At 41.6% G+C, this 66,546-nt stretch overlaps 2 protein-coding genes and 1 pseudogene across 2 annotated transcripts; 2 read left to right on the forward strand and 1 right to left on the reverse strand.

The window, feature by feature from the left end:
• Positions 1-25,165: 25,165 nt before the first annotated feature.
• On the reverse strand, positions 25,166-25,910 carry LOC121049403. Its single transcript, XM_040506681.1, has 2 exons — positions 25,784-25,910; positions 25,166-25,636 (listed from the first exon to the last, which is right to left on the reverse strand). Exons 1-2 carry the CDS (start codon positions 25,853-25,855, stop codon positions 25,166-25,168), a joined length of 543 nt encoding a protein of 180 aa, XP_040362615.1. The 5' UTR covers positions 25,856-25,910.
• Positions 25,911-29,010: 3,100 nt separating this feature from the next.
• LOC112188561 lies at positions 29,011-32,269 on the forward strand (annotated as a pseudogene).
• A 20,184-nt stretch (positions 32,270-52,453) lies between these two features.
• LOC112185678 (carotenoid cleavage dioxygenase 7, chloroplastic) lies at positions 52,454-56,985 on the forward strand. The gene is made up of 7 exons (XM_024323959.2): positions 52,454-53,259; positions 53,663-53,791; positions 54,049-54,180; positions 54,478-54,750; positions 54,864-54,949; positions 56,060-56,374; positions 56,500-56,985. The coding sequence occupies exons 1-7, from the start codon at positions 52,473-52,475 to the stop codon at positions 56,644-56,646; spliced, it is 1,869 nt and encodes a 622-aa protein (XP_024179727.1). The 5' UTR covers positions 52,454-52,472; the 3' UTR covers positions 56,647-56,985.
• The last annotated feature ends 9,561 nt before the right edge of the window (positions 56,986-66,546 follow it).

Raw genomic sequence — 66,546 nt, forward strand, 5'->3', positions numbered from 1 at the left:
TGGTGTCAGATCTGTACAATTGTCATCGCAACTGTGGTCGTGTTAACGTGGACAATTCTCGCCAGGGGTATCGAGATGCTCAGGAGAGGTTGATGAGGGTGACTGGGTGAGTATCGTGCTTTCATTGCTTGCATTCCTTTTTCTTGTTTTTTTTTTTTTTTTTTTTTTTTTTTTTTTTTTTTTGTAATGTCTTATGTGGGAAACAGGTTGTGAATATGAACTATCAAGCGTCTGCAGAGTTGTGTGCTCACTTTGATCGAGAGTGTGAGCCCCAGAAAAATGTCCTGAGCTATTTATAGCGATTTTCCGAAGTTTTGAGATTTTTGGAAATTAATTAAGGAAATAGAAAATGGGTGGAGCGATCCTAGCCATCCACCGTCTCCACCTCTTGATCCTAGCCATCCATTATTAATTGGACAACTTTATAGGCCTGTGAACAGTGAGATTAAAACCTGAAAGATTAAGAGAGCTGAGGTGTGTATCTGGGAATGAAACACGCATTAGAGTACATGAGATAGTTGATGTGTGTATCTGGGAATGAAGCACACGTCCAGACTTCTGGTTACCCGCCTAACCACTGACCCACTCTCACCTATTTCATCTTCCTCTCTTCTAGTCTGCCCCAAAACCATGCACTGAGAGCAAAAGCTAAATGCTTTGGGTCTGGATTCCTTCACCGATTCGGTTTACTCTCCCTTGCGTAAGTTTCACCAATCTCACTCCTCTACCAGTGTAATGGTCGTCAACCACCGTACTACCAGTTATGATGGTTACTACCTGAAGGAAAATAGGGGTGTCTAACCCATTATTTGAGGATGACCGTCTTAAGCTTGGATTTGGAATCAATTAAGGTAAGCTTCCTTGAGCCCATATATGTTCTTGGTGAATTTGAAATCAGGTTGTACAACTTTGATAATATTGGTCTTGTTGGAAATTGAGGTTGTACGAAGGAGGAGATAAGAATTGGAGAAGTGGTTTCAAGTGTTCAGTGTCGAAATTGAAGTTAAGAGGACTTCAGGTGTTGGGCATCAGTGAACCCATTCACTAAATTGGTCAAGGAAGGTAAGCTGGCAATGAATGGTATAATTATTTGTGGTTTTTGGTTCATGGATGACGTCCTTATGAAATTCATGAAGCATGCCTGGTTGGTTTGATAACTTTGATTCTCTAATAACTAAAGAAAGATGAGTGGGTCTGCTTGTTGACAATTATAGTGCTATGAGTTGATTTAACCATGGATGGGTATTAGCCATAAGCATTGTCTGGGAGTATAGCCACTCCTTGTTTGATAGCTTTTGGCAGAAAAACGGAAAGGTCTTTGAACCATGTTGTTGTCAATACTTGAATTAAATTGGGTTAGCTTGATTCCCGTTTCTCGTTAAGAATGGTAATTGATGTTTAGGTGATGTATTTATATAAGGAGTCTTGATTATGGTGGCTGGATCTTTGTGTCTCGTAAAGAGATGAGTAATTGATTTGGTACTGATGGTTTATGCTTTGCTTAATGTGGGTGTCCAGAGTAAATTAGGTACACCCATATTGAGTCGAAATTATGTTGGGAAAATATTGGGTGTCCTTAGTAATTCCGTTGAATTATTATGCGACACAAATGTTAAGTAAAGAAAAGAAATTAACTATTTGTATATATTGGGTGGCCTTAGTAATCGGGTACACTCAATATATGTTTGGTCAATATTGGTCAAACGTTGTCAAAATAGTCAATCCTGGTCAAACCAGGAAAGGTTGGTCAAAACCGGAAAAGTTGGTTTGGACGATTCATTAATCGTCGAGATTTCCTATAATTGTTCAAAAAGTATTAATTATCGAAATGTCGGAATCTAGGACTCCAGTTACCCGAGGAACAGAAGGTTCGCAACTCTCGGAGTCCGTGAGAGAAGGCATCGGAATCCAGGTAGGGATTCAGGACTCTCCTTGATTGGTGATTTTCTTATATATTTTTATTTAGTTGGTATGGTTTGGTTATGTTCAAATGCAATGCATACTAACCAAACCATGTGAGAAATGTGATGGCTTAAGAGCGAAGGGTGGCTCTGACTTCCTTGGGTTCGACCCCCAAAACCTCCGGAGGGTTAGTTACGCCGGTCGTCCGGGTATTCTGATCGTAAAGACGGGCCCGGTACATGTGCGTAGCTAGGTAGCGGACGCTCTTGCTACGCTTACCTGGTGATAAAGTAAATTGAGGTAAGGTCGTGTAGTGGGTCTATGGGACCGGCCATCTGGTAAGATTCAGCGTGCATATTCAATTTAGTATCATGTATCGATTTTCAAGTCAAAAAGCATTCTTATAAAGTTTGTCGTTCTTTTAAATATTTGGTTTAAGCAAGTTTTCATACTGGAGCGCTCCAAATACTTATCTGTTGATTTTCAAACCTAGTCGAGTTAGAGTCCCTGTTGAGCAGCGAGGACGAAAGCTCACCCCTACTACAATATGGATGCAGGTACTATGCAATGGTGACGGAACAGTAGCGGACGGAGCTGGGTGTGCGGAACAAGTTCGATAAATCATTGTTTGGTTTCCGTTCTAAATTCTACTTAAGGATTTTCGTGTTTCTGGACTTGTTGAAATCTAGTCTCGTGTCAACTTTAGTTGAATTCTTTTCGTTGGGATTCGTACCTCATGCTAGCTTTTATCCAAGTTCTGGACGAATGAAATAAATTTCAGCAACTCAAGTTTTTCACCTCAAAAATATTTGTAGCTTCCACTGTGTTTTACAAAAAGTTTTCAAGCAAAAATGCCTAGCGGTTCTCTAGGACATTAATCGAGTGTTCGGTTCATGTTTTAGAGACTCGCGGTGCTGTGACGTGCTTAAGCTGGTAAGGTGTAGCTTGAGGCGTTACAGAGAGTAGGGGTGGGCTTGGTGCGGTTCGGCCTGGTTTGAGGCCCAAACCGCATCCGCACCGTATTTTGCGGTTTGCCTTTTTTTGGAACCACAACCGAATTTCTTCTGATTGGGCCGCATTTTTCGGTTACACCGAAATGCTGTTCGGTGCGGGCCGGTTACCGAATATTTTAGGCCCATTAATAAGACCTTGTTTAATCAGCATTTGAGGCCCTAAAGCCAGCCCAAACTGCTCAATACATCATCCAAAAATCAAAAGTTTATAGCTGCAAAACTACTAAGTCTAAAAACATCCAAACTGCCAACTGCTAAAAAGACTCAAACATCAATTCTTCTAAAAAAACATTCATGAAAGTTCCAAAATCCAAAGTTCCAAACTGGAAGTGAAACTGCAGTTGAACAATCAACAGTTCAACACTTCATGAAAACATCAATTCTGCAAACTTCAAACTTCAAACTGCTGAAATTAAAACCAACAAGGCAAAGTGCAGTTCAACACTATACACACCATCAAACTTCATAGTTCATAGTTTCATACATAAAACCAAACAAGAAATAAAAATCTGAAAGTCGGAGTTGCGCAGTTGGAGTTTCTGTCCCTGTAGGAGTCGGAGTTGCGCTAATCCCTTCCATAATCTGCATATACAAAACAGAAGCCCCAATGAGACTCATAAACCCAGAACAACAATGAAGCTCAGAAACCCTAATTTCAAATTTCCATTTATATCATAAAGCCCCAAATCAATATTGAAACCCAAAACCCTAGTAAGAATATCAAAACCCGAGTTTTAATAAAAAGCCCCAAATCGCATTTCGAAACCCTCATTTGATTTTGAATTTTTGATTGTGATAAGTTTTCTAGAAGAACAATCTAAAGTCTAAACATCTAAACATCGATATTCAAGCTCAGTAAATCAATCGGAGATTTAGAGAAGAGATTTTGAGAGCTTACCCTCGCAGACTCTCGGCTGAGAGAGAAGATGGGATTGGAGCAGATCGGAGCAGATGGGTCGAGAGAGATTGAGAGAGTTGGGAGAGGTCGAGAGAGATCGAGAGAGTTGGGAGAGGTCGAGAGAGTTTTTTTCTTTTCTGAAGAGAGACTGAGAGAGTGTTTTGGCAAATGAGGTCATGTGGCCAGGTTTTGACTTTTGAGAGTATTAGGGTTTCTGCAGATCGAGTGCATACAAGTCTATGTAAGCTTGGTTTATGACCAATCATAATTAGACAAGTAATAAAATTAATTCAAAAATTAAATTAAATAAAAATGTTGTTCGGGCGGTTTAACTCGGTCGGTTTAACACCTGGACCCGATTCCGAACTGTTATGAACCAGTTCAGTTCGGTGAGACGTCAAAACGACATCGTTTTCAGTCGGTTCGGTTACCGAGCAGGAAAATTCGGTGCGGTCGGGTCGGTTACCGAATTTCCGGTCTGTTATGCCCACTCCTAACAGAGAGATCGCGCGGCTCTAGGGTGAGTTGGACTCTGAGAGGGGGCGAGCACGTGAGCTCTAGGGTCTGTTGGATCGTGGTCATGTTGACCGGGAAGAGATGCAACGAGCGATTGATGATGGCATTTCTAGGAGGATGGAGCTGGAGAGATCGTTGGTGGTAGAGGAGTCTCGGCGGCTGGAGGTCGAGCAATCCGTTGCCGCTTTGATGGAATCGAATTTGGACCTGACCGACAAGTTGCAGTGGCAACTCAGTGCTTTGCAAAGGGAGGTTGACCGTCTAAGGGTTGTTAAGCGCCAGGCTGGTGAGAAGGATGCGGAGTTGGAGCGGTTAAAGAAGGAAGTAGATGAGGAACGTTCTCGGGCTAGTACTTTGGCTGATGATTGCATCCGTTTACGGGCCGTGACCGAGACTCACTTTTACAAGCTCCAGAAAGCCAAGCGAGACAGTGCGGCAAAGGCTGTGGATCATTATCTTTTGTCGTCCAACTTCTAGGAGAAGATAAACAAAGCCTTCTCAGATGGAGCCTTGCATTCAATACACGACGGTATCGCTGCTGGGTGGATTGACCAGGACAAGATGGTCCATGATATGCAAGCGAAGAAGATGGCGAGATCGCAGGCCAGTGCCTCGAGTGGTAGCCGTGGGGGAAGGATTGTTATTTGAGATCAGTCGGCTGTCACGGAGCGTAGCACAAGCCAAGTCAAGGACAGCGAGTCTGGAAGTGCTCACATGGACGAGCCAGGTGAAGAGCATGTGGTGGACGCAGAAGTGGTACCGGAAGGGAGAACGTCAAGGAGAGTGATGTGGTTGTGGAGCAGGCGTGCAGTGCCAAGGGCGAGATGTAGTTTTCCTTAGTTGTTATTTTGCGTATCTGGCCTTGGGTGTTTGAGCTTCCTTTTATCCTCTTTCTTTTTGCTGTATGTATCGCTATCGTCTTAGGTCTCGAGGTATTCTCTTGGGTGGTCAGGCTTGTCAGACGGGGAGGGGAGGTCTATGGTCAGGAATACCTCACGTGTGCTATGCCCTCTAGCGACGGTTAAGGAATTGCACTGTCTCGCTATCTCCTGGTCGCCTCTGATGGTGAGGGTGCCCCAGTGGGTGGGTATCTTCATCATTAGCATATGTCCTGCTACAAAACATTGAATTCCCCAAATGACGTCTCGCCCCAAGATGACGTTGCAAGATGAAGGGTAATTGACGATGATAAAGAGTGTTGTCATTGTAGCGATAGTGCTGCCTCCATCGAGTGTTATGCGCAAGTTATCTGACCCCAAAGGTTGTGTGTTTTCTCCTGCAAAACTAATCAGAGGCTCGTGATCCTGGGTGAGCTTCTTTTTGTCTCGGTTTAGACCCTCATAGCAACTGCCAAACATGACGCTGACCAATGGGCCACTATCGACCAGGACCCTGTGGCATCGATAGTGGTCGATGACCATAGTGATTAAAAAGGGGTCATTGTGGTGTTTCCTTATGGTGTCTTCCTGGCGATTAAAAGCAATCGAATCCCACTCCTCTTACAGCGTGTGGCATCCATTGAGTCCCAATATCTCTTGTCCCCGAGGGCATTGTCATTTTGGCAAGTGGAAGGTCTTGGATCCCCTTGGGGCGCCATCGTGTATGGTTAGTATCTGCCATAGACCTCGATGGCATTGGCTCCCGTTGCGGAAGTGCGATACTGTGTGAGTTTACCATTTTGGATGAGGTGTTCGATGGCTTTCAGTGCCCAACAGATGTTGGAGGGGTGGCAGACCTCTTAGTGATATGTGCAATATTTACCGTTATCTCGCGGCTTTTCCTGATCGAGTTTTCCCTTTGGTGGGCGTGGGATAATGTCTTTGTGGTTGTTCCAGATGTCCTCGTAGGAGGTGGTGTGCTATAGATCTTGTACCTGGGTGCATCATACTTTGGGGTATTCTTGAATCGGGCACCGCTGTATGGTGCATCACGATATCGGCTGCCTGATGAGTTGTACTTGGGCTTTTCGCTGCTTTTGCCATGTTACTTGTCTCTTTTATCGCCATAATCGGGCCTCTCCCTTGGAGTTCTTTCATTGTATTGAGCCGGTTTGTCCCTGTTGCTATCTCTGTTTTGACTGTCGATGTTCCCGGTAGGGTTATTGAGTTGGGGTACGCTAACAGGGTTGGTATTTGTACTCGTATAGTGACTAAAAGTATCGTACTCGTCCTGAGCAAAAGCGGTGACAGCGTCGAGTAAGTCATCATATGTCGTGGGAGGGTTTGTGTTAATCTGTAGCAAGAAATATCTAGGCTGGAGGGCTTGATTGAATGTCGATGCTGCTAGGACTAGGTCAAGAGAGTGACACTGTGTAGCCTGTTTATGCCATCTTTGGACTAAGTCTCTCAAGCACTCATTGGGCCTTTGCTTGAATCTAAATAAGTCAGGCGTTGTGCGATAGCCGCTGCCGCACAAGATGAATCGTCTGAGAAACTTGTCCCCGAGCTCCTGGAAGCTATCAATGGAGTTGGTAGGGAAGTTGAGGAACCAGCGTAGAGACTCATCTGTTAGAGTTTCTTCAAATGCATGGCAGGCCATCGCGCCGGTGTATAGTGTCCCATGCAGCAAGGACTGGAATACCTCTAGGTGATGGTATGGATCCCGAGTGCCATTGTATTTTTCGATTTTGAAGGCTTTGCTTCTTGGGGATGCTTCTCAGCTTCTATTCGAGGTGTGAATGGTCCCATTTTCCCTTGGAATCCCGCCGTGACTGGCTGCCAGCCGGATCTGCTCTCTGTGTTCTTGATTCGTGCCTGTAAGGCAACGATAGTCTCACTCATTTAGATTAGCATACGTGTGTTGGGATCGAGGGGGGGGGGGGTATGGTTGCATTGGTGCCTGACATTCCTGTGATATCGAGTACGGGTTGAGGTGGTGGGGTTGTGCCAAGCCGGTTGGGGAAGAGAGGTGAGTTCAGATAGACTACTTGCAGTCCTGTGCTTGTGCTTCCTAGTGTAGGCCCCGCGAGGCTTCCAGAAGTTTCTGCTGTGGGCGGGACAAATGTGCCAGCTAGGCCGGTACTCAGATTTGTAACCAAGACGGCCCCAGGTGTGTGGACACCGCCGATGGTTGGTATCGAGGTCTCTTGTTGGCCGACCCTGTCCAGTGCCTCGTTATTCATGACTCTCTGTTGGAATGCATCGCAGAGAATGTTGTTCTGGTTTGCCATATTTTCAACCTTCCTATGGGCTGTTGCTGCAGCTGTGCGTTCGGTCTGGGCTTGTGCACGTGTTTCTATGAGGTCGCACATTGCGATTTCGAGTGCGGTGGTGGCGTCAGTAGTCACGACCGAACGCATATTTGGGCTGAAGAACTCAAGCGTGCGGCTGACCTCACGGGCCGCCCCCTCGTGGGACTGGTCGTCATCGTGAGTATTGGGAATGCTGGTAGGCATTGGTAGAGTTGTCCTGCCAGCAAGGATTGAAGGGACTCCTTGTAGTGCCAAATGTTTACTCATCATAAGAATGCGATATGTATATGTATACCAACAAGATCTAATTTGTTTTCTTTTTAATGAACTTGGTCATCCTACTAGTTTTTGACATATGACAAATCTGCATAAGACGCAAATACTTGTCTTCTAACATAGGCCAAACTCATGACAAAATTAGGTGTAATTAAGAAGCTCTCAAGACCATTATTCTTAGATTTGAGATAACTACTAGCATATAAATAATTTCAATCAATCGATTCAAAATACAAGAATACATCCCTCAAGGATCTGGTTTCTCAGTTCATCTTCAAAAAAGCTGTGCATTTTTTTTTATCATCGCCCATTCCATCACCATAGCTTGACCTCTATGCTTCTTTCGTAAATCCCTAGACATAAGCAATCAATGCTTTCTTATTTGAGAGTCTATGATATATCTACGAACAATTATGGATACTTTAGTAAATTCACCTTAACAAAAAAAAACTAAAAAATAAAAAGAAAATTGGCCGAATGGATTTTAATAATCTGCATGGGCCTTTTATGCTGATCACATGGGAAGTAGCAAAGTGGGCATTGCTGATGGAATTTTTTTATTATAGTTTTTGGTAATTTGCTATTTTTTCAGTAGAAAAGATCATTTTTTTCCTAATCCACTCATTATATGGTGCGGTTGAGATTTAGTCCTGTAACTGCTAAGGTGTCGAGGTTTTTTCAAAGAAAAATATGTCCAAATTCACCAACTCTGAGTCTGTCACTTGTCCTCTCTGTTGTCCACTATTAGCAGATACAGCTCTGCATCCAACTACCCATGGCAAAGACAGTTAAGATAGGGTGGCTCTAATAGTTGTTATTGCTATTGTACTTGTGTACCTACATGTGCCAGAACGAGCATAATTAGCTATAATGAGCCACGCTCATGGTACCGCCAGAGGTACCGACTCCCACCAGGGGGGTAACCTGCAAAGGCACGGCCAGGCGGGCTACCGCTCGAGCCCTAGATCACCCCCAGATCACCGCTGGGAAGCTCCAGACGCTGGGAATCGAAGCACATCAGTCCCACATCGGAAACAAGAAGAAGATCAACCTCTTCCTCACCTATAAAAGGTTCTCTCCTCTCTCCTCATTAATTACGCAATTACTACTCATTTAATGTTATGCTGCCCATATACAGTGACTGACTTAGGCATCGGAGAAGTGAAGACCGCCCAACGCGGTCTCCCTCTGACGCTCTGTCTCTCGTGTTGCAGCAAACGGAAATCAACTAATCCTCGAAATAGCGGTCCGCCCACCGGACCCGCGTTAAACAAGGAATCGGCTACCGTCGGACTTGAGCATCAACATTGGCGCCGTCTGTGGGAATCCTTGAACAAAAGGTCATCCCATCACAATCACCATGACTAACGATAGCGGGGGGAACGCTGAAGAGCAGGCAGATCAATCCGCCATTCCCCAACCCACTAACCCAGCGGTAGGCATCAACCGCGCGTTATTCACCACCCCGGTCAACCCCGGCGGTGAGACAAACCCAAGTAGCAGCCGCCCACCTGGCCAAGACCTCGCCTCTCTGTATGAGCTGGCACTGGTGGATCTTCACAAAGCAAACAGAGAGCGTGAACAAGAACGCAAGGAAAAGGCCGAGGCCCAAAAGCAAGTGGCCACGCTTGTGTCCCGCTTTGATGAGCTAAAGAGAACGCTGGAGGCAACGGCCAACTCGGCACGAAGTGAGCAGTCCCGAAGCACCAGGCACAGCCGACCTGGTACAGGAGCATTGATACCAGCACCAGTCGTGCATATGCAGGTCCCGCTGCACCCACCAGAGCTAGCGGGAATGGGACCACCCCCTGTACCCCAGCTAATGTTGGAACAGGAGGCAGAGTCATCACTGCACACTCACCGCTCGAGACCTCGGGCAAGAACAGAGGGAAACCCACCCGCTCCCAAGCGAGGATCAGTTCAGCGGAGTACCCGGCTAGACCTCGTCGACGATGCAACCGCTCAAATACTGGAAAGGATGCAACAATTGGAACAAAGGTTAATCCGGGCGGAATCAGGAACCCCAGCACCAACTTCAAATCCACTTTTCGCGTTCAGGCCAGGACCATTTACCGCTGCAATTTTGCTAGCCATCAGACCAGCGTATGCAAAGACTCCAAAAATGTCACATTACAGCGGTAAGACTGATCCCTTCGTCCATATGGACACCTTCAAGAAAGTCACCAACAACAAGAGACTCGATGACGCCACCCTGTGCCACTTGTTCAGCGAAATGCTGGACAATGAGGCAATGAATTGGTTCTTCGAATGCCCGCCGGGATCCATTGACTCATTCCAGGCATTATCGCACTCTTTCCTTTCCCGGTTCATCCTACTGTCCGCTGGGCACCACAATATAAGCCAATTGTTCAACGTCAAGCAGGGCACGGAGGAAACACTGAAGGCGTTCGTCACAAGGTGGCGAGCGGCGGCATCTCAATGCCATGATCTTGATAAAATAATGGCTTCAGCGGCTTTTAAGCAGGGACTCCTCAAAGGGCCATTTCTCTGTCACCTAAACTACAATCATCCAAATGCGGTATACGACCACCTCATGAGCGAGGCGGTCATTCATGCCCAAGCAGAATTCATCACATATGGAGAGACCCCACCGCCACCAGCAGCATTGGCAAAGTCGGTACAACCATCCTCCAGTCAGCAGGGGACCGCTAACAAAACCTCCAACACACCGCCAACTGACAAGAAGAGGGAGTGGCAGCAGGGCCAGTACCAGAACAAGCGGCAAAAGGACCAGCACTACAAGGGAAACCGCCCATCCCATGGGGACAACCGCAACAAACATACGGAGTCTTCCCAGCGGTATGCAGTATTTACAGTCCTCACGGCCTCGTATGAAGAAATATACAATCAGTGCAAGGATCAGATCCCACCGCCGCCCCCGGGAAAATACCCAAAAACAGGAAAGCCAAGAAACACCGGCAGGTGGTGCAAATACCACGAAGACAGCGGTCACAATACCAACAGCTGCAACGCCCTCAAAACAGCCATTGAGACCTTGTACCGTGATGGCAAGCTGGAGCAATTCAAGGTGCGCCAACCGCCACCTGTGATAGCCGACATTGAGCCCATGGGCCGCATTAACACAATCGACGGAGGTGCTCCAATCACCAACATGTCTCACAGAGCTAGAAAGCGTTATGCGCGAGCTAATCACCCAAAGGAAGTCTGCAACATCCGCTACGAAAGATCCGCCAAGCTCCCAAGGGCTGGTTGGGAGCCCATTACCTTCTCAGAGGAGGAGGAACGCGGAGTACATCTACCCCATGACGATCCTTTCTTGATCGACGCCATTCTCGGCAAAATGTCAGTGGGAAGAATCCTGGTTGATAGCGTGTCCGCTGTCAACGTTATATTCAGTGGTTGCTACAACGACCTTAAGCGGAACAGAAAATTGCTCCAAGATCATGAACCATTACTCAGCTTCTCCGGTGACGTCACGCAACCTCTGGGTTCCGACTATATGCGGCTAGTTATCGGTACTAGTCCATGTATGGCCGAAATACATACAGAATTCATAATTGTCGATTGTTTCAGGTCATATAACGCCATCATTGGTCGGCCAGCGCTCAACAAACTCAAATGCATCATCGCCGGGTACATGCTGCTCATGAAATTCCCCACACCCAACGGCACAGGCTGTGTCAAGGGAAGTCAACAGTTGGCACGCGAGTGTTATTCTACTACTATAGCACAATCAACCCGCCGCCATGAGATCCTAGCGGTAGGCAGTCAGGCACCGCCACCAAACATTTTTGAGGACCCCAGGGAAGACGAAAAGAAGTACGTAAGGAAGGAGCAGGTCAACCCAGAAACATCACTAAGGGTTGTCAGCATCTCGAACGAGCACCCTGAGCGAACAGTCCGCATAGGCGCTCAATTAGACCCAGAGCTGGCGGCGGAGCTCACTCAGTTCCTACGTGACAACGCTACCGTCTTTGCCTGGTCATATGCAGACATGCCAGGTATCTCCCCTGAAATCATCTCACACAAGTTGAGCATCAAACCATCCTTCTACCCTATCAAACAGAAACGCAGAGCCTTCGAAGAAGAGAAGTACCGTGCTATAAGAGAAGAGGTGGCCAAGCTCCAAGGCATTGGGTTCATCCGCCAGGTCATCTATCCCCAGTGGATTTCCAACCTGGTTATGGTAAAAAAGGCTAGCGGCAGGTGGAGGATGTGCGTCAACTTCAAAAATCTTAACAAAGCATGCCCGATAGACAGCTTCCCACTACCCCGCATCGATCAACTCGTCGATGCAACCGCTGGACACGAGCTCCTCAGCATGATGGATGCATTCTCCGGCTATAACCAGATCAGGATGCATCCCGACGACCAGGAGTGCACCACCTTCACTACCGACAAAGGCCTGTACTGTTACAATGTGATGCCTTTCGGTTTGAAGAACGCAGGGGCAACTTATCAGCGATTAATGAACGCCATGTTCGCGGAACATCTGGGCAAGATAATCGAGGTATACGTAGATGACATGTTGGTCAAGAGTATAAAAGCCAGCGGACATGTGGCAAACCTAAAAATCATAGTAGCCATCCTCCTAACCTATGGTATGCGCCTCAACCCAGAAAAATGTTTCTTTGGCGTCACCGCCAGCAAATTTCTGGGGTATATTGTCAGTGAGCGAGGCATCGAGGCCAACCCTGACAAGGTGCAAGCCATCCTCAACTTGAAGGACCCGGAATGGAAGGTGCACGTCCAATGCCTCCAGGGCAAGCTAACCGCCCTGTCTCGATTCATCTCCAGACTGACCGACAGGTGCGCCCCATTTTTCAAAGTCCTTAAAACAACCCACAAGAAGGTCATCGATTGGAACCCAGAGTGCCAGGCGGCGTTCCAAGGCCTGAAGGAATACCTGGCGGTAGTTCCACTCCTCTACATTCCTGTGCAAGGAGAAATATTATACATTTACCTAGCGGTATCTCAGTCAGCGGTGAGCTGCGCCATCGTCCGGCGGGAAGGCCAGGACGAGCTCCCAGTTTTCTATGCCGGCAGGGGCATGAACGGAGCAGAAACAAGGTATCCTCCATTGGAGCAGCTTGCTCTCGCACTCATCGTTGCCGCCAGACGCCTCCGCCAGTACTTCCAAGCCCATACAATCCATGTGTTAACCAATCAACCGCTGAGACAAGTAATGCAGAACCCTGAACATTCGGGGCGCCTCAGCAAGTAGGCCATTGAGCTCAGTGAGTTTGACATAGATTACAAACCACAAACCGCCATGAAGGGCCAGGCGGTGGCAGACTTCATTGCTGAGCTCACCGAGCGTCAGCCCGAAACCAAGATCGATGTACCGCCCGAAACAGAAATGGTTACGGCCGAGAAGCCGGCTCCCCAACAATCAGACTGGAACCTACACGTGGACGGTTCCACTTCCGCCAAGGCCAGCGGCGCCGGAATCATCTTAACAGGACCAGGGGGGCTTAACGTCGAATACGCATTGAAATTCAACTTCAAAGCTTCTAACAACATGGCGGAATATGAGGCACTCATTGCCGGCCTACTCCTCGCCATTGATTCAGGGGCCGACAGTGTCAACATCTTCAGCGACTCTCAGATGGTCATTAACCAGGTCAACGACAGCTTTCAGGCCAAGGACCAGCAGTTAGCGGCATACTTAGGGTATGCCAAGACGCTGCTAAAAAAATTCAAGTTCCACACCATCACACAAATCCCCAGGGAAAAGAAAGCCAAGGCTGATTCATTGGCAAGACTAGCAACCGCCCAACCACACCAGAGTCCAGCGGACACAAGGGTAGAGTCTCTGGACAGGCCAAGTATCACAAAAACCTTGGCGGAGATCTTTAACATTGAGGCCAATCCTAGCTGGATGAACGGAATTATTCAGTACAAGCGCAACAGGACATTACCAGAGGACAAGATCAGGGCGCGACAGCTCCAACGGAGAGCAACCCGTTACAACATGCAGAGCGGCAAACTTTACCGCCAAGGATTCACTCACCCCAACCTCCGCTGTCTAACCCCAGAGGAGGGAAAGGTCGTGCTGGCAACAATACATGGCGGAGAATGCGGAAATCATTCAAGCGCCAGATCCTTGGCTAATCGCACAATGCGACAAGGCTACTTTTGGCCTACGCTTGGTGATGACGCCCGGCGGATATCAAAATCTTGTCACAAATGCCAACAATATGCTGATCTTCCACATGCCCCAGCAGAACCTCTGTCGGTTATTGTCGGTCCCTGGATTCACTCAACGTGGGGCCTGGACTTGATGGGAAAATTCCAAACTGCCAAAGGTCAGTTCAAATACATCATTGTCGCCATCGACTACAACAACAAATGGATAAAGGCAGAGCCCCTGACGGCAATAACTACCACCAAGGTAATTCACTTCCTCTGGAAGAACATCTACTGCCGCTACGGTGTCCCGCATGCAATCATCACAGACAACGGCACACAGTTCAATAATAAGGAACTCATCTCTTTCACCGCCAACCTGGGCACCAAGATGCATTTTGCATCAGTCGCTCACCCCCAAACCAACGGCCAGGTCGAAGCGGCAAACAAGATAATCAAGAAACTGTTACAAAAGAAGCTCGACGAAGCCAAGGGTTTGTAGGCGGAGAAGCTCCCGGATGTTCTATGGGCCATCAGAACAACCCCAACCTCCGCCACAGGTGAAACCCCCTTTTGTATGATGTTCGGAACTGAGGCTGTCCTGCCTATCGAGGTAACCTAACCAACCGCTAGGGTCGAAGGCTACTGCCCCGAGACCAACAGCGACGGTGTTAACCTCGACAGAGATCTCCTAGAGGAAAAGCGTGACGCAGCCCATTTGCGCAATCTCCAAAACAAGCGACGGGTATCGCGTTTCTACAACGCTAGGGTCAAAACCCGCAACCTCCAACTGGGGGACCGGGTAATGAAAGAAGTCATACCACCGCCAACAAAACTCCGCCCAACTTGGGAAGGTCCATATAAAATTGTAAAGGTCGTGAGCCAGGCACCTTCTACTTAATGAACAAGGATGGCGTCACAACGACCCACCCTTGGAATACCGAACACCTTCGGTATTACTACAAATAGCCATACCGCTACCCAAGAGCATCTTGACTTAGCTAAATTTTTGTTCAATATTTAGCTAAGGGAAGCTACCCAACGGGTACGACCCCGCTTTTGTAAACGCTGTTCAGACAGCTATCAATGAAACGAGGAATTATTCAAACCATTGTTACCAAGTCTAGCACTGAGGGCAACTGGCAACGCCAGTCAGCGAACTACGTCGGCTACATTGTGCACTTGGACCAATTTTAATTCCTTTAATGTTTCATTCATGGCCAAAAACGAAATTGTCAAGGCCCTTAGCGGTACACACATCATCACAAAAAAAAAAAAAAAAAACAGAGTATAGGAGCTTAGGTTTCGAAATTTAATTTATATCCCAAAGAGAATTACATAAAATATTTATGCCTCAGCAGCTACAAAAACTTTCCTACTCCTATTTTCAGGGGTTGGCAGGGTTGGCGGGGTTGGCGAGGTCGGCTCCGCTACCTTCAGCATCTCCACTGGCGGCCTGCGGTGGATGTGAACGGCTCGTCTGGTCAGACCCTCGGGCTGTGGGACTGGGGGTCTCTACTGTGCCATCCGTCCGGGTGTGGGCCGTCAAGAACCCAGCGCGAGACACCTCGGACTGGGTAGGCGTCCGCTGAGAGTCGCCCTCTGGAAGTCCGCCACTCTCCCCGCTACCCGAGCAGGCTCCTTCAACATGACCAGGGGCGGCAGTGGGAGCGGTACTTGTTGTCGGCGGAGCTTCCTTAGATGGCTGCACGACCGGCATCGACGCTTTCGCCCAGTCGATGGCGCCCTTCTGCTACAGCATCTCCACATTAGCTAGGGCACCGGCCTTCGCTGCTTCGGTCAGTGCCTTCTTGTACTCCGCCGACTGCTTGTATGACTCAACAGCGGCTGCCGCATCACGGCTCCCCTCAGCCTCCAGGCGAGCGACTTCACCCTCTAACCGCTTAACCTCGGCCTGTTTGGCGGCGGACTCCCGCTGAAGGATCTCAACTTTCTTATCCTTGGCGGCCACCCGATCCCGCAGCAGGGACATGTCTTGCTCCAACTTGGCGAACTGTTCGTTCCGCTCCAAGTGCCGCTCAATGGCAAAGTTCAGCTTGCCACGGGCGTCTGCCGCATCGCAGTCGGCCTTTGTCAAGCGTCACTCGATATCACCCAACTTTTCCTGGGCCTTCCCCAAGTCCCTATGTAGGCCCGCCACCTCCTCCCTGAGCTCCCGCTCAACCAGCGGCTGCTTTGACGCTGCCTGGAACATCTCATGTAACCCAACGGCGACGTGCCTAAAGGCTGTGCTGAAAGGCGATTCGCTGACGGCGGTCGACCGCACAATCCCCTCCAGGCGGCCGAACCCCAACCGCTCGCAAAGGTGATACAGGAACTCTCTTTCACCATCATTCAGAAACTCGGCGTAAGCGGCAAATGAGTCCAAGCCACTCGTACCCGCCGCTTTCGCCACGTCAGCGGGAGCCTCTGGAGGAGCCTGCCTTGACTTCTTCGGCTGTTCGCGGGCCCCGGTTATCTCCACTTCCTCCTCTTCCCCGCCCGAGTTGGGCTGACAGCGTTTTCGCTGAAGCACCCGCGTGCTTCCAGCAACAGCAGGCCTCGAACCCCTCGTCGGCGGCTCCAACCCCACTATGGTAACACCCTCAGTCGAGCGCATTGCTTTCTTCGAAACCCCGCGCCGCAAGGCCGGCGCTCTCCCTTTCCGCGGCGCCGCCTCACTCACCGTGCCGGTCCCCGCCTGAACGGCAGGCAGCCCGTCACCACCAAGATGAGAGTGGTGCGGCATTGGCAGCACCACAGGAACCTCTGACTGGCTCAGCGCCAGCGTCTCTAGGTCCACCACCGTCCTCTGCGCCGCCATCCCGGAAGCATACATGGCTTCCAGGAAGTTGTCGATTTCAGCGCGGTCCATGGCTTTTGTAAAAGCGTCACGGCTAGGCTTGTTTCCCGGTGGAGTCTCTACAAAAAAATATATGATGGTAAGCCGGTCAGCATGAGGCAACTTCACAAAAGGTGCGATGCAGCGGAGAGTACTTACCAACGGCACGCGTCAGTTGTTGAGCTACCAACAACTCCCACCCGGCGTCAGTTGTTGAGCTACCAACAACTCCCACCCGGTAAGGAGACGGAAGTCCAGCAAGTTGCGATTCCGCCAGCAACCCCTGATGCGTGCTACGCGGCACTCTTCCTCACGAGTCAGGTTGTACCGCAGCCCCGCTGCACAAAAAAGGTCATTATCAGTACAGAGTACAAAAAAAAAAAAAAACAGAAACCCCACCAGTCGTGTTCAGCGGAAACGACAAACAACCTCGGATGGGCTGAAACTCCGACTTAATTCTAAACGTCGGCTCCCCCTCGTTGGACCCCGCTTGGTACTCCCACCCCGCCGTGGCAATGCAGAAGGAACCCCGCCAGTACGACATTGAGTCCCTCGGGTTCTCGATCAGCTTGGGCGCTCCTTGGCGACGACTGAGGTTTACTTGCCCTCTACAACCCTGGCGCTTCACGTACACCAGTTCGTAGAAATGTAATACCTCCTCCACGGTCGGTCCTTCGCAACGAGACAACCGCCACAACGAGTTCAGCGCCAGCAGTAACCGCCACATGTTGGGGCACACTTGCCCAAAGGCGATGCCGAACTCGCACACCAGGATCTGTAGGTTAGGCACCAGCGGGAAGGTCACTCCCTCGCGGAATATAGCCACGTGCACCGCGGCGTGGCCCACTGGCAAGATCGAAGCCTTCTCCTCTACCGTCGGCGGACGCAGCTTCACCACACAGGGCAACCGGAACACCCGCTTCAGCCGGTTGACGGCAACAGCGGTCATCCTACCTCCCGCCTAGTCAACAGGGGTGCCGTCCTCAGTATCCTCCCCCGCTACACCTCCCCCGCCAGTGGAACCGCTGGAGGCACTATTGCTTTCTAGACGCTCTTCGTGCAAAGTGTGAGCAGCGGCAGCCTCCCCCGCCCTAGAACTCTCCGGACGCGATGCACGACCCATAACTACATCCCACGGTATGGTCTGTAGCGGCTCGACCTCTAGCGGTTCTGGCAGTGAGGTTCCTGCACGGGCAGAAGGACGCAACGAGTCAATAAAATTTCTATCCGCCTCGCTGAACGACACTTCAGATCCGGAATCCTCACTGCTCGAAATCTCTATGACGTCGGCCATCCCAAAACCCTAAAACCCAAATCAGTTAGCTCACACAAGATCTAACCTATCCCTATATCAGTCAGTGCCCAAGAACATCAACAACACTCAACCCAGAAAATACCAAAACAAGAACAAACGCACTCAAACCCAGATTCGACCATCTAGAAAATCCCTAAAAACCCCAATTCTGTCAAATACAGCAACCCATCCCCAAACCCACTCACACCCTCACAACACGTCAACAAAGGACATATCACAGGAACACCCAAAACCCAAAAAATCGCTATGGCAGACATCTAATGAAACAGGGATATAGGTCAGAATACCAACCTCAACGATGGAGTCTCTGATAGCAATGAAAGCACTTGTCTTCGGGGCCGGAGGTCGTCGGTTCTTCCACGTACGAAAACTCGGCAATATCGCCTCAACCTTCTTCTCCGATCTCAGATGCAGAAAGCTTGAAGACGACGAAGTACAGTTCAAAGTTTAGAGCAAAGTGTCAAATATGCTAACTTCCCCCCCCCTTTTATGTCAACGTCAAACAGTCCTACACCGTCCATTGAAAAACGACATCAAATGCCCGCCGTACACGTGTCCCACAACTACAGTTACTCTCCGGATTAACCGAGGCGTCGCCTCGGTTACGAAATCCATCATTACTAACATTAATGGCGAGGAGACGGCTAGGCGGAGGAGGCACGCCTCCACACGCTAACCCTTTAGGGGTTCGCCACGTGTTAACAACCATCAGACGAAGCGTCTGGCAGAAGCCACAACTTTTGGGAGGAAATCGTCGGCGAAGTCCGCTGAGCGAAACCCGCCAGCGGAACTTCTCACTTGTCATCTTCCAAGTGTCGAAGCCTGCTGAGCGAAACCCCGCCAGCGGAGTTTCTCACTTGTCATCTTCCAAGTATCGAAGTCCGCTGAGCGAAACCCGCCAGCGGAACTTCTCACTTGTCACTTTCCAAGTGTCGAAGTCCGCTGAGCGAAACCCGCCAGCGGAACTTCTCACTTGCCATCTTCCAAGTGTCTAAGCCCGCTGAGCGAAACCCCGCCAGCGGAGTTTCTCACTTGTCATCTTCCAAGTATAGAAGTCCGCTAAGCGAAACCCGCCAGCGGAACTTCTCAGTTGTCATCTTCCAAGTGTTGAAGCCCGCTGAGCGAAACCCCGCCAGCGGAGTTTCTCACTTGTCATCTTCCAAGTATAGAAGTCCGCTGAGTGAAACCCGCCAGCGGAACTTCTCACTTGTCACTTTCCAAGTGTCGAAGTCCGCTGAGCGAAACCTCGCTAGCGGAACTTCTCACTTGTCACTTTCCAAGTGTCGAAGTCTGCTGAGCGAAACCCCGCTAGTGGAACTTCTCACTTGTCATCTTCCAAGTCTCGAAGTCATCGCTGAGCAAAACCCCGCCAGTGGAACTTCTCACTTGTCATCTTCCAAGTCTCGAAGTCACCGCTGAGCGAAACCCCGCCAGTGGAACTTCTCACTTGTCATCTTCCAAGTCTCGAAGTCACCGCTAAGCGAAACACCACCAGTGGAACTTCTCACTTGTCACCTTCTGAGTGTCGAAGTCTCCTATGAGCGAATCCCCGCTAGCAGAACTTCCACTCGTCAACTTGCAAGAGGCAGCCTCAATTACACTCGACACTGCCGGCAGAGCCCCCTCCATCTTGCAAACCCCGTGCGTTGCTGAGCGCAACTCCGCTCAATAACTACTGCCAAACACGTCTACGCGACGCTGTTTCCTGCTACATCCAGCGGGGGGTATCCGCCAGCGGCGAATCCCGAGGCTACGCCTCACTCTGACAGCGACCACCACTCGGCGTTACGGTCAGATCGTCCCTACGGGACACGGGGACTTGTCAACAGTCTACGACGACCCTGATCAGGTACGTTAACCCCCGTCACTCGGGTACTAAGATTGGGCTCGCTACCCAACACCCTCTGCTCCGCGCAGCTCCTCCTCAACAAACAATTTGTCGACCATTCAGAGGTCCGTCTTGGCTAGGGAGTGGGGGACTCCCTGGCGGGCCTAGCAGGGGCCCACCCGAAAGGGTATAAAGCGTTCGCTCAGTAAATCCATGGTTGACAACGCACTGACGCTAATTATGCTGTTGCAAGTCTAGCGGAAGTAACGCTTCACACCGCTGATCAACTCCCCAACCAAGATTGCCCTCCTTGACTGGGGACTTGGGGGACTTGTACCTACATGTGCCAGAACGAGCATAATTAGCTATAATGAGCCACACTTATGGTACCGACTCCCACCAGAGGGGTAACCTGCGAAGGCACGGCCAGGCGGGCTACCGCTCGAGCCCTGGATCGCCCCCAAATCACAGCTGATGCGCCGCCACGCGCCTCGTCAAGATGGCATCAGAAGCTCCAGACGCTGGGAATCGAAGCACATCAGTCCCACATCGGAAACAAGAAGAAGATCAACCTCTTCCTCACCTATAAAAGGTTGTCTCCTCTCTCCTCATTAATTACGCAATTACTACTCATTTATTGTTATGCTGCCCATATACAGTGACTGACTTAGGCATCGGAGAAGTGAAGACCGCCCAACGCGGTCTCCCTCTGACGCCCTGTCTCTCGTGTTGCAGCAAACGGAAATCAACTAATCCTCGGAGAAGCGGTCCGCCCACCGGACCCGCGTTAAACAAGGAATCGGCTACTGCCGGACTTGAGCATCAACAACTTGAATGCATGAGATAGCAGGCATGTTACATGTTCCATTATGTTGTGCAAGAAAAGAATAGGTGATCAATGATTTTAATAGGAGTTTAAAAATGAATTCAGCTTTGTTAATATCTCTTAAATGAAGGACCATTTTAATAACTATGGTATAGAAACTGCCACCATCTTGTACAACTTTTGTTTCTTATCTTCAACAAAAGCAGCTCCGTCCTTTAGCTCTACTATGTAGCTAAGGACTTCTTTAATTAATGGGTCACCAAGAAATAGTTGCTATTGCTTTGCTCATGTAATAGTTGACCCCACATTGGATTTCACCTCAACTAGGAGGGACCAGTCCATCAAATCGTATCAGCAAGAAGCACCTGTGGTACACAAACTAGAGAGAATTAAAGAATTCTGAGGAAGAAGATAATGAAAGCTTAATTAACAAAAATACATGAAGAAACTATATATAGTTGACGCTTATCCTAACAGAGTGTGGATAGGTGGCGGTCTTCTTAACAAAGACATAAAAGATGTAGTTATTATTTTGGGTTCTAAGAAGAGAGTGTACTAAGCTACACTATTTGACGCAGTCGGAGTAACCTGGGTTTACAAGCTATAAATCCTAGAAAGATAAAATTGGACTCGATTCTCATATAGGACTCATATATGACTCAATTCTCATCTCCAACCATGAGGTGCTATATGGGGGTGCTATTTTCACTATTCTTGACTAAAATATAATATGAGTATAATTTTGATGAATATTGTATTAAAAATATGTTAATTTAATTAAATAAGGTAAAAAAAAATTTTAACATTTTATCATAATATTTAAAAATTATTCTTATTATTTAATGAATTAAAAAAAAGTTTAAATTTAAAAATTATTCTTAAATTTAAAGTTTAAATTATTTTTATTATTTAAAAATTATTCTAATTATTCTCATACATCCAAGATGTCTCGCCAAGTGAATCATAAGTGGTCAAGCCTGTGTTGTCTCCTTCAGGGGGTGTAGGATCTTGAGATTGTTCCGGGATGATTGAAGTTTCTGCCTCCTTATCAATTGTACAAACTGCCTATATCATATATCGCCAAGCATAAGCAACAACCTCATAGGTGGGCCCCGCGACATGGTAGGTCCCGCCTACGATATGCATCTAGTAGACCGACACCCAAGCTACCACGCCATGGTGGAGGTCGGCCGGTATCCTGTCAAGAGGCCACCCCTCCCATGCTCTCCAAAAGGCTACAAGAGAAGTAAATATGTGTATTATGTCCCACATCGGAAATGTAGAATAGAATGAGACTTCCTTTAGCTATAAGAGGAAGTCCTCCCCTTCTTGGAAAGGGATGGATCCATGATCCTTATACTTGTATCACTACAAAGGCTACTTGGCCTCACTACTAGTGGAATCTCTAAGTGGATGTAGCCTTGCCTCAAGGGCAAGGTGAACCACTATACATGCTTGTCTCTCTCTCTCTCTCCCCATCATGGTCCACACTTAATTCCCGTTTTGTATTCTCACACAGAAACATTGGCGTTAGAAGGAAGGGCCCTAGGTTTGGGTATGAACCTCCGACCTTGAGCAAGGGTCATGTACGGGTACCACGAGCCACCAGGTACCAAGAGCCAGCGGGTGCATGGGTACATGCAGGACACCCCACCCTCAACCTCACCCAAGCCTCTAATGAGCCAGCGGGTACATGATCCTTCCTCACTCAAGCCCCCAATGAGCCAACGGGTACATGGTCCTTCCTCACCCAAGCCTCCGATGAGCTAGCAGGTACATGATCCTTCGGGTACATGATCCGATCCTCCGGGGAGATGATCCTTCCTCACCAAAGCCTCCGGATACATGATTCTTCCTCACCCAAGCCTCCAATGAGCCTTCGGGTACATGATCCTTCCTCACCCAAGCCTCCAATAAGCCTCCGGGTACATGATCCTTCCTCACCCAAGCCTCCAATGAGCCTCTGGGTACATGATCCTCCGAGTGCATGATCCTTCCTCACCCAAGCTACCGATGAGCCAGCGGGTACATGATCCTCCGAGTACCATGAGTCAGTGGGTACGCGCACACCCTTTACCCTCCACCCCCAAGCTTCACTCTTCTTCAGGCCTCCGAGAAGTCTGCGGGTACCACCAAGAATCATTGACGAGCACCACCAATTGACCCACCAAGGACGAATCCCTTTCATCGAGCACATTATCAGTCAAACTATACAAGGAGGACTTTATTTTTAGGAAATACAAGGAATCTCATGTTTCAACAATTCCAATATCTTACTACTCTCGATCAGCTCCAGATAAGTTCTCACTTATGCTCTTTTACTTTGAGCTAATGCAATGATTTACATGCTTCGTTAATCACTTATCTAAACATGCTTACAAAACGTGATGATCGTAGTAGCATATTCACTATGCCTAAAATACTTATGTCATGCTTGGAATGTCTCCATTATTCTTAGGCATGCTTACAAAGTGCTAATTCTTACTAGCATTTCCACTACAAGTACATGTTAAACATACATGCCATATATGCTTTAATTTAATTGCCCGTCAATTAAAATTGCTACATATATACATGTAAATTCACTAAATAAATGCAACATGCATCTCATAAACCCTCCAATCATGGGAGGTACCCCAACAGGGTTAGGAGGCTCAAGCCCTCACTCTACCCCATCAGGTACGAGTCTTTCTACCCCATCAGTTACGAGGCTCAAGACCTCATGTGATCCCACCGGGTCATGATGCTAAAGCCCTCACTCTACCCCATCGGGTACAAGAGTCACCAAGCCCTCTCACTACCCAGCCTGGTACTATAGACCGGGCCCTCCAACGGGTACTAGAGGCCGACACCTATACAATACCCCAACGGGTACCAGAGTCGTTGTACACTAGGCCTACAGGCCCTTATAAATCCTCTAATCGAGCGAAGTATCCCAACGGGATAACTAAAGGGTAGCTCCCTTACATAAGCCAAAGTCCAGTCCCTTACATTATAATCCTTGCCCCAAGCGAGGTACACCCAACGGGTAAGCGAAGGTCCAGTCCCTTGCTTTTTGAGTCATCTCACCTCCCAAGCGTTCTCTACACTTGGGTGACTTATCCATACCACTTATCACAAGTGGAGGTAGTACCCGACCGGGACTATCATTGAGCTTCACGCTCATACTTTTCGTGTTATGGTCTATTAATGGAAATATTGAAATTTTTCACCTATTATTGATCGCAACAATTAAATTTATTTTACATCCCATTAATAAGACCATAGGACAAAACTCACACCCGCTCAACATGAGCGAGCTCAACTCTTACGTTCTCGTTACACATAAGCCAAATAATCGGGTTATGGCTTATACGTTCGGGTTAAGTAAGTTAGCGTTCCTTCCTCTAACCTATCCTTCGATACCGGAGCTTCATTCCTAGCCTTACCGCCTTCGTCGAACGTAACCTGAATCCAAATTCCTGTTTTACTACGTGACTTGGGGGACTCGGCGAGTAACCACACTCCCGGTCCTAACACATGTGCATCATATGCATACAATATATACATATCATTATGTACGCGTCATCGCGTTCATCACACATCTATGCATCATATGCACTTCGTTATACTTTCACAACCACATACATTCTAGACTTATACGTCGTATGTTAACACTACATAATATGTGCATACACGCTATATATAACATACATCTCATACAAACATTCATGCACCTCGATGCATTTGACTCCAATGTCACCTAGATTGCCCTAGTGCAATCAATATGCTCTTTGTACACTCTTATCTTATTTGCAGGTACTAGCTAGATGATGGGCCCCATGGCACTAACTTGTCATGGAAACTTCACAAGACCCGTAAGAGTCCCTTCTTGCTCACGGAGTTGGGGGACTAGTATGAGTATGGAGTTCAACGAGGTCATCACTTATACTTGGCGGCATCATATTTAAACTCCCCAACCAAGAAGCGCCTCTTACTCGGGGACTTGGGGGACATACCGCCTATATCACATACCGCCAAGCATAAGCAACAACCTCATAGGTGGGCCCCGCGACATGGTAGGTCCCACCTACGATATGCATCCAGTAGACCGACACCCAAGCTACCACGCCATGGTGGAGGTCGGCCGGTATCTTGCTAGGAGGCCACCCTCCCATGCTCTCCAAAAGCCTTCAAGAGAAGTAAATATGTGTATTATGTCCCACATCGGAAATGTAGAATAGAATGGGACTTCCTTTAGCTATAAGAGGAAGTCCTCCCCTTCTTGGAAAGGGATGGATCCATGATCCTTATACTTGTATCACTACAAAGGCTACTTGGCCTCACTACTAGTGGAATCTCTAAGTGGACGTAGCTTTGCCTCAAAGGCAAGGTGAACCACTATACATGCTTGTCTCTCTCTCTCTCTCTCCCCATCATGATCCACACTTAGTTCCCGTTCCGTATTCTCATACAGAAACATCAATTATTTGTTGTTGCTTCCTCTCCCAATAACTCCTCTTTCTTGGGGTGAAAATTGATGGATCCACCTGCATCGTGCGAGCATCCTCAGCGCGTTGCTCAATTAGTTGACATTCCACAAACTGTCTTTGCCTTTGTTGGTACTCGCGTTCGGTTTGTTCATAACATTTCTGCATTTGAACTCGTAGGCCATCCGCATCCTGCTTATTGCCTTTTTTCTTAGCTAGCTTCTGAGCTTTCTGTCCTTGAGGACGTGCCTTTCTTGATGAGGGAAGCTCATCCTCAGTAGTGGGTGTTCCATCGTCATCCAAGTTGACATGATTAGGAACACTAAAGTGGGTGTTTTCCATTGATGGCGTTTTCCCAAACTTTTCCGTATTTTTCAAGTATTGCCAACAATGCTCAAACACAAAATCGCAACCTTCCGAGTCGTAGTACGTTGATTTAACATTCATGAGCTACATATAATATTTAGTAAATAAAATATTTAAAAAAAATTGGCTTAGTATAAATCGATCAATAAACTATATAACAACATTTTACTTTTAACAACTACATGAGAAACAAAAAAATATTCATTATTGAACATATTTCAATATAATTACCTCATCCTCCATATTTTCGCCGCTTCTTCGTTGAAAGTGTTCGACCTTGTTAAGAGCTTGGCGCCACTTCATACATGCCGGACTTATTTTCTTCTAACGAGCGTGGCAACTAGAATGTGTTCTATTCATGCAACCGGCCAGTTTGTGAGCATTGTACTCCTCCGCCACACGACTCCATAATAAATCCGACTTTTGATATTTTCCGACGCAACCATCACCCCCAATGGTGCTCCAAGCTTGGCAAAGAATAACTTCTTCATTGTGCCTCCAAGAATCCCCTCTTGGAGCCATTTTTTTCAAGACAAAAAAAAAGGAAGATATATTTAAGAACAAGAAGATGGGTTAATGAATGGAAAATTGTGAAGGAGATGGAGGATATTTGGTGTGAGGAAATAGAAAAGAACGGGTAGGTATTTATAGAATTTCCTACAATTCACTATTCCAACGGGTATATTTTTTTCCCTAAATTTTCTGGTAATTTTTTTTTTTTTGGAGCAAAAAGGAAATAATAACCCTTCAATTAATAAGAGCCGTTGATAAGTTTTTTCCCTCAAATCTGAGCCATCAGATTGAAAATGGATCTGTTGAGTAAAAAAAAAAAAAAGTGCACATCGGACCGTCCATCTTTAAACCTGATCAATCAGGACCATACATTTCCTGACCGTTGGGGTTTCCAACGGTCACCAGGGGACAGAACAGAGGGCGGGCCCCACATCTGCAGACGAAAAAGCAGCTCACCTTCTCTCTCCAGCGACGTGGCGCGCGTGCTTCTTCCTCCCTTCAGCTGGCGCGCGCGTCTTCGTTACTTCCTCTTCTCAACGCATTGGTTCATCCTTTGGGCTGAGACAGCAAGTGGGCTGGCCCCCATCTACAGTGACCAAGTCCTGGTCTTGGAAAAGTCTCAAATATGAGACTTCAAATGGCCCCAAGTCTTATATTTATAAGACCAGATCCACCAAAAAGCCATGGTTGGAGATGCAAAGTCTTATAATTGGCCAAAATAAAGTTTGGCACCCCTTGGTTGGAGTTGCCCTAAAAGCCCAAAGATTAAATTAAAAATAAATTCAAAACTAACTAGAAAACTAAAATTCGTCAAAAATAATAAAACCCAGTTTTGAGGTCCTAAACGACCTCAGATGCCCAAAAAAGCCCACACGTTGTAGCAAAATTACAAGTTTTGCTTCTGGCGCCAATTCTCGAAAATGTATAATAATTCACAATCGGACAGAGAATGCCAAATTTGCAAAGTTCCAATTTTGCCTTTTCTACGCTTGATCTGTTCTTCAGTCTTTTCAGCCATCCGATCTACATCATTATTGATCTCTGAAAATCTACTTTAGAGGCTGTAACATGCCATAAACCTTGATTAGGTCGCAATCCCGTCACCCAGGAGGTCTAGAGCTTCCACCTAGGTTTTTTCACTCATTTCTCAACCAAAAATTACCTATAATATATGAAAATTATACTTCGTTTTATAATGTGAATTCCTTGTCTTTATATAGTCTTGTCTGACAAATCCTTCTCCGAATCTACTTAAGTCTCAAATTCATTTTGGTGAAGAGAACCTAGTCCATATTGGGTTTGAAGAAGTCTTTGACATCTTGAACATGTTTCTAGGCTTTTCTTGAATATACTTGAGCTCTACTTATGCATTATGGTTTCATCCAAGTTGTAGAAGAAGTCGAATCCAATTTTGTTTTGTACATGTGCTCCTTAATATTCTTCTAAAGAAAGTAGGTAGAAAATTCTCATTTTCTGCCACCCATGTCTGTCTAATTTGGATTACTGCCATTCATAACTCACATGGAATTAGAAAACGCATATTATATATGAATCAAAAGCCCTGGGAGTCTACTTTTGAATGAAATAGGCAGATCTGGATTTGAAGTTCTACAGAGTCTACTATATCCATCTGAGTACTAGAAAGTCGGAGTAGAAAATCAATTCCTAGAAATTTTAAGAAGTCTTGCATTTTTCTTGTGTAACATGTGCAATGCACATGCATTGTAGCGAAACAATTTTCTTTTTCACAAACACTTGGGGAATCAGATCAAAATAAACTTTGTACTTTTTTTTTTCCATTCAATGCCATACACATTTTCTTTTTTATTTTGATTTCATTCTCTCTCTTTTATTTTAACGGCAAGACACACACACCCACACATATATGTATATATATTATTTGGTTCATGGATTCGATCTCCTCCCCACTTGTGCTTCTCCATCACTCTCATTTATGATGCCACCTTGAACTTAATGTGTCTCTTGAGTAAGCGAAAAAAATTATACTAAGCTCAAGGTAGAGGTGGCAAACAGGCCGCTAAGCCCGAGCACGGCACGCTTGGCACATTTAAAATCTGCCCAGCACCCTTTCAAAAAAAATATGCCCAGCACTGCTCGAGCACGACTAAGAGTGGGCAGGGCTCCACGGTCCATTCTTGCTGGCTGTGTTGGATTGAGGTATATTGGCCCATGGGCGCGGCCCTTGCACAACACTAGTCGGCCCGTTACAAACACAAAATTTTCTTTTATTTTTTAGAATTTAAAAAATTTACAATGATGATATTTGAACATTAGACCTCTTTAATCAAAATTCCATTACAATTCTACCCATGTTTTTCCATTAATGTTGACAAAGTACTGAAATAAAACTTTATTTGTTTTGACAAAAATATTTTCATATATATTAAATATATAATTATTAAACAGTATTAATCTCACAATAATACAACTATAGAATTGAGAAAAAAATATGATACTAAAAATTATACTGCTCGAAAAGATCTATGTGTTTAGATGACTAACTTCGTTTTTCAAGAGCTGACAAAATGTAAAAAAAATAAAAAAAATAAAAATACAAAATAACAATAACAATAATAAAAATAATAAAAAAGGATATCGATTTGGAGAGTTTTTATTTTTATTTTTTTTAATTATTTTTTTTATGCTGTGACTAAAAGCATAGGAGAGTTTTTTTTTTTTTTGCAAAGAATCAGAGATTTTCTAGCTTTGACATTTTATCTTTCTCTAGATATAAATCATATAACAAATGCCGTAATAAGATACGCTAAAAAAATGAATGATCTAGATTGGATGGCAAATTTTTAATATCATCTTTTCTTTAATGTCATATCGTTGTGCACACCAACATGGCCTCTATATAATTCGATTGGAAGCAGGATGCTCTCACCATTAAATTGCCACCTCCTAACCTTCAAATACCCAATATGCAAGCCAGCACCTTCCAAGTCATTCCCAAACCAATATTTCCCTCACCGATAAACATACCTCATGTGCACCGACGTCCTCCCTCGCAACGAGTTCGTGCCATCACTACTTCCACAGCCAATGAAACCCATAGTTCTACTCCAATTACCATGTCAACTCTAGAAGTGGTCGATGCCTCCGTGGCCGCATTCTGGGACTACCAGTTCCTCTTCGTCTAGCAACGCTCGGAAACAAACGAGCCCGTGACTCTACGAGTCGTCGAAGGTGCGGTCCCGACAGAGTTTCCTTCCGGAACATACTACTTGGTGGAACCGGGGATCTTCAGGGATGACCACGGTTCGACAATGCACCCTTTCGACGGTCACGGCTACCTCAGGGCTTTTACTTTCGATGGGCTTAATGGGGATAAGTTCACTGTCAAGTTCATGGCGAGGTACGTGAATACTGAGGCAAAGGTGGAAGAGCACGACCCGGTGACCAACACATGGCGGTTCCGACATAGGGGGTTGTTCTCGATGCTGAAGAGAGGAGAGAAAGTTTGGAACACCAAGGTGATGAAAAACGTGGCGAATACTAGTGTGTTGAGCTGGGGTGGGAGGCTGTTGTGCTTGTGGGAAGGCGGGGAACCATACGAAATTGAACCGGAGAGGTTGGATACGATCGGGAAGGTCAAGCTGATGGATGGTTGGGATTCAGTGGTGGAGAGGAGAAGCGATGGTGGTGATGTATGGGATGTTGCAGCAAGGTTGCTGAAGCCGATTTTGTACGGTATGTATCATGCGTAATGGTCATGAAGAAAACTTAAAAGTGAATTGCTCGGGCTTGTTGAAAAGCCCACGATAATATAATGATTATATGTAGCAAACTCATCACTTGCTGTGTTTTTCTTCTTCTTCTTCTTCTTCTTCTTTGGGGAATAGATTGTACTTGTAATTTCTTGAGCTGTGTTCATAATTCTAGTTCATAAATAATTTTGAGTATATAATTTATGTGCAGGAGTGTTTAAGATGCCAGTGAAGCGATTATTAGCTCATTATAAGTTCGATGCTCGCAGAAATAGACTTCTTTTAATGTCATGTAATGCAGAAGATATTTTTTTACCACGCACCAATTTTACATTTTATGGTAAATATTTGAATAAGTTTTAATAATTCAATAGTTTGATTTTTCAAATGGGTTAAATTAAGTAACTTCTTTCCTTCTTTTCCTGTTGCAGAATTTGATTCAAATTTTAAGGTGGTTGGAAAGAAATAATTCATCATCCCTGATCACTTGATGATTCATGATTGGGCTTTCACAGCCACTAATTATATACTATTTGCTAATCGTGTCAAGCTTGACGTTACCGGTAGTTACTTCGATACAAACACAATTACTTTTTCAAACTCATTAATATTATAGATGATTCCCATAAGTAAATATCTTTAACAAAAATAATTATTTATACCGTTAAATTTATATTCGATGGTGGTTGAGTACGATATTCTTGATCAGTAACTAACCGTATGAACATTATTGGTGAGCAAAATTACTCAACAACTACCAGTGGTCGTAGTAGAAGACATAGTGAAACAGATGAATTCATGATCTAAATCTTCGTACAACGTTCCTACCTAAAGATTACTGACAAAGCCAACATTCTCATCCCCTGGTTTCTCTTCCTTTATTGACGATGAGTAGACCAAGCCGATGCTAGAGCATAAACAGAAGATTCAGAAACCTGAACTTCGGGCTCAGGCTTATTTTTTACACCAATTAAAAAAAAGGACAATGCAATCATATACCCACTTCTCTAATTTTTCTTATTTTGAAAATAGAAATATCAGCCGACATGCAAGGAATGGATATTGATGAGCTAGTGTTTGTAATGTTGATGACTTAAATGCAGGTGCAATGACTTCATTTTGTGGAATTACTCCAACAATTGCAGCATTATCAGTGAACCCTAGCAAGGAAACTTCTCCCATATATGTGCTTCCTCGGTTTCCTAATGAAGTGAATTATAATCGAGATTGGAGAGTGCCTGTTGAAGCTCCTTCACAATTTTGGCTGCTACATGTAGGCAATGCCTATGAGAGTTTGGATGAAAATGGGAATTTGGAGATTCAAATACAAGCTTCTGTTTGCTCTTACGAGTGGTTCACATTACATAAATTACTTGGTAATTATTAAATTACATGCTTTCACAGATCCAATCGATACTGATCAAAGTACTCCTTTCTACAACAGTAAATAAATTGTACTAATTTGGTATTGCTTCTGTGGTGGACAGGATATGATTGGCAAAGTGGTAAACTGGACCCTTCGATTATGTACTTAAATGGAAACAAAAGCAAGAAAATGCCTCACCTTGTCCAGGTTTCTTTCTTAATTAACAAATTCTCATGTATATAGCTAGCTAGACCTGACAATTCCCAAGTTCCAATGTTGCTCTGTTTTTTTCTTTTTCTTTTTTCCGGTTAACGAGTGAAACCCTTACCGGCCACCCCTTCTCATGTGCAAAGAGTGCATGTCAACCTTGGCCTATACATATAACGTCTTTATGGATGTGATTTTACCTTTACCTCACAGGGCATAGTGAGTGAACTTCAGGGGTTAGGGTTAGGCACGGTTTTCGAACACAATTGTATTGCTCACACATTTAGTCTCCATCAAATAAACGATTACTAAATACTAATGCAGGTTTCCATCAACTTGGATACCGATGGGATCTATCAAAGATGTGATATTGAGCCATTAAACCAGTGGATCAAGTCATCAGATTTTCCCGTCATAAATCCAGCATTTTCGGGCAGCAAGAATAAGTACATATATGCAGCAGCTTTTTCAGGTTCTCGCAGGGCATTGCCAAACTTTCCATATGACATGGTGGTGAAGGTCAATCTTTCAACTAAATCTGTGCGCACATGGTATGCTGATAGTCGAAGATTTATCGGCGAACCCACTTTCATAGCCAAAGGTTCCGAAGAAGATGAGGGTTACATTCTTGTAGTTGAGGTAGTTCAAGTGGAAAATTATCAAACTCTCTCAAGCATTCCATACTTTTAGCACCAACTCAACCCTAAATTAGTAGAGATTTACATAGATATGATATGCTTGTATTAATTGCAGTATGCAGTTGCAGTTCAAAGGTGCTATCTGGTTATCTTGGATTCAAAGAGGATTGGAGAGGCTGATGCACTTATGGCAAGACTTGAAGTCCCCAAACACCTAAATTTTCCTCTTGGTTTTCATGGTTTCTGGGCCAGTAACGAATAGTTTCCGTTCTCCTTTTGGTTTTAGGACACAAGATGCACATATCTCACGCCAGGCCAAATTGGTGAAATGATGTTGTGTGCCTGTTCAGAAGATGTATTTGTAAAATTAGTGCAGCCTTTCTTGTTGGCAGAGTGCGCAGTTTAAATATGCCCCTAGAAACTTAATTTACAGAACCATATTAAAAACAAATGAATAAATTCAGTTTACTTCCTTCAACTTTGGGTCTTAATTTTTTTTTTTTTCAATCACGATCATCCCTGTACTTTCAAACTGCATCAGCCATGTCCAAATTTCAAAATTGACTCTATTTGTGTTGTCAGAAAATAACTTGCTATCGACATGAGGACCCACTTTTCAACCCATAAGAAGGGCACCTCCCCTCTTGAGAGTTCAACCTTCATCCTCCCACGAGTCAGCCCAAATCACCTCTCCTTCTCCGATCTCTCTAGCTGCTCCACCTCACTCTTCAAAGCCCTAAGTCCACCACCAATTCCAAACCCAACATCACAATCAATCCAATTCAACCAAAATTTCCAAAACAAATCAACCAAAATTTTCGAAACAGACTACGGCACCGAGATTCAGAACCAGCTTGAGACTAGACCCCAACAATACACCACTTAGTTGTACACAGAGCATAAGCTTGAACCCAAGTAGCGCTTGGATCTAGACACGATAGACAGAAGCCAACGACCTCAGGCTTCATCGACCAAGACAGGCCGATTCAAAACCGGAACTCTGTGCAGACCAAAGACATACGTCTCCACCATATCATCTTAATCAAATTCCAGCTGTGAGCCCCAGAAATCTATTGTCGAGCTAAGTTGAGGTCATTGGGAAATTAATTTAAGATCTCGTTAATTATTAAAGTGCTCGAGAATATTTTTAGAATTTTTCACAAGGTGAAATTCTTGATTTAATAGTTTTTGAATTTTGGAAATTATTTAAGAAAATAGAAAATCACGCGGTGGGATATGAGCCATCCATTTTCTCCACCGCTTAATTTTGGCCATTGGATTTCACTTAAAGGGGGAAGTGCCAGATCAGACGATCGTGATTGGTCTAGAAGCTTTGAGCTTCCTTGACCCAAAAGAGGCGTCGTCGACCTGGAAGGAAGATCCGACCGAAACTTCATCCTCTGGCCACGTCCAACTGGCACACCAGCCCCATCTTCTTCGTCTCAATGTCACCATCACGCCTGAGGTCGTAGTTGGTCCGATCGTCGATCGTGGAGGAAGAATCTAATGCTGAAAGCTTTTGCAGCTCCGGCAATTCTTCGTCTTTTTCTCATGACTCCAGCCACCGTTTAGGGTGTTTGTGGTATCGAAACTCATCCTCTTATCCCGCTACACGTCTGTGTAATTATTTTTTGAATTCGATTAGGTTATGATGATTTGTGTTTGTTGTTCGGCTGTTTCTAGGCAAACTCCGGTGGCTCTGGCGGCTATTTGTGGTGGTTGATATATGAAAGATGATCTACTCTTCGTGCTATACGTGCTAGTGTAAGTTGTTTTCAAATTTGATCAAGTTTTGCAGAAATTGCATTTTGGGTGCACATGGTTACAGTCGGGGACACTGTTCCAGTGACCGTTTTGCTCATTTTCATGTTGTTCTGACTCGATTTTTCAATTTTTTTTTATTGGGGTTTGGAACTCATCCTCACGTCTGACATTATTATTTATAATAATAGAAGAGTACAACGGGGAGAACATCAAGCCAACACCCTGTAAACAATAACAATTATCAACATAGAAAACATCCTGAATAATAACAAAACTCTCACCTAACCATAGTTCATCTAAATAATTAATATACTATGCCAAAAAAGCAATCAGACGACAGAGGAAATCTGTCGTCTGATGAAAAAAAATTCGGTTGTCTAGTACGGTGCCGTCTCTTGGGGGTATCAGACGACAGAGGAAATCTGTCGTCTGATTTTTCATCAGACGACAGAAGGTTTTCAAGTTGTCTGTTGTCTGATTAAACCCAAGACATGTGTTTGATGAATTCAGACGACAATTATCTGTTGTTTGTAATGACTTACAATAACAGTTTTCTGCTGTTTGTTTTGTATTCTAATAACACTTAACTGTTATTCAAACTACCAACACAAGACAATTGTTTGTTGTTGAACATTCATTTAAGATACAATTATATGTTGCTGTTTTTGTTTTGAGTCAACAAAATTTTATATATTTTTGTCTTTATTTTTATTGTCAGACCACATTTTTCTGTTGTTTGAGTGAGAAAATAACAATAGATTTTTCCTTAATTCTGTTGTTCTTAAGTAGCACCAACAACATATTTTGTGTCTTTGATTTAGTGGTTGCATGGTATTTGAGATGTCACATTTGTATTTCTATTAGGATGTAATCTGGAAACTACACAAATGACATAGTATTGAATCTATCATTACAGCCAACAAATACATCCATAATTTTTTCATACATAAACCTAAATGAGCATCAGCTCAATAAACTCATAAGGCAAAAAACTACTATCTAGAGCAACGTCTACTAATCTAGAGCAACTAAGTTAGCCAATTATGTAACAGCTCTGATTCTTCAAACGGATAATCCTCCAGAGATATCAGCTAATTGAGGCATCAAAGTTTTGAAGAGAAGATAGCCATTCCAAATAATTCTTGCAATCTGCAGACAACACAAATACAGAAATTTAGCAAAGATGACATATTTCAAGAGCGAAACTAAGTACAGAACCAAAGATCACATTACAACTGCCTCATGCTCAGAACAAGGATTGATATTTGTTTACATTATAACTATAGACATTCAATTAACAAAGCTAACTGTGTGCACAAAAAGTAAAGCTAGAAAAGATAATTTGCTACGTATATCATACTTAAGAAAAGAAACAAAAATACCATGAAGCGCAAAACCACAACCTAGCTACCAAAAGCAATGCAACAAGCTTGCAAGCTGGAAATAATTTCTAATAGTTGTCTATACAAAAATATTTCACAACAATTCTCAATCAGACCACTTCTCTGCTGGAAATAATATATAATCAATATTCAATCCTCTCAAAAAAAGTGCAAGTGTACTGGAGAAAATTAAAAGCTGGAATTGCCAACTCCTTAATCTGATACTACATCCTATTTGGAGAAAACTCTACCTCCAAACTTACTCCACCACAAATTCAAAAACAAAATAAGAGCAACGAACAATACCTTTGGGTGAAATAGAGCAGTGAAGGAGAACACCAGCCAAAATCGTAACCTGCAAAAGAGCAGAAATAAAAAGGGAAATGAACTTCACAAGGTAATACTCTTATTCCAGCTTTCCCAAAACCAATACGTATATATCACTGCTCACATACTCTTGCAAACATCATCACTTTAAACCTCTAATAAATCATTCATATAGGACTTTAGTTATCAAATAAAAACTTTGAATAACAAGTTACAGAAAAATTTTCCCAAAACGTTCTACACAAATGCTGAGCGTAAAATCTTTTGCACAAAGAATTGAGTGTAAAATCTTTCATAAACAATTGTTATACTAACATACCCAGATTGAGAGTGCATGAAATGCCATGCTTTTCGAGGCTGATTCCACCACTGGCCAAGCTCCCTGCAATTATGTCACTGAATGTAACAATGCTAGGTGAGAAAGTCTATGCTCTTTTAAATAAATCTTAAACTATTTTCTAAGTACTTAACAATAGCCATCATATAACAAAGTAATAATCACTACAGCAAAGTAAAGCAAACACAAACAAAAAATGACACCTGTCCCAACGCAAAAATGTTTCAAGTTCCCTAATGTTTTTCAGAGCACAAGATTTATATAGAACCATAAACAGAAGCAAAGAACTTACATGCTCTTAATATCAGGATTTCCTCCATTTGATTCCCCTTCACCTATTACATCCCTAGTTCCCTACCATTAGGGGAAAAAAAACACATATATAACAATGCAACACGAATTCCATTACACAAAATAAGAAGATGATTTATAATATAGAGATAAGAAAGTTCACCTAATTTATACCCACTTGATGAGTAAAGAAGGACCATACAGATCCATACCTACTAAACCTGAAACAAGGTTTAAAAATATGTACCGAAGTAAACACATGGTCTCTAAAGAAAAACTTAATTCAAAGCCATACTACATATATGAAAGTTTCCAGAAACATTTCTGTTAAAAAAAAAAATTTAAATCAAGTCCAAATTCCAAATGCTATACACAGAAACTCAAAGACATGAATCAAGCAATTCATTACCAACAAAACCTATGTTCATGAATTAAATCTCTACTGCCTTCTTTTTCCAACAAGGAGGAAGCTTCTCACATGCATTAAACCAATATATCATGACAACAATCAAAACCCAAATAAGATTCTATTGTCAAAGTAAAAAATAATACCTGCAAATAGAGCTGTCACTACTAGCAAAATTGTCCCACGCTCATCTCACATGAGATGAATTGAGAAATTAAATTCTTAAATAAAATTTGTCTTCAAAACATCAGTGTGAACATTACACTAATCACACAGATAATTAAAATCTGTGTAAAGCCTTATGTTATAGTAAAAAAAAAAAAATACTGTAATCATACAAATTTACAGCAAATTACCCGAGCAAACCTAAATCAAACCCATCAATCTGAAACATTAAATTCAATCAAACCCAAAATATAATTTTTCATACAATATACAATTACAAATTACAATTCACATTGCTCCAAGTTTTTCCAAATAACAGTCATTGGAATGCAAAACCAATATTAGGATAAACCAAATGCAAATAAGTGCAGCTGCACTACTTAAAAATATAGGGGAAAAAAATGAAGAGCCAGGGATGGTGCTCAAAGAAAGAAGCCTGGTGCCCAAAGAAGCTACCTGTGCTTAAGAAACAACCCATGATCATGGCATCATATATATCAATTGCAACAAAGGAAAGAAATCCAATTTCTATGGCAGTAACATTGAAGTTTTTGTCTACATCCAAAAACCAAATTTATCTAAATCTATGGATTGAGAACATTTACCTGTGCTTCCAAATTGTATTAGCTCTTTCTCTCTCCTCCGCCTTTGATTGCATACTTTGAATGCTACATGCAAAACCCAAATCTTAGAGTACCTACTTCATAACTAAGAACACCAAATCATAATACAATCCGCTGCTAGAAACGGGAACTAAGAACACCGAAAAGATTTAAGATCCCCAATAACAAATTGATCATACAGTATGGGTAAAGGCATAGAGAGGAGGAGAGAATACACCTGGAACCGATTTACTATTTCTTGGGTAAAATACCTGCAACCGATCAACAAGATCTAAGTCGTCACTCAAAATCCATACTTGAAACAAGAACAGATCTGAGAATAGGTTAGAAACTAGTAGACGAATCCGGAGGATGCAACTGATGATTGTAAAAGTAGAAAATAATGAAAGCATAGTTTTAATTGAAGATAAACATAATATTCAAAATTTTATGCAGAAGACTTCTCCACTTCGTGGAGGTGAGGATAAAGTTTGAGACTTGGAGTTTTTCTGCTTCTCTTTGCCAAAGACTAATATGATGGTCAGAACTCGGTATATTAATAAATATATAGGAAAAAGCTGAATGAAGCTTTTGCTAGTAGTGATATGTCAAATCAAATATTCACATAGATATTTGTGAAAAAGTAGCAATGGCTACCGATAATTGAGTAATGACTTCATATAGATATGAGTAAGAAGAGTTCGACGAGTAGGGGAGGCGGTCCGACAAGGTTTTGGTTTGAAGACAGATCTGGGTTTTTGAGCAGAGAAGGCGTGAGAGAATGAGTGGATGATAGGGAGAGAGAAAGTGGATCAGGTGGACTCTCCCCTCCGAAACCAAAAGAACCCCAAAACCAGGCAAACCCCAAAACTAGAAGAACCCTAAACGCCCAAATTGAAAAACCACCGTCTCCTTCTGAGGATTGGATCTGAATGGAGGGTTGAGCGAGAAGAGAAAAAGGCGGAGGCACCGTAGAGATGAGGCTGATTGCAGTGGTCTATTGGGGAAGTTGTTGGTTTTTGAAGGTTTGGGAAAGCAAAAGAAAGAGATGGAGACAGAGAGAGAAAGAAAGAATGGGACTACAATCGTTGGGAGAGAAAGAGAAAGGGAGAGTTAACATAAAAAAGTCAAACACAGCTTACTCAGACAACACAATTTCTTAATTGTGTTGTCTGAATATCACCCCTAGTGACTAGTCAGCCTGGGTTTGAAACTTTGAGAGGGAAAGTACTTCAACTTCTTGGAGGGAATTACTTTGGGTTTGATATGAAAAATTTCAATCTTTTACAACAACATATATATGTTGTCTGAATATGATCATATATTGAAAATGAAACAAGTATTGTTTTTCAGTGTATTCAGACAACAGATTTAATTTATCTGTCGTCTGAAAAACTCAGACAACAGAAAATCAGCTTTCTGTTGTCTGATGTCTGTCGTCTGATGACATTTTTGGCATAGTGATACTAGCAAGGTGTGCTAGCCGATTGGCCACACCATTTGCTTTCCGATATACATGTCGGAGTTGAAAAGAAGAAAGTATTCAACATACATCTTACAATCCTCCATAATCCGACCTATATCAGATAAATCATCATCTAATTCCCTATTGAGGGCATAAACCAGAATAGCACAATCAGTGTCCATTTCAATATCCATCCAGCCTTGGTGAATAGCCAGCAATAGACCTGCCCTTAATGCCTCCGCTTCCATATGTAATGCCGAAGATGCATATTGGAATGGCTTAGCTAGCACAGCCACACAACTTCCGTGATCATCTCGGCATACTACCCCAACTCCCCCGAGTCTTCTATCAGCATTGTAGGCTCCATCTATGTTGATTTTCAGACGGCCAGTGGGAGGGCAATGCCATTTAGCAACAGGCCTTTGCTTCAGTGTTGCTTTGCAGAGCATCACCAGCCTATAATCAGCGAAAAACTTGCATGCATTATCTACCATAAATAGTGGGTTTTATAAGTAATCCATTCCATAAAATAGCATTTCTTTCTATCCACAGAACCCAAAGTAAGACAAAAAATAGTTCCAAAGCCTGGCCATGCATGTAGTATGTCAAACATGTTTCTGACCCAATCACCAAGAGATGTAGCTTTATGATCTTCAGGATTAATATTCAAAGAACTGCGTAGCCAAATAACTTGAACCATTGGGCATAACATGAATAGATGTTTCCCATCTTTAACTTCGTCACCACACAACACACAAGACAAGTCTGGGAGCTGTACTCTTCTAGATAAAGCAGCTCGTGTGGGTGTTTACACCCGGTTTATGAACCTCCATTCCATCAAATTGCATGCTGTTGAAAAGACAAAAATAAGATAATTACTAATGATTTATTTAATTATTAGCATGGTTATCTTGATGAGGCTAAGAAGAAGAGATTTGTTCCAACTAGAAGTATGGGAGGGGAGATAAGAATTCCATGCAGCAAGCAAGAACGTTGGAACTAATTAAAGTCAACGTATTTTGGTGGTAATCAAACACTCCAAAGCAATGTAATCATGGACAATACTTATTGAATTTGAGTGGGTTTCTACTGCATGACGTGGTGCAATGCTTAATTGCATGATCAAATATTGAGAAGCCATATATCGTGCATATATGTTAGTTGATGACGTGAGCCTTTAGTATATATGCATTAGGAGTCCTAATGAGATTGAAGCAAGCAATTTGAGTTCGATGGAAAGACTTCACATCCGCTTGGTCGCCCAGCAAGTCCACCTCTATATAAAGAAGCAATCGACAGATCAAGACACACACACATCTCCAGTCAAAACTCCATCATGGGTTTCCTTTTATTTTTCTTAGCTCCAGATTAATTTCATTGTCTTTTCAATTCTTTAGTTGTTGGCTCTACTAGTTTAAGTCATTTCCCTTCGTTTTTCTTGTAATCTAGTATCGATATTTCAATTGTTTCATTTGTTACTTTTTGATAATAGTTGATAATTTTATTCTTCAAGCCATTTATTATTTTCTTTTTCTGCTCTTTACTTTATCGCTATTTACTTTCCTGCGCTTTATTTTATTGCTCTTTACCTTTCTGCACTTAATCTAGAGTTTACTTCCTTGCTCTTTTACTATCGTGTTTATTTCTTACACTAGGAGTAGTTTTAACGTAATTTTTCAGTTACCAATCACCATTTGCGACTCGTCCATTGAACAACCCAAAATTCCTTGATCCAAAGGCATCGAATCCTCAGCCGAGATTGTTCCTTCCTCGACTTTCAGTCGCTCGACGAAGTCAGAACACGCGCACTTCATCTACTACATCTACAATTGCACACTTGGCCTTCTGGCCGTGTGCTGGCACGCTCAGCATTCTATTCATTGAGAAGGACTTTTGTTCCTTGATCCCTCGGCTGTATAGGCCGAGATGATTTTCAGAGGCAACATCTTTTGGCACGCCTAATGGGACCCTAAATATTTCTAGGCGTTGTTGATGGTATCCAATTCAATCGATCACAAAATGATTTTTCTGAACCAAATCTTGTCTTCAACATAAAGCCATTCCACGATGCATATGAAGACGATGAGCCAAATTACGACTACAATGACCTTGAACTTGGGGGGCTCACTGACCACCGTTTGGTAAAACATGAGATTCCTACACCTGAAGAAACCATGTATACTGACATGGTAATTGGAGACAAAGCCGATGTGATAACGACAATATCGGCTAAATTAGAATTGAAAGTCCAAATTAACCACTACTTCGCCACTGGGGGGCTTGAGAATTCCACCTACGTAAAGGCTGAAGAGTTCAATGATCATTCCAAATACCCATGTTCAACACTTTGCGGCTTTAAGCACCATGAAATTCATGCCGCGAACATAGGAAGTGTAGGATTTAAAATTAAACATTGGTGGCCACCTCCTAGTTGGCCATGATAATGATGTCCTGTAAATCTCTACCTTGGTTTATTTAGATTTCAAAATAATAAAAGATGAACGAACGGTAGCCGTATGTTGAATTGAGGAAGGTGTCCATGGCTAAAAGAATGGAAGTTTAATTTAGAGTGAGGAGTGGTCATCGAAGATAAGTGCAAAGAATAAGATTGTAGCTGGAACTTATTCATGTTTATTTTTTGTTTTCTTATCTTTGATGTTTCCTAACGACCAAAGTCATGAAGGCCAAAAAGGAATCAAACAAACAGTCGCTGCAAATTTCAAATGTGAAAGAAGAAATCAAGATTGTGAGGCACGGAGGAGCAATCGCGGCTAGAAACGCATCCAATCTTTGATCATGGCAAGAAAAAATGGTTCAGGCGAGTTAATCGATGGCCTTAAGGCCACTAGAAGGATGCGAACTTCCAAAGACTATTTCAACCTTGTCTTTGTCCTCCTTGTTGTACTTAGACAAGGAAACCTGAGCTCCAGTACCTGCCGATCTTGCAAATTTTTAAAGTTTGATAAAAATTTCTCAAAATCCGGGACGGGAATTATCAAGCTAGCTAACATTCAATAATGGCTTTGGTTTAATATAAAAGCAATTTGTTTTTCATAATCTTGGAAGTTGGTTGATGAGAAGCTGAGATGAAGCCAAATCTAATGGTAAGGACAATGATTTTCAAATGCTAGATTAATTAGTCATGCAGGGAGCATTAATTGGTGAGGTTTCATACATACATGGCTTTCGTATAGAAAGACAACCGGCCACATGCACCATTGGTAAGATCTGCTTTAGTTTAAAGTTTTCTACTTTCTAGTCACTTGTCTTACTTTGACCAAGAGATATATATGCGGATGCATGAAGAGTGAAGAAGTTGATTTTGATCTCTTTGCTATGATTCATGATTTATGATTAATAAATCGAGTAGATTTTCAGAGAATAAGAGCTTCCATTTCCTTAACCATTCGGCGATACTTGCCGATGCTCAAGAAAATGGGGGGGCTATGTTTACACCCGGTTTATGAACCTCCATTCCATCAAATTGCATGCTGTTGAAAAGACAAAAATAAGATAATTACTAATGATTTATTTAATTATTAGCATGGTTATCTTGATGAGGCTAAGAAGAAGAGATTTGTTCCAACTAGAAGTATGGGAGGGGAGATAAGAATTCCATGCAGCAAGCAAGAACGTTGGAACTAATTAAAGTCAACGTATTTTGGTGGTAATCAAACACTCCAAAGCAATGTAATCATGCACAATACTTATTGAATTTGAGTGGGTTTCTACTGCATGACGTGGTGCAATGCTTAATTGCATGATCAAATATTGAGAAGCCATATATCGTGCATATATGTTAGTTGATGACGTGAGCCTTTAGTATATATGCATTAGGAGTCCTAATGAGATTGAAGCAAGCAATTTAAGTTCGATGGAAAGACTTCACATCCGCTTGGTCGCCCAGCAAGTCCACCTCTATATAAAGAAGCAATCGACAGATCAAGACACACACACAACTCCAGAAACTCAATCCATCAAGCTTTTCTTATTTCGTTTTACCTTTTGCTTAGGTAGAATTTCCGTCTGCTACTTTAGTTTATTTGCTCTGCTAGTTACAATCTCAGTTACTTTATCTTTCTTGTAGCCTAGTATCAATTTCGAATTGTTCTCTTTGTTTTCTTTCAAACAATAGTTGATAATTTGCAGCCATTCCAGTTTTTAGTTTCGTTGTTATTATCTTTTATTTGCTCCTTATTGTCTTTATGCTTTACTTGTTTGATCGTGTTATTTACTGTTTTCGTAGTCGCATAATAGCTATTACTCTCATATTTACTCATACTCTCACAACCGCACCTAACTCACCTGACCTTCAGCCACCAAGTCCTTAATCTAGAGGCATCGAACCGCAGCCGAGAATAAGTTCCTTCCTCGGCTAACAATTGCTTGATAAGTCAGATCTACATCCACTACACCTACAGTTGCACACTTGGCCTTCTGGCCGTGTGCTGGCATGCTCCGCATCTATGCATCGAGAAGGACATTTGTTCCTTGATCCCTCGGCTTTATAGGCCGAGGTGATTTTCAGAGGCAACAGTGGGTAAATTAAATTCCCTTCACCAGACGCCATGTATGCATTCTTATTTTCGAGAAACACCAACCTTCCATAATTCTTCCGAAAACCATCAGTAGTCACATCGCCGACACTTGATGAAGATGAAGACGCCCTACTTTGCATTTGCTCAGTTAACCGAGCCACATGATGTAGGACGAGATTTTAGCCAATTTCAACAAAAAAATCTTGAAAAGAAAGAAACGTCTTCACATTAAGAAGAATAATTTGAATATCGGAAATTGGTATTCAAATAGGCTTCTTAATGATGGAATTAATCATAAGTTACTCTTTTGGATATATCGGGATTCTCGAACAAAATCTTGATTGGGATTCCAAGCGTAATATTTTTTAGTATCTAAGATTTTATTTCCGATTTTTATTTAATCAGGTTTAATTAGGTTTCCTAGTTTTAGTCTATAATAAATTGTTATTTATGTTTTCTAGTTATATTAGGTTTATGCTATGTGCCCTATATAAGACACCTCTTAGATTGTAATTTTAATTCAAGTTATCAATAAAAAAACCAAATATTAGAGAAGACTCTATTTTTCTTACAGCTGTGCCCGTAATTGCTAGTGGATTCTACCTCATCTCATATGGCTTTCGACGCTTGACGGAGCCTCTTACTATCGTGTTCACGCTTCCCGCATCATTTGGTATCAGAGCATGTCTCTCATGTCTCTCTTATTTACCTCGATTATCCATGGGTGACGAACGTACAGCCCCAATTACAAGAGCAGATTTGGATGCCCTCACTGCCCAGATGACTACTCAAATTGCTGCCATGAACACTCAAATGGCAGAATTTTGTGGGTTGTTGGAAGGAAAAAACAACAACAACAAATGTAACAGAGGCGGGGAAGGACAACGTGCTAGAGCTCCACGTGGTGGTGGAGGTGATATTAACTATGATTCTGAGGTTCTCATAACCAAGGGTGATATTCCTTACTTTTCTGGTCACATGAGCGTGGAGGATTTTCTGGATTGGCAGGTTGAAGTGGATAGATTCTTTGAGATCATGGAGGTTCCAAAACACAAGTAGGCTAAGATGGTTTCTCGAAAGCTAAAAACAGATGTTGCTTATTGGTAGGATCAATTGCAGAGTTCTCGTCAGAGGCAAGGAAAAGAGCGTGTTTGAACATGGAGGAAGATGAAAGGTATTCTTAACGAAAAATTTTTGCCTAGAGATTTTTGATTTTTTCGATCAAGAATTACCCTCCCAAGGTTTTTGAGAAGAAGTTAAAGTCCAAAGAATTTTCTTTGCCTGTTGAGATTAATAGTTTATCTGAAGAAAAGCCAGAAAATTTTCTGATGGAAGAAACTCCACAAGAAATCATCCATGATGATCAAGAAGATGTTAAAGATGAAATTGCTCATGAAGACATGGTTATTTGTAATGGTGAAGTCTTGGATCATGAAATAAATCATTCAGAACCCGATGTCATTCAAGAATGCAACCTTGAGCGCCAAGAAGAATCTACTACGGTTGCCTATGAAATCCAAAATGCATATGATAGACTCATCTATGGTGTTGGGTTCATGATTGTTCCATCAGAATATGCAGAAGATCCGGCCAATAATCTACAGGTTCAATTGTCTAATTTTTTCTTAGGTCTTTTGTCTACCTATTCTTGTCCTTTATTCAAGAGGAACTCGAGGGCGAGTTCTTTCATAGTTGAGGAGAATGATGTAGGACGAGAATGGACCCAGTTTAGCTGAAAAACCATAAAAGTAAAGAAGCGGCGTAGAATCAAGAAAAGTGATTGAAAAATAGGTAACTCACGCGTAATCAGGTTATTAGCCGCTAGAATATTCAAGAAGATTTGGTTTTGGACTTTTCGGGTTTCTCGTGCGAAAAGTCAGGTTTTGATTTTGAATCAGATTTGACTAACTTTTGGCCAGAATGTCCGTTTGAGACGCATGATAGCTTTCCAGAATGAGAACGACGAGATCTTCAAGACTCACTTTAGTGAGCCCTATCAGATTTAGGCCAAAATGTATCATCTTAATTATCCCATTCGTGATTTAATATTTTTAGGCTGGTTTTTACATTCTTTTTATTTTAGGTTTTCTAGTTTTTTTGGATTTGTTTTGTTTTAATCCGTGGGCTTTAGGGTTTTATTGTTAGTCGCCCTAGGGTTTCTTTTCCCATATATAAGCAACCTTAAATGGCTGCAGAACTATCTTTTATCATATTATCAATCAAAATTGAGAGTTTTCTCTTTTAACTCTGGTGGACTCCAGAATCTTTATTTTAGGTTTATTGCTGGTAAACCTAGGTTACAATTCCGACTGCATCAGGAAATGATGCGGGAAGCGTGAACACGATAGTAAGAGGCTCCGTCAAGCGTCGAAAACCATATGAGATGAGCTAGAATCCACTAGCAATTACGGGCACAGCCGTAAGAAAAATAGAGTCTTCTCTAATATTTGATTTTTTTATTGATAACTTGAATTAAAATTACAATCTAAGAGGTGCCTTATATAGGGTACATAGCATAAACCTAATACAACTAGAAAACATAAAGAACAATTTATTATAGACTAAAACTAGAAAACCTAATTAAACCTGATTAAATAAAAATCGGAAATAAAATCTTAGATACTAAAGAATATTACGCTTGGAATCCCAATCAAGATTTTGTTCGAGAATCCCGATATATCCAAAAGAGTAACTTATGATTAATTCCATCATTAAGAAGCCTATTTGAATACCAATTTCCGATATTCAAATTATTCTTCTTAATGTGAAGACGTTTCTTTCTTTTCAAGATTTTTTGTTGAAATTGGCTAAAATCTCGTCCTACATCAGTCTCCTCCACTTGAAAAGAACACGGCCTCGAGTTCCTCTTGTATGCAGCTCGATCTTTAGTAGGAATAAAACATGATAAGCCATCAACTTCAATATTCTCGAAATTAAAAGGTATCACCATGAATCCAATACCGTAGACAAGTTTAGAATAAGCATCTTGAAACTTGAACTCCTCCACTTGAAAAGGAATGGGCATTGACTTCTCCTTGGGTTGATCTTGAACACAATTAGGCATGCATGACATGGATATCGATGTGATGAATGAATCAGCTTCCTTGTCCTTAATGAGTTTCTCTTCAATCTTCAAAGTGGCTTCTTCATGTTCCTTTTCACACACCTCAGGATGGTCATTCTTATTGTTCTTCCTTCCTGGCTTGATTTTTATTTTGTGTGACTCCCATCTAAATAAATATGTGTTGTCTTTGCAATAACCACCTTTGATGCTTTCATGCCATGGTCTTCCAAAAAGCACATTAGTGTCGTCCATGTCAATTACATGACAAGTAATCTCTTCTTTATAAAATTTTCCCATAGAGACAGAAACTTTACAAACCTCTGTTACTTGTGCATATTCATCCTCTCCAAATGAAATCCAGTATGGATCACTCAGCTTCACTGTTGGTAATTGAAAATAATCTACAACTTTGTTTGCTATAAAGTTCTCTCGTAGACCACTGTCAATTATTACAGAGCATACCTTGTCTTTGATGACACATGTAGTTCGGAAGTCGTCGTAATCTGGCATTGTGAATATCCAACGTTCCATGTTTTTTTTTTTCCTCTTTTTTTTTTTTTTTTGGATTGATGAGGTTGTCGGAGGGTGAATCCCTTGGCATTTTCCTCTTCAACGAAACTTTATTTGATAAATACTCTACGACCAGCGTCGTTGAGGTTGGTGGTAGTGAACTTCTCCCTTGGATCGTCGTCTGCTAAGGAGCGGGCGATACCCGCTCTGATACCAAATGACCCAGTCGGAATAGTAACCTAGGTTTACCAGCAATAAACCTAAAATAAAGATTCTGGAGTCCACCAGAGTTAAAAGAGAAAACTCTCAATTTTGATTGATAATATGATAAAAGATAGTTCTGCAGCCGTTTAAGGTTGCTTATATATGGGAAAAGAAACCCTAAGGTGACTAACAATAAAACCCTAAAGCCCACGGATTAAAACAAAACAAATCCAAAATAAACTAGAAAACCTAAAATAAAAAGAATGTAAAAACTAGCCTAAAAATATTAAATCACGAATCGGATAATTAAGACGATACATTTTGACCTAAATCTGATAGGGCTCACTAAAGTGAGTCTTGAAGATCTCGTCGTTCCCATTCTGGAAAGCTATTATGCGTCTCAAACGGACATTCTGGCCAAAAGTTAGTCAAATCTGATTCAAAATCAAAACCTGACTTTTCGCACGAGAAACCCGAAAAGTCCAAAACCAAATCTTCTTGAATATTCCAGCGGCTAGTAACCTGATTACGCGTGAGTTACCTATTTTCCAATCACTTTTCTTGATTCTACGCCACTTCTTTACTTTTATGGTTTTTCGGCTAAACTGGGTCCATTTTCGTCCTATATCACCACATAATAACCACTCTTGACATTATATCTTCCAAGCTTTTCAAAATGCCACATAAGTCTATCAAGTCCACCACCCAAACTCAACGGAATGCTAGTGACCAAGTCTGCCTCATAATTAGTAAAGAGCTCATCAATAATGTCTTCAATCCAGCAACCATTGTCCGCATCTATTAAATCAGTTACTCGTAAGTCCTCTGTCCCTTCCATGATAGTAGAGAATGGTTTAAAACTATAAGGGAGAGGCAGCCAAGGGTCTGACCAAACAAACACCGCCTCCCCATTCCCTACCTGACATCGAAGTCCCTTTAGAAAAAGCTCCCTACCATACATGATACTTCTCCATGTGTAAGAAGCACCTTTGATAGAGAGACATGTAAAAAATCAGAACTGGGAAAATACCGTGCTTTCAACACTTTAGCCACCAAAGTATCTGGATTACACAAGAGTCTCCAACCCTATTTAGCTAAGAGAGCCTGATTAAATTGCACCATAATCCAAAATCCCAATCCACCCTCTGATTTTGAAGTACATAACTTGTCCCAAGAAAGCCAGTGAATTTTTTGTTCTGAGGTATTCTTTCCCCGCCAGAAATTAGCCATTAATCGATGCATCTCTTCACATAAATTCTTGGGAAGCTGAAAACTGCTCTTGTCGCGATTGGTCAAATGTTGGTCAAACATTGGTCAACTCCTGGTCAAACCAAGAAACGTTGATCGGACGATTACTTAATCGTCAAAACTTTAATATTTGCTCGATGAGTTATTCACGATCAATATGTCGGAAATCAGGACTCTAGTTACCTGAGGAACAGAAGGTTCGTGACTCTTGGATTACGAGAAGATAAGCATCGGAATCCAGGTAGTGGATTCAAAGCCTTACTCAGTTGGTTATTTGCATGTTTCTATGAAATAATGCATGTTAATTTTTACGGTATGGTTGTGTTAAAATGCAATGCAAACTAACCGTTCCGTGTGAGTTATTATTGATGGTTTGAGATCGAAGGGTGGCAGTGACTTCCTTGGGTTCTGTCGGACGGTGCTTTAATCATACTGACGACTTGATTCCATATGTGTAGCTAGGTAGCGGACGCTCTCACGTGCTATGCTTATTTGGTTTACAAATTGTGTGAGGTTAGTTCATGTAGTGGGTTTATGGGACCAGCCATCAGGTAATATGTGGTGTCCTGTTTATTTAAGTTTCATGCATCGATTTTTGAGTCAGAAAGTGACGTTCTTTAAAACAATTGGTTCAGTACGTTTTATACTGGGTAGCCCAAAAGATTATTTTATTTTTTCGGTTTTCATATCTAGCCGGGGTACAATCCCTATTGAGTAGCGAGGACGAAATCTCACCCCCTATAACAGTGTGAATGCAGGTATAGTGCACTGGTGAAGGGATAGTAGCGGATGGAGCTCGGTGTCCAAAAACAAGTTCAATCAATCTTTGTAATGGAAACCATGTTCCAGATCTAATATTGATTTCTAATTCATTTTCCAGAACTTGTGGGAAGTTAGAATGGTGTTGGTACACTGCTAAACTCTTATTTATCGAAGTTTGTTATTTCTCGAGAAATCCTTCATATTGAATTCTCGACGAATAATTTGGGTTCAGTAGTTTAAAGAATTTCACCTCAAAATTATTTTTATGTTTCCGCTGTGCATTTACAAAAAATAACTCAATAAATTGCCTTACGTTTTTTCTAAAATGTAAATCGAAACTTTTGGTTTATGTTTTAGGGTCTCGTGGCATTGTGACACGCTCTAGCTGGTGAGGTGCAGTTTGGGGCGTTGCACCAGCGATCGATCTTCTCCTCCAGACCAGTCTTTGACTCTGACCACCTCCGTTCTTCGATGTTTTTCTAGTAATCTCGAGCCTGCTCAATCTCGTAGTCGATCCACAGCGTCGCATGTTGCTCTAAGGCTTTGGTACTGTGGCTAATTGAGTCAGTCGGCGAGAAGATTAGCTTTTCTAGTAAGGAGGTTTATGGTTCGGTCGCCATTGCAGACACAATCATCTTGGAATTGGGAACGCGGAAAGAGCATCCTCCATAAATTCATTAATCTCTCTCCCAATTTGCTTTTTTTTTTTGGGAGAGAATGAGTGAAAATACCAAAATATCCTTTGAAAAATGAAAAATGAAAAATGACATAAGGTTAATGGAGTTATTGACGGCGTGTACCAAAAGTGGGTCGGGTTTTATAGTCCAGGTACCAAAGTGTAATTAGTGTAAAGTGAGGAACCTTAATTCACAGTGACCTTTAGTTCATGTACTGTTCGAAAAATTCTCCTTTTATTATTATTCTAAGTTATATTTTTACTTTTAAGTTGTTATATTTGAAGAAAAAAATAAAAGGGTTAAATACTGTTTACTCCCTGAACTTTCAGGGAAAAAACAGTTCAGTCCCTGCCTTTTCAATTTCACATGTTTACTCCCTCATCTCTTAATTTTGGACCAATAGGTCCAATTTGTTATTCTCCGACCAAAAATGTCTATTCTACCCTCAAAATTTTTAATTAATTAATTAATTTTTTTTGAAAAGATTTTTTTCTCTTTTGTTTTGTTTTGTTTTTTTTTCTTTTTTTGATTGAGCTGATGAAGAGAGGTTTTGTGTTTCGGATTGATTTGGTCGCTTTAGAAATTTTGATGTTGAAGGAGAAGAGAGGTGGAAGAAGAAGAGATAAACAGAAAAGGAAAAAAAAAGATAAAATAAATAAATTAAGAAAAAGAAAAAAGATGAACTGAGGGTATAATAGACATTTTAATAGAGTTTTTTAACGGAATGGACCTATTGGTTCAAAATTGAGATATGAGGGAGTAAACGTGTGAAATTGAAAAGGCATGGACTGAATTGTTTTTTCCTAAAAATTCAGGGAGTAAATAGTATTTAACCCAAAATAAAATTATATTTCAAGTTTGCTGTGGAGATCTTATTTCAATTGTTTGCCTTAGGCCTCCCAAAAGTCAAGGCCGGCAGCCGCTACCGTGCTCACAGCTCGTAAATCCTAGCAAAGCAATTGTTTTTCTGCCGTAACTCATTTAACTAATACCTTCATTCTTGTCTTGAAAAAATACTTTTCTTTTCTTTCGTTAATGATGACATAAAGTTTTTCCTTGGAAGTGTCCATATGACAAAATTACAACATGACATGATGGCACTCCCAATTAAGCTCCCTTTGGTTCAGCGTAAGCCCCCATTAAAAAAATAATAATAGTTAGATGGAACTCATAGAAGTTAGATACATGCCATATTAGCTAGTGAATACTTTAATTGGCAAGGCATCGAATTTGGAATTGGACTCGGATGAGTGGGAGGATGAGATCAGTCCTCTATAGACGGCCCAAGTAGCTAGATGGAATCTGTGCCTCCCATTCTTGTCATTATTCCGGCAGTATCAGACCAACACTCGATTTCGGTATCAAACACTAATCATTGTCTGCTTACGTATTAGTGCCCTAATTAAACAATAATTTTACTAACCCTCTCAAAACTCCCCCAGGTTCCTCTTCAATTCACAAAAGTACCACCTCTCTTCCACTCGGTTAACTGTGCCAGTCCAACCATGTCCAATTGAAGCACGGCTGTGTTGGCCATGCATGAACTGAGCAATAGTGCTCTTTGGTCCTCGAAGGCTTACGGGAAACAATTATTGGGGCTTAAATTATAGGTTTCTAAATCACGAGCAGCTTGGATGCAGAGAGTTGTACTAGATGTCTGGTCATGTGAATTAATCTTGGGAGTGTATATCCCCAACAGAGTGGCAATTTTTTAAGTGAAAGCTTTGTAAGCCCACGTTTTATACACACTTGTTTTTGGACTTTGATTGGAAAAACAATAATTTAGTATATACAACGTACCGTTTTTAAAATTTGTTGCCGCGCGTAAAATAATTATACACTCTACCTAATGAGGTTGGTCTAGTGAAAGCATACTAGGCTGCAAGTGAGGCGGATGTTGCAGGGCTTCTCCTGGTAATAGGAGGTCCCTGATTCGAACCCCAGCTTGTAAAAAAATCTCTTGAGGAGAGACCATAGCCAAATTGCTCCTACCCTCGAAGTGACAGCTCACTCGATCACTATTTTAATATCCCAAAAAAAAATTATACACGGGAGCATATTAATAGTGGCTACAAATTGGTCACTCTATTAAAGATGAAGAATATTTTTCTATTCCAATGATCAGATCTTCTTTCATTGAACTATCGAACATCGGTTAATCTATTTCATTTAATTCTATTTAGGAAGGTGATTAACAGCTCCATTGATTTGTTAGCTATGAGTCTATGACGTTTGCTAAAGAGATGAATTAACGTATAAAAAATTTGACTTAATAAAGTAAACTACCATCTATCTCATTTCATAGTTGAAAAATTTTAAGTTCGCCAATTAAAAGCAAAAAGATCAAGAGACAATAATAATGAAATGTAAATATCTCTGGACTGAAGGATGATTTGTTCTCTATTTAAATGCAACTCTTGCCATAAGCCCCATAACAGATTAAAATAGGAAAAAGAAGAGTAAACCAAGGCATTATGTCTGCCATTTGATCTCCAAATTTCCGTCTCCATGCCCTCCATTACACGAAAAATATGACCCACCATGCACATTCATGGGGCACAAAATTACCAGCAATGCTACGGAACCAATGGCAAATCTGTAGTTAGATGAAACGTCTAATGGCAAATGTGTACCAACAAGGCAACAAGCCTCTATATAATTCCGAAGCATAATGCCATCAGTCTATCACCATTGCCACCTCCTAAAACTACAAAACCCCCAAAATGCAAACCAAACACTTCCAAATCATTGTTCCAAAACCAATATTCCCCTCAATGATAAATCTACCGGCGGTGCACATCCCTCCTCCGTCGACGCCGCTGCTTAAACCTCCACGTGCCATCTCCATTTCCACACCCAACGGAAGTACTACTCCGATCACCACTGTTTCGACCCCAGACGTGGTCGATGACTCCGTTGCCGCATTCTGGGACTACCAGTTCCTCTTCGTCTCGCAACGCTCCGAAACAACCAAACCAGTGACACTCCGAGTGGTTGAAGGCGCAGTCCCGCCGGAGTTTCCTTCCGGAACGTACTACTTGACTGGACCGGGGCTCTTCAGCGACGACCATGGCTCCACTGTGCACCCTTTGGACGGTCACGGCTACCTCAGGGCTTTTAGGTTCGATGGGAATAATGGGGACGAGGTGAAGGTCAAGTTCATGGCCAAATACGTGAAGACTGAGGCGCAGGTGGAAGAGCACGATCCGGTTACCGGAGCGTGGCGGTTCACGCACAGGGGGCCTTTTTCGGTGTTGAAGGGAGGACAGAAAGTTGGGAACACTAAGGTGATGAAGAATGTGGCGAATACTAGTGTGTTGAGCTGGGGCGGGAGGCTGTTGTGCTTGTGGGAAGGTGGCGACCCGTATGAGATTGAACCGGAGACTTTGGCTACTGTCGGGAAGGTCAAGCTGATGGAGGGTTGTGATCCGGTGGTGGTGAGTGGTTGCGGTGGCGGTGGCGGTGGCGTATGGGATGTTGCTGCGAGGTTGCTGAAGCCGATTTTGTACGGTACGTAATTTTGCATAATGTTATAAACGTCAAGACAAATGGTGGACAAAACAAAGTGAATTGCCTTGTAAAAAGAATATAATAAAATAAAAACTTCATATCATTCTTATTTAATAGAAAGGGACATCAGACATGTAATCTGTTGCTGTACAAAATATGGGCATATGTAATTATGTAGCCTTATTAGAAACTAGAAAACATTTTATAAATTGATAAACCCATGTTTTAGCTAAAATTGTTGTTATATATTGAAAAATGGAGTGCTAGGAATTTCTTGGGTAGCTCTAAAGTCAGATCTGGTGTGTTGTATGATTGTTGTATAATAGCTAACTTAATATATTTGGGCACACATTACTTGTAGATGTACAATTTGAATTTACTTCAATTCAATTGTTATTTGCAGGAGTATTTAAAATGCCACCTAAGCGACTATTGTCTCATTACAAGCTGGACACTTGCAGAAATAGGCTTCTTATGATGTCGTGCAATGCAGAAGATATGCTTCTGCCACATAGTCATTTTACATTTTATGGTAATACTTGAGAGAGAATTTTTACTTTATATATTTTTCAACTTTGCGATCTACCTTTTGAAATAAATTTTATGGTTCAATTTTTGGTTCAACATTCCGGAGTTTGAACATAATAGGATAAATTCTGCACCATCATAAAAAAATAAAAATAAAAGAGAATAAATTCTGTATTTTCACAAGAATGAATCTGTTTAATTAAACTTGCTGATTTTGAAAAAGAAAAGGAGTGATGATATTCTTTTTTCTTTTGGTTGCAGAATTTGACTCAAGTTTTAAGGAGGTGACAAAGCAAGAGTTTGCCATCCCAGATCACTTGATGATCCATGACTGGGCTTTCACTGACACTCATTATATCTTATTTGCTAATCGCATCAAGCTTGATGTTGTCGGTAATTTACCACTGATCTTTATATTTTAGTAGTACTCAGATTCATTACTATGATATTCATTAATCACATAAGTTAAACGTGGATTCGTCCTATTTGGATCTTAGTGATCTGTAATTTAATAATGAACTAATCAAGGCATCTAGATATGCTTGATATACTATATTATTCGATCAATTAGATTTTTCTTTGTTACATAAAATCTCTTTGAAATAGATATCTATGAAAGCTTAATCATAATGCTCTACAAATTGATCAGGTTAAATTTTTAACACTAATTTTATGTATGTTCAAATATAGGTGCAATGACTGCAGTCTGTGGGACTACACCGATGATAACAGCATTATCAGTCAACCCTAGCAAGGACACTTCTCCCATATACTTGCTTCCTCGCTTTCCCGATGAAGTGAATTATAATCGAGATTGGAGAGTGCCTATTGAAGCTCCTTCACAGTTTTGGCTGCTACATGTATGCAATGCCTATGAGAATTTGGATGAGAATGGGAATTCGGAGATCCAAATACACGGTTCTGCTTGCTCTTACGAGTGGTTCAATTTCCAAAAGTTATTTGGTAATTATTAACCTGATCTCATATACGGAATCAAATTTAATCACACTACTTATATTGCTTTCTGGAATTCCAAATTAAGATGCTAATCTAATGTTTTGCTTCTGCGTGGACAGGATATGATTGGCAAAGTGGTAAACTAGACCCTTCGGTTATGAACATAAATGGAAGCCAAAGCAAGACATTGCCTCACCTTGTTCAGGTTTTTTTCCTTTCTTAACTATAGCTGATGCTCTAGAGTACAATTCCATAAGTTACATAGTACTTTTTTTTAAAATTAACCGCAAGTTAAAAAAATAAATAAAAAATAAAACTTATATATACACACACACACACACACGGGTTCTTGGTTGACGTCCGTACCTAAGTTCCATTCCCCCCCCCCCCTTTCCGATCACACATTTAGATCTTAATCGTTCAGTTTTTAGGTCTTATGTATAGATCATCTCTGCAAAATTTCAGTCAAATTGGTGATCGTTAAGGCATTCAAAACTGCAATTTACAACAATGAATACGAACGGTTCCGGTTCGACAGATTCGGAGCCGTTCGTATTCATGGTTGTAAATTGCAATTTTGAATACCTTAACGATCACCAATTTGGCTGAAATTTTGCAGAGATAATCTATACATTAGGACCTAAAAACTGAACGGTTAAGATCTAAATGTGCGATCGGAAAGGGGGGAAAATGGAAATCCGTACCTTTTGCTTAGGTACGGACGTCCGCACCTGAGAATATATATATATATATATGAGATCAAACTTCTCCAACAAGTACAATTGTTGTCTAAGCCTATAGGTTGTTTAGATCACACCCCCACATATGTGGTGAATTTTCAAGTCATACATATGGACAACTTATATTAGGTGATATGAAGCCCGTGTGGCTGCAATGTATTCACACGTGGGATAACCCACTCTGTAACCATAATGAAGTAATTTGGGCTTGACATCTAATATCAATTGGCAATAGATGACATGACCCATAAACTTATATGCTAAGTCCTCATTTTTCCATGTGAGATTCATACTCTCAACATGACAGACAACCTTTAGAAGTTAGGACGTGCTTATCATGATATCTTGCTCACATGGTTTCGCCTTCAAAATAGAAAGGATCACTTTATTTCCGTGTTTGATTACAAGTTACTTGTCTGGCTACAAGGCTCGGCTATGAACTTGATCTATGCATTTTATTAATTTTATGTTCATATTTAGGAGTAATTCTTATATATAACACGATTTAAAAGAACTGTACATTTAGGTTGAGTACTACTTACGGATTTATGTCATTTTTCATTCAAAAAATCCAGGTTTCCATCAACTTGGATGCCAATGGGAACTGTCAAAGATGTGATGCGGAGCCTTTGAACAAGTGGAACAAGTCATCAGATTTTCCAGTGATCAATCCAGCATTTTCAGGCAGCAAAAACAAATACATATATGCAGCAGCTTCTTCGGGTTCTCGCAGTGCATTGCCAAGCTTTCCATTTGACATGGTGGTGAAGCTGAATGCTTCAACTAAATCTGTGCACACATGGTCTGTTGGTAGTAGAAGATTTATCGGAGAACCCACTTTCATCGCCAAAGGTTCTGAAGAAGATGAAGGTTACATTCTTGTAGTCGAGGTAATTTTATTCAAGTGGCAAATTATCAAAATCTCTCAATTTTTCATATTCTGTAGCACCTACTTCAACTTTAATAATAAGGTCGACTTACGTACATAGATATGATATGCTTGTATTAATTGCAGTATGCAGTTGCAGTTCAAAGGTGCTATCTGGTTATCTTGGATTCGAAGAAGATTGGAGCAGCTGATGCACTTGTGGCAAGACTAGAAGTCCCCAAGCACCTAAATTTTCCTCTTGGTTTTCATGGTTTTTGGGCTAGTGACAAGTAGTTTTCTTTTGCCTTTTGGCAATTTTGGAAGACTGGATGCACATAATCTCACCCCAATGATAACCTGACATCGTTGGACTAGTGCTAAAGACTTGGTGTCAATCCAGTGTATATTCACCCAAATTTCTTTTGGTATTAAGTGGCTGCGTGGTTAGATTCTTGCAAATAGAGAGCCAACTTCAATCTACAGTGGACAGTGAAATGAGCAACGACCAAAAATGAATTCTATCACCGAACTGCCACGCAAGTGAAGAGATAGATTACTCAAACTAATATCACCTTGTACTCGATTCTTTAGGTCGATAATGTAGGTATATTCTTATGATCGATTAAATTAATTTATAGGCTATTAATCGTCCTCAAAACATATTGATATATCAAGTTTGAATTTTTCAAAAGATGGTCGTAATTAGGCCTCATCATATGGCCCTTGGGCCCAAAGCCCGCCCGGCCCGACCCTTTTTAAAATAGGGTAGGGTATGGGTCATACAAATGAAACCCGACCCTACCCTACGGCCCGACCCGATTGAGCTCTTTAGGGCTAGGCCCGGCCCGACCCTAAAAGCCCGGCCCTAAAATTTAAAATTATATTTTTGTTATTTTCTATTACAATATTACATATTTACATGTGTAAAAAACTATGGGAGTTTTGATGAATTATTTGAATCTGTACAAAATTGGTCTCTTAAATCGAGTTTATGTCTTTAAGGCCCAAAGGCTGAAGGTAAGAAGCCCAACTGTCCAAGTCCAACTCAAGTAGCAATAGGGCAAAAGCAGACCCTAGACGGCAGAGTAGCAGACGCTATCCCACTTTCACAGTTTCACGCTGTCGAGTCTCTCTCAAACATAGGCTGCCTCTCTCTCAAACCCGATGTTCCTTCATCAGAGTCCAGACCGCCTCTCTCAGCCACCACGTACGGCAGACGGCCATACGCTATCCCAGTATCTCGTAGACGCCAGGTGAGCTTGCGACGAGTCGGATCGAAGATCGAGGTGGAGTAGATGCTAGGCAAGCTGAGGCTGTGATGTTGAGTGAGGCGAGATGAGGACGAGTCGGAACGAAAATCGAGCCTGGGGAGCTTGCGACGGATTGAAGATCGAGGAGTTTGCGACGGATCGAGATCGAGGAGCGCCTGAGGGTGTGAGGAGCTTGTTTGAACGTTCTTGTTGACTCGAGCTAGGTTCGAATCTCTCTCTGTCTCGAGCTGGGTTGATGAGGTAATCTCTCATTCCCGTTTAGTTTGTTGATGTCGGTGATATTATGTATTGATTATTGATTAGCTAAACTCTGTTTATATCTGGTTACATCCTTTATCCTAACCCTTTTCTTTTGTGAGTGTTATAAGTTTATAACAGTGGAAGAGATGAAAGCAGTAACAGACTTGCAAGGAGGAAGAATTGTGTTTTCTATTAAGTGCATAGTAGCTATTGCATTCGGTACTCTTTTTACATAGTTATGGTTCAATTTGAGTTTTTGAGTGATGTTTGTGGTTTTCTGGTTAGGTTGAGAGAGAAGGAATAAGAAGACTCTCAAATTTGAAGAAGATGCCGGCAATATTGTGTGTGACTAATTTGGTGAGTGTAGTCTAAATGTTTATTTCTGTTCTTGGCAATGAAAGTTATCTTGGTTGTTGAAACATATATGATCTATCACTACCCAATTTGTATGGAGTGGGTAAGTTAGTTTATATAGAGTTTTTTTATCGTTGTTCACAGATTCCCAATGTTTGATGTTTGATGTGCTACTGATCACTTATATCTGATCTCTTTTACCACATGTTGGATTATCTTGCTATTGCATTAATTTGTAATGTTTAATGTGCAGGGCTGCACTTATGTTGTACAATCTTTCATGGAATATTTGGCACATCGTACTAAGGTCATCTTGTTACTGATTGATGTCGTTGGTGAGTGTTCTAAATTCTTGGTTACCATATAATTTGTTACATCAATTGATCATGATTTAAGAATATATGTCTTTAATGGATTGGCGTGGAACTTTAATGTTGCAGAAAGTGAAAATGAACTGAAATATATGTATGTATTGCACTATTGCAGGTTCTCTGTTTAGTAAGAGATGAAGGAAGTTTAGCTTAAGAAGGAAGATTGCAAGTGTTAAATCGAACACTGCTTTAATTTTCGTAAAGAGATTGCAACTTTTGGTAATTGATGAAGAGTGTTTGTAGCCTCAGTGGCTCAGTCTCAGTGCAATTTCAATGAGAATGTGTAATTAAAGGTTCAGTGGGATTTGAAGTTATTCACAGTTCACTTATTTGTAATTAGCTTAGGACCTCAGGTTCTCAGGTAGCCTATTCTCAAGTATGAACGTATGATGATTGAAGTTGTTTTTCAGTTTGGATTTTTTTTTCCCCTTTTCTTTTGAGTTTCAGACTATTGAGTATATGAACGATAAAGTTTTGCCGAAATTCTATTTTATGAGAGTTAAACAAAGGCTCGGCCTGACCCTATTTGAAAAGGGCTAGCCCAGCCTGGCCCTTGCGGAATGAGCCTTAAGGGCGGGTAAGGTCTTACGTATTGAAGCCTCGGCCCGGCTCTAAATTTGTTGACTTGGTCAAAGCCCAGCCCGGCCCTACCCTAAGCCCTAAAATTTAGGGTAGGGCTGGCCCTAACCCGGCCCATGATGAGGCCTAGTCGTAATGTGATCAACATGGAAATCATCAAGCAAAGCATGCTACTTTGGGCTAAACAATATTTTGGGCCACACATATTGAATCTTTATCATTAAGCATTCTCAGTCACTCTCAAATTCCTTAACAAATTAGGAATAAAGAATTTAAATGGGCTAGACAATATTTTAGGCCACAAATATTGCCCACTAATATCTAAAAAATTCTCAATCATGGATTTGTAAAATTACAACAAACATTTTGTCTGTGTTGTTATCAGTCTTTTCACATGAACAAACAACTAAAAGAAAAATTAGAAAATAAAAGCACATATTGACAAAATAGTCACAAGAAAAGGAAAAAAATAAATAATATTACTTTATCACTTTTTGACTTTCAAAGCATGTCATTGATTTTGATAATGCGTTCATAAATAATAACTTTCATAATAAAGTCCTTTTAGGTCAGTATACACATTTATTTCAAGACCGTAGAATGTGAAAATTAGAGTAAAGTCTTTTCAGGTCAGCATGCATTTTCACATTCTATATATGGTCTTGAAATTGAGAGGAAATCACCAGTTCCAAATTTGCCTGTTCTCATTCTGTCCCACATGTAGCATTTAGACACCGGTTTTATAACATAACAGAGCTTAACTCCGTTACTCATATTTACTTTTATTTTATACAAACATAAAAACACTCGCTGCATCCAAGGATTGAATCTCCCTTTTTAGAAGAACCGATATATCATGGGGGAAAATATCTTATCTTCTATCATTTCTGCGAAATTTCTCCGATGTCGACAAATATCTTCGATATATAAGATATTTAAGATATATCCTAATAAAATGAAAAAATATATGTAAAATTTGATGGAAAAAAACAAAGAATAAGGAGAAAAAAAACTCAATTGTTCACAGATAAACATACATTATGGAATATGAAGATTATGTGAGGGTGTGAAATTTTAACAACAGTTTCTAGTCAGGATATGACCTAATAAAGAGACAAATTAAACTTTTAGAGAAAAATACCTCGAAGTGAAACCTCTTAAGGCAGATTCGGGTGAAAAGAAATCCCTTTAAGACGAATCTCAGTGTGGAGAAATCCTCTCAATGCGAATCTAGATGAGAAGTTATAATTCTCTAAATGCAAAACTATGTGGGGAGAGATCTCCTCAAGGTGAATATGGATGAGGAGAAATCTCATCAAAGCGAATTTGGGTGAGAAGTGGAATCTGGGTAAGGAAGAATTCCCTTAAGACGAATATGAGTGAGAAGAATTTATGATGGAGCAATTTCAGTAAAAGAAAACAAACTTGATGGAGCCATGTTTCATAAATTAACTCATTGTAGTTTAAAAATTTGGTGGAACAACCTAGATTCTCTTTCTAGATGTAGATGAAGTTGACATTCATATCTATTTATATGTAAATCTAACAAATTAACTCTTTCAGAAAAGATATATTTTCTAGAATATCTCCGATATATCCCCAATTTTTCCAACATTTCATTTTTTTCAAAGTTCCAATAGATATGTAAAAACCGATATTTTAATCTTTGACTGCATCCTTCTTCATTGCCAACCAAACCAAACAACCATCCCAATCAGTAAGCAAACAACTACAACCATGGATCCTAAAGGTTTCTAGAAATTTCTGCACCTCTACTAGTTGATCTGCTACTATTGGTGTTGGGAATTATTTATGCATAATGAATTGAACATTCATTCTTCCTTTTGTGAAGAGTTCTTCAATTAAAATGGAAAGGCTCAAAGTCCTGGAACTCGAAAGAAAACCCTGTATCATACCCAACAAATTATACTTGAAAAGCTAAGATAAGATGATCCCATGTTGAGCTATGATCGTTTATTTGGGTCCATTGTTTGACTTCTGAGATTTGATAGTCATCTACGTTGAAGCTCAATGCTTCGCTCCTGTGACTTAACACCAGTGTTCTAAAACTCGGCCGCCCAGGCCGTCTAGGCGGCGCCTAGGCGTTGGGCGGCTCCTCTCCGCCTCGAGGAATGCATAATCGGAGCTTCTGGGCGTTTGGGTTTTAGGCGGGAGCCTAGGCGGCCTAGGCGGGCGTCCAGGCGGCCTAGACGGCTGGGCGGCTAGCTGGGCGTTTCCTTTCCGTTGCTGGTCTCTTCTCAGTCTCTCCTCTCTCTCTCTCTCTCGCTCAGTAGCTGTCGCTCTCTCTCTTTGTCGCTCAGTAGGCCAGTAGCTCTTGCTCTCTCTTTCTCTCTGCGCGCGGCTGAACTTCGAAACCAAATCAGAAATTGATCTCCAGTATCGACTCTTCGTTATGGTTGTCGGTTCTTTAGCGTGGTTATTGATTGAATAATTAAAAGATTGATGAAGACAGAAGGTGGAGATGGTGGCTACTGGTTTCGCAAAGGGGAGAGAGAGAGAAGGGAGTGAAAATGAATGGGTACGTGGTTAATTGTGTTGAAGAGAGAGAGTATAATTAGTGGCTGGTTTTTGGTCGGCATAGAGAAGAAGGATAAGATGGCACGTGTGCAGGGCAACAAGAAACATAATTGAATACTGCTTCTTTCTTTTGTGGGATAATTGTATTCAATTCAGACCTTCAGTTCTACCTCTCTACTACCTCTATTTAATTAAATAAATATTTAGTTTATTTTTTTTAGGAGGATAAATATTTAGTTTATTATTCTTTAAGTCTTTATAAGTTTATATATTTTTAATTATCTAAATAAAAGTTATAAAAATTAAAATTAAAATTTAAAAATACAAAACCGCCTAGGCGCCGCCTAGACACCCGCCTAGGCGCCTGGGCGCTCCTCCCTAACCCACCGCCCGACTAGCGCCTAGCGATTTTTCGAACCTTGCTTAACACTTTTTTGAATTTTAGGCTCCGAAGAAGGAAAATGCACAGCCACCGTCTTTGAAGCCGGCCAAGTCTAGCTGAGGAAAGTAGAAGAAGAGGAAATGGAGAAAAGGAAAGCAGAAGGAGAAGGTCAACAAAATGGTGCAAAAATGCACTCCATGACTTGCAGACACAATCCATCAAAGATCTGGTCCATATCCTTGCCAGAATCTCATCAAGGATTCCCTCGTGGTCGGTGAAATTAGTAAGAGCTCGCTTATGAACGCCGCCGCCTTCGGTCATGGAATTGGAGGAGATTACTTTCAATTAGGAGGAAGGACGATGCGCTGCATTTTGGAGGAGGAAATGTTTGGAGGCGGTTGAGGAGAGATGTGGCGGACATGATTGTGGTGGAGGTGGTGGAGCGTGTGCGAGCTTCTTCAAATTCTTGTTTGTCTTCGATTCTAAGTTCGATGTTGTTGGATTTCAGCCCAGATATAAACTTTTTCTTCTGGGCTCAATGGAAAGCAAGAGAAAAGTCATTATTTTTATTTTATGTTTTATTTTTTAGTGAGAGTTAATAGAGATAGTGGGGTGTTAGGTTAGTGGCAAGGTTTCAAATTTCTCCGAAACTACTGAAATTTTCATCTAAATTTCCGTAATTTGGAAGTACCGAATCGAAATTCATATGCTATATCATTTCCGTCAGGAATTTCCCGAAATTTTTTGAAATTTTCCATACATTTCCACGAAATTCTTAATTTCCGAAATATCTACACACAAAATATATTTAAAAATTCACACTGAAACCCGAAATTTCTCCAAAATTTATGTGAAATTTGTATGCCACCGACAATGAAGTTTTTTACTCATATTTTCATAGAATTTTGAAATTTTGATTTTTTTTTTTCCAATCAAATTGAATACAACAAAAAACCTTTTGTGCTTTTATTTGCTACCAAAATCATTTCCAAAATTCATGTACTTGGCAGCAGTATTGTATGATACTAAATGGAAGCAGTTCAACTGACAGGATCCACTCCAAATTTCACCATGAAATTTGAGGTGGCTCTGTGGGCCCCACCTTAGGTATAATTCTACTGAAAATTCGGTAGAGTCACCCCTAAAATGGACTACCCAAAATTCTATAGAAAACGTATTCGCACTTCTAACAATTCATCCATAATCTCCTGGAGTCACCCTACTCCCCAAATCCCAATAACTCCACAAAAGCAACTGAAATCCAAAATAACATATTCTCAATTACACCAATGTAACTTTCAAACTTTAGGACAATTCTTCCACTGGTTACCAGAGCAATCTAAAAAAGGAAAAAGAAAATAAAATACAAGTAGGTTCAATAATTAACCTACAAAATGAAAAACAACAGCAGCAGATGCTATACCCCGAAATCCTACTATGCCGAACCAGTTACTCTGCAGACTGGGCATTGGAAACCAAAAGGTCCAGGGGAAAGTAGATAAAAATGTTAGCGTGAGTGGACAAAAATAAATAATTATAAAGAAAAGAGATTTTATACTTTCCCTCATTTATTTCTTTAAAAGTCCAATGCATGCAACATTTATAAAAATAAATATATTTCTCGCAACACGAAAATTCGTGAGAACATTCCAGCCCCGCTGGTTAAAAGAAATCGAACTAGCCCCGCTAGTTAAATAAATATAAAGTACGGGGAAAAAGTTATCACCATACGTAAAAGAGAGCCTCCCAGGCTCGGGTTGGAGCCTCCCAAGCTCTAGAACCTCCCAGGTTCTGCTCAACTCAGCCACAAAAACATAGTAAGCGGGGAGGAGTACTAATAGGCTAGCTAGCAATAAAATAATATGACCCATGTATATATGGTGGGTTAAAATCCATACAAAAATAAAAAATCAGTAAGGTTTCCCCAAAATCTCACGAGGAAAAACAATATACATATGTATGTATATATATACCAATGACGTGACCCGCACGCCAAGATTTGTAGGGGGGATTTGTAGGGGAACTGCCTTCATCCTTAGGAAATTGCAGAAACTTAAGAGTCTGTGATTTCAGTGAAAATAATTTATCAGGTTTGGTGCCTGAATGGTTAGGCAATGGACTTGCAAATTTGATGATTCTTATCCTACGGTCCAACCAATTCAATGGAAGCATGCCCTCACAATTATGTCATCTGAAGAAAATTCAAATTTTGGATTTCTCGATCAACAACATCTCAGGGTTTATACCCAAATGTCTCCACAACTTTGCAAGTTTGGCTCTAAATGGATTTTCAGCTACTATTGCACCTAGGATCAGTCAAGAATTCTCAATTTATAACGAACCAACTACGTATCTTGGCGAGTACGTTGATGAAGCATCCCTGATATGGAAAGGAACAATGTCGAAATACAAATCTACTCTAGGGCTGCTGAAGAGTATTGACCTCTCTTGTAATAGTTTCAGTGGGGAGATTCCTAGCGAATTGAATAAGGTTTCTTGTTGGGTTGGTTTCTTTAAACCTGTCGAAAAACCAATTAACAGGTCCAATACCTCGGGAGATTGGAAGCTTGCTGTCATTGGACTTCCTTGATTTTGTCAAGAAACCAGTTGCATGGTAGAATTCCAACAAGCATTTCTCAGATACCTCGTCTCAGTATGTTGGACTTGTCATACAACAACCTCTCTGGAATGATTCCAATAGGTACTCAGATCCAAACCTTTGAGCCAACTGCTTTTGCTGGAAATCATCTTCTCTGTGGACCTCCTCTTCCACGGTTGTGTTTTGATCATGCAGAGAAAACAGGCGACCAAGAAGAAGAAGAAGGGAAGTATGAGCTCATAACACAAGGATTTTATATCAGTATGGCACTTGGATTTGTTGTTGAGTTTTATGGAGTTATTGGCCCTCTTCTCTTCAAATAAACCTTTTTTATTTTATTTTTATTTTTTTTAAAAAGGATCAAAGGTTTTCACTCCTGCCCTCATGGTGACTCGAATCCATGACTTCGTACATAGGTAGTGGGTGCTCTAACCACTGGGCTAACACCACTTCGTCAAATAAATCTACTTGCTCTTGAATTGTTTGGAAAGATGGTGGTTACGTGATCGTGGCAATCATCAATCAAACTAAGAATGCTGTATCAACAAATACGTGGAGCTAAATTTCAAGGAGCATGAGAGTTTTTTTTTTTTTGGTGGGTTTGTGTGTGTTTTATATTTGAAGTATTGGTTTTTCTCTTCGATCAATTGTGTAGATCACTGTTGTTTTGTCCATGTACTAGTGTGTGTGTGTTAGTGTATTCTTTTGGTTTTTCTCTTTGATAAATATGTTTTTGTTTTTATTTTTTTAAGGACAAAATACTGTTTACTCCCTATATTTATAGGGTTTCGACGTTTCAGTCCCTGACGTTTCAATTTCACCTACAAACTCCCTGAACTCTTCAATTTCACCTAATTGGTCCTTGCCGTCAACTCTCCGTCAAAAACTCCGTTATCTTGCTGACGTGGCAGTCCTTCTACAGTAAAATGACTATTTTACCCTCACTGACAAAAAAAAAAATCTCTATTTTTTAAATTTTCTTTTCTCTGTTTTTTTTAACTCTCTTTTCTCTATTTTTTAATTTTTTTTTTAACTCTCTTTTCTCTCTTTTTTATTTGTTCTCGTTTTTTTAACTCTCTTTTCTGTTTTTTTTTTTTTTAATTCTCTTTTCTCTATTTTTTTTAATTTGTTCTCTTTTTTTCTTTCTACTCTTTTTTTTTCAACTCTCTTTTCTCTCTCTCTCTCTTTTTTTAACTCTTTCTTCTCTATTTTTTTAATTTGTTCTGTTTTTTCCTACTCTTTTTTTTAACTCTTTTATTTCTCTTTTTTTTTTTAACTCTTATTTCTCTGTTTTTTTTAACTCTCTTTTATTTTATTTTTTTAATTTGTTCTTTAATTTTTTTTTTCCTACTCTTTTTTTTAAACTCTTTTCTCTCTATTTTTTAATTTGTTCTTTTTTTTTCCACCTCCCTTTCTTTGGCGCCCAAATTGTTCAAACATTTCTCTCTCAAGTTACCATCAGAAACAGCCAAAATGACCAAATCACTGCCTTGCGTAGGAAAACTCAAACATCTTATCCTCTTGGATTCTCTCTTGGCTCATCATCTCAGCAAACGAACACCATAGAAATGTTATTGACGTTAAGAGAAAGCTTCTAATATAGCTCCAATATCACGAAGCGGCAGGGATCTGAAGGGGAGAGAACCCGACCGTTCCAACGTCCAGGCGTGCCCAGAAACTGGAGCTGTGATCAGAGAAGGGAAAGAGATGGCCGAAGAGAAGAAAGGAGGAAGAGGAAGAAGTGGTAAAAAGAAAAGAGAAAGAAATAAAAAAAAAAAAAAAAAGTGAGAGAGAGAGAGAACAAATAAAAAAGAAGAGAAAAAAGAGTTAAAAAAAGAGAACAAACAAAAAAAAAGAGAA

The sequence above is a fragment of the Rosa chinensis genome, chromosome 1 (assembly GCF_002994745.2).
Source record: "Rosa chinensis cultivar Old Blush chromosome 1, RchiOBHm-V2, whole genome shotgun sequence".
NCBI lineage: Eukaryota > Viridiplantae > Streptophyta > Magnoliopsida > Rosales > Rosaceae > Rosa > Rosa chinensis.

Coding starts and splice junctions, on each gene's coding strand:
- LOC121049403 (XM_040506681.1), bottom strand. CDS start 25,855: ATGAAGTGGCGCCAAGCTCTTAACAAGGTCGAACACTTTCAACGAAGA. Junction 25,637..25,783: donor GCGAAAATATGGAGGATGAG/GTAATTATATTG, acceptor TATTATATGTAG/CTCATGAATGTTAAATCAAC.
- LOC112185678 (XM_024323959.2), top strand. CDS start 52,473: ATGCAAACCAAACACTTCCAAATCATTGTTCCAAAACCAATATTCCCC. Junction 54,181..54,477: donor CATCAAGCTTGATGTTGTCG/GTAATTTACCAC, acceptor GTTCAAATATAG/GTGCAATGACTGCAGTCTGT. Junction 54,751..54,863: donor CAATTTCCAAAAGTTATTTG/GTAATTATTAAC, acceptor CTGCGTGGACAG/GATATGATTGGCAAAGTGGT.